The 72,089-nt window shown below is 34.9% G+C and overlaps 1 non-coding gene across 1 annotated transcript; it reads left to right on the top strand.

The window, feature by feature from the left end:
* Window positions 1–23,473: 23,473 nt before the first annotated feature.
* On the top strand, window positions 23,474–23,580 carry LOC140612188 (U6 spliceosomal RNA). Its single transcript, XR_012013494.1, has one exon. It is a non-coding gene; the product is annotated as a U6 spliceosomal RNA (small nuclear RNA).
* Window positions 23,581–72,089: the final 48,509 nt, after the last annotated feature.

The raw sequence follows: 72,089 nt of genomic DNA, 5'->3' as shown, positions 1-72,089 counted from the left end.
TCATCATACATTCAATTCAATCGTATATCGCAAACGAGCAGATGGATCTGTTCATTCACCCAAGTATGAATAATGATGGCATTCTTCTGAAGAGCATCATTTATTAAGCAACAACTAAATGAATATCTGTACACTATTTCTGAGGAAGAAACAATGATTATAGATGCTCTTATTGTAGAAGTTTACTAGGGTGAATACTAAATGAAAAAAATAAATAATCATAATATAGTTCAAGAAGAAAATCAAGAAAGTTTCAATTTCTTCTGACAGAGATGTCAGGAAGAGTTTTATGGTGAGGCACCCAAGTGCAGCCCTGTGGTGAAGGTACAATTGTCATACTTTTTCCGTAGAGCTTTCTTCATCAACAGTATCTGTGGGAGGTTTAGTAATCCTCAGAGTCCTGGGGTCTCTTCTTGAGGGTAATGATCTTCCCAGTCTATTTTTGTGTGGCCAGCATACAAGAATAGTGATCATTTTAAAATTTCCTTTTAGGGGACACCTGGGTGGTTCAGTGGTTGAAAGTCTGCCTTTAGCTCAGGGCAAAATCCCGGGGTCCTGATATGGAGTTCTGCATCAGGTTCCCCACAGGGAGCCTGCTCCTCCCTCTGCCTATGTCTCCTTCTTTCTCTGTGTCTCGCATGAATAAATAAATAAAATATTTTTTGAACATTTCCTTTTGGTTTACTTTTTCATTTGTTACAATGGACATGACAGTTTATCTGTAGCTCATTGGATGTTTTAATATTGTGATGTTTACAAATGTGAATCTTTCTTGTCGTTAAGCACACTTCTAGATTTCTTGAGCATTTTCGTAAGGTTTTGCTTAATGGACTATATCTACTTCTAATTTATATGTCCATGCACTTATATTTACTTATATACACATATATAAATCTATACATTTACATATATATTATATATGCATATATCATACATGTGTATCCATATTTGCATTTATAAAATTATATACTATTTATGAAAATATATTATTTATGAGATATATATTTGCACAAAAATACCATATGTATTTATAAAAGGGAGAGAGAAAGAGAAATGGAGTGGGAGGAGAGAGAAATCAGGAATCTCCAACCTTGCCCTTTAAAAACACCTACTCCTGGGGGGTCAAAGAGCTATTCTCATGAACAATATGCCAGGGCTATAAAGACCGCACAGCTAGAGTGTGAGGTAAATTGGATCACATGAAAAACTCTTTTTTTCTATGTTAGAAATAAGCCAGGGCCTAGAACAGATGAAGTGTTTTGATTGAGGCTAGCCAATCCTCTAAATTGATGACCTAAAATAACATGGAGTATGTGACTCTAGTAGGAAAGAAAGACTGTACAAATGTACTGAGAAAAGTCAAAGCACAAGAGACCCAGGAAGCCAGAGAGAGTGCCTCCATGCCCAGAGCTCTTGCCAAGCATTCTTGCCTAGGCATCTCCCGAGCAGAAGTGCAGTCCAGCTGTCCCTTGACTGTCCTGGTACATGGGAGGGACAGCGAGCAGAGGGAGGGAATATGCACCACAAAAAAAGACATAAAGACAGTAGATGATTGTGCTTTCATTAAGTAGCAGTTGTCCCCGGTCCCATTTATGTCTCCAGATCTCAGAGAAGAGGAAGGTCAAATGGAAACCATCATCCCTTAAATTCTGGATCCTAATCTATGTCCTTGAACTTGATCTGTAAAGGGCTGTCCTTTTCCTGGAAGGCAAGAAAGGAACCCGGAGAAGAGGATGGCAAAGAAGGCGTGTTTCACTGGACCCCGTTACTGACAATAAAAACGGAAAAAAATATGAATATATAATAGAATTCCAACTTATAAGATAAAATGCAGGGGGAAAGGTTGATGTTAAATCTTCAAAGAGAAAAGCCTCAAAGGGAACAAATAAAGAATGAAAATTAAGTTGTAAAGTCCTTTGTTCCGTTTTTAGGCAACAAAAATTCCATTTACATTGTAAACAAACACAAAGCTATTCTATATCTTTTTCATGTTGCAGAAGTAAATTTTATAATAGCAAACAGTGTATCTTTGTACATTAACAGCTTATGTGTTTTAGTTTATGTTGAAGAAAACAATTTCATTACTTCATGAGTCTGCTAATCTGCAAACTCCAGAATGTGTTCGGCTAAGTGCAGAGAAAAGTTAGGGCTTTAAAAATACATGGGAGGAAAATGAGCACTGGAGGATCATCCTCTTTGACTAGCTTTTTCTTTCATGCTCTTTCACCTGTTTTCTTCCTTTTGCATTGGCTTTTTTTTTGTTGTTGTTCTTGGAATGGCAAGATCTGAACATGGATTTCCTCCATAGAGGAAATTCACAAAAAAAAAATTCACAGAAAACACGTTATGAACTTTCCTCAAGTAACTGTGGCTTTAACCTCTATATGCTAACACATTAACAGCAACAAATGACTGGTAATGACCAAATGACAGGTAATGACCTGTTACTTAATATTTTTTTACCTTACATTTATTTTTTTAACATCAAGTGGATTTTATCAGCTATTTTGTACATTTGGAGCTTCATAGTTCAAAAGATCTATAGATAATTTGCACACATCATCTTTAGTATTTCATTCACTGTTGATAACTCATTGTACTGAATCCATTTCTGATCTATCATTTATATAAACTAAAAAGAAATCGAAGTATACTATTTGTTTTCTTAGTGAGGTGTACTAATTAATGTTTTACTAACTCAAAAAAGTATGCATATTTTAAAGATTTATAATCTTATTATCAGAAATTGAATCATGGATATTGGGAATTAGGGTTCAGTTTTCCCTTATCTACTATATTGAGTGAGAAAAAAGTTCAGAATAGGTGCAGTAAAAGTGTGCGTTGTTCATCACTATTTAACATTTTTGGTTACTTCTTCTGTGGCTTATTTTATCTTCAGTGTGATAGAATAGCTTTTCCTTAAAATATGCTTCAATTTCTAATGAAAAAGGAATAATTTTTGCACTGCCCTTCCGGATTTAGCTCTGATATAAGTAGGTAAAGAAGTGTTGCCTAGGGAAAGTGTATTTTTAAGAAAGGACAAAGTATTGTTTAAAGATTGTGGATTTGGGATCCCTGGGTGGCGCAGCGGTTTGGCGCCTGCCTTTGGCCCGGGGCGCGATCCTGGAGACCCGGGATCGAATCCCACATCGGGCTCCCGGTGCATGGAGCCTGCTTCTCCCTCTGCCTGTGTCTCTCTCTCTCTCTCTCTCTGTGACTATCATGAATAAATAAATAAAATCTTTAAAAAAAAAAAAAAAAAAAAAAGATTGTGGATTTTAGGGCAGCCTGGGTGGCACAGCGGTTTAGCACGGCCTTCAGCCCAGGGCCTGATCCTGGAGACATGGGATCGAGTCCCATGTCGGGCTCACTGCATGGAGCCTGCTTCTCCTTCTGCCTGTGTCTCTGCCTCTCTCTCTCTCTTTGTCTCATGAATAAATAAATAAAATCTTTTTAAAAATTGTAGATTTTATATAGTTATGTGGGTTCTGATTCATTTTTGAATGTGATAGGCAGCCTCTAAGATGACCCTACTAATCTCTTCCTGGTATTATGGCCTTTGGTGATCTCTTCCCCCTGAGGAACGGCTTCTAACCAATAGAATACAACACCAAGAAGATGTCATTTCCATAAGTAGACTACAAAGGATTGTGACTTCCATCTTGCCAGCTGAATCTCTTCATTGCCGCCTTGGTTTGAATGCTTTGAAGTGAAGAGCTGTGCTTTGGAGAACTTCATGTGGCAAAGAACTGAGGCCCGAGGTCCAATAGTTTGTGAGGAACTGTGTCCTGCCAAAAACTTTATGAACTTTGAGGACGATATTTCCCAGTCAAAACTCAAGACGACGACAGTTCAGGAACACTTTGAAGCCCTGTAATAAAAGATTCAAGTAAACTGGGCCTGGATTCCTACTCCACAAAAACTGTTGGTTTAAGCTATTAAATTCTGAGGTAATTTGCTGGGCAATAATAGATAATCAGTATGCTGAGATATAAATGTTTCCTTATTTTGCCTGTAAGGTATGTGAGATAATAGAATACTTCATTATAGTTTAACTAAAATCATTTTTTTAGAACCTATAATTCATAGGAAGATAAACATGGAAGTTTGTGATATATTTAAATAGTACAATTCCATGCTTAGCATGTGCTTTATGTGTGTGCTCACATTCTGATGTAATTTGCATTATTTAAGATGCATCATTATATATGACAATTGAAATGTGCACATTATTTTAGAATCATCCCATCTTATCTCTATTTGGTAGAAGTTGTTTAATAGTGCATAATATTTGAAGAAAGGCTATTATAAACCTTGCATTTATAAACGTTCTTAATTTCAAATTTCATACCATGTAGTTTAAAAAGAATTAGCATGGATTAATGGCTAGCTTCCAAAATAAACCAAAGATCAATTTATTTTAAGGTAACAACTCTCCCTCTATGTAAGAATGTTTTGCTTAGTTCCAAGATAATTCACTCACATTCTGAACACAAATTTGAAGGCTTTAAACCATTGTCATGACATGCAATGAATCCTAACATGTGCTTATTGCTTTGCTGAAACACAAGAAACAGCATATGTAGCAAGAGTATTTAAAATGCACAGCTTATGTTTGACTCTGGGTGACAAGCAAGTGACAATGATAGATCCAAATGCAATCCTGACTTAGAGCGTCAATTAGGAAGATGGCAAAGGCCTTTCCAACATTATAAATTACTCTGCGAATGCTAGTAACAAAAGCTCTTACTGCCAGTAATTTTGCATGATTACAGTTTGGACAAAAGATAGCTGATGAGGGTGAAGCCTTATTATTTATGATGCTGAAACATATTTCTTACCAGATGTATGACTCGAGCATGATCACAACAATTTCTATGACTCTAAAACACACCTATGTGAAACAAATTGCAGATTTAAGCCACACTTTGTCATGTCTTTAAATTACAGCACAAGTGATTTTTGAGATATTAATATCCAAGTTCTTAACATTCACATAACAGGTTCTTTTCTATGAAAAGACATATATGCATACCTTGATTATCAGTTACATCAATTACAGACTCTGACAAATGAATCATTATAAGATTAGCCGCCTCTTCAGAATGCCTTAGAATAAGTGTCAGTACCATATTCTATTAGCTTTAGATTTTCAGGAAAAAATGCACAGCTTACATTTTATTTTGTGTGACAAACAAGTGTGTGATTTCTTATGATTGAACTTGTAAACTACTTTATGTTACCCTTAAAACATAGTGCATTTCTGGACTCCCTACGGCTCCTGGCATGATATATTGTTTGCTGGTACACATGCTAACAGTACCAAGCATCTCCCAAATAATAGTGCTGTAAGTTCATCACTCTGACCTTTCCATCATTGGTCCTTGAGTCTCTCTTTAAACACGGAAAAATTTAAGGATTAATGAGGATCTAATAGCTCTTTGTTTAGGTTCATGAAATTTAAAGTTAAAAACTACCTTAAAGCTTATGAACTTCAAGCCCTGTGCTTTTCCACATAAGGAAGCAAGAGCTCAGAAAAGTTAACTGGCTTATTTAAGGTCAGTAAATTGGAAACTTCAAATAATGTCATGAAAAGTCAAGATCTATTAGTAAAGCAAAATGTCTTCTGGAAAGATAATTAACATCATAAATAATTGTTCTATCCTCTCTGAAGACTCAGTATCCAGTTAAAAAAAAAAAAAAGGAGAAACCAGTCTACATATTTCAAACAGAAAGGGGTTTATCTCGGGGCATTGATTATGAAGACATTAGAAAGTGCTGGAAGGGCTATGATGAAGGAAGATACCACCAAACACAGAAAATAACTGGCTTTTCCTTTCCTTCTGTGCTTCCAAACCCCTATTAATTGTGCATTGCTGAAAGTTGAAGACAAAAGTCTTAGAGATGTGGTTTGTAGGCTTCAGTCCAAGAGGTACAAAAGGAATTATTAAATTGATTTGGAAGTGGATAGTCAACAGGCATGACATATTTGGAAACAGCTACTTCTGATTCCTGCAAAAGTAGTAGCTGTTCGGGATCCCTGGGTGGCGCAGCGGTTTGGCGCCTGCCTTTGGCCCAGGGCGCGATCCTGGAGACCCTGGATCGAATCCCACGTCAGGCTCCCAGTGCATGGAGCCTGCTTCTCCCTCTGCCTGTGTCTCTGCCTCTCTCTCTCTCTCTCTCTCTCTCTGTGACTATCATAAATAAATAAAAAAAAAAATTAAAAAAAAAAAGTAGTTGCTGTTCTGTGTTCTCTGTTCTATGGCATTTCCAAAGAAATATCTACATTTTAATGATTTTTCTCAGTGGTCAAGTTTGAAAAGAGAAAAGAAGACAGGATTAATTTTCAGTTCATATCTAAATTGAGAAATCATGTTTTCCAAATGAAGCACACATCAATATTCCTTCTACTTATGAAGGTCACCAGAGCCTATCTCTTACATACTGTAGACAGATGCTCAGCATAGAGAGGAATGGAGAGTTTTTTCTGTGCCATCAGGATTTGGCTTTGCCCCCATGGAGAGCTTCTCTTTCGTCTGTATGATTGCCTTGAAACGGGTCTCTGATATTTAGATTTCTACCAGATAGAATCTATTCAGCAAGGGATCAAATTAGCAATAGTGCTTTAAGCAAAAATAACCTAAGAAAGACTAAGGAGAGGTCTCCTTCAAAATTTAAATTACATATTTCTTTTAAGATTTTCTTCTTACTGGAAAGCCTGGGTAGCTTAGTTGGCTAAGTGATTGATCCTTGATTTTGATTTTTTTTTTTTCTTTTTTTTTCTGACCTTTGATTTTGGCTCAGGTCATGACCTCATGGGTTGTGAGATGGAGCTCCACTTGCACACATGCAGTCTCTCTCTCTCTTTCTCTCTGTCTCTAAATAAATAAATATTAAGTCTTTCTTCTTATTGTTTAAGAAAAGGTCTTCCTCTTTTCAATACAGCCTCTAATATCTCTTTCCTATCTTGTTGGAAAAATTTAGATCTTACTTCAAATCTTCAAATTATATTCATTAGCAGACACATAGGCCCTGCAGGTCCAGCTTTTTCCCAAGATACATGTTACAGTTCAGGTTTCCCAGGAAGAAGAGTTCAAAAACTAGATTTTTGTGTAGGAAGTTTACTGCAGAATGCATGTAGGATCAACATTTGCAAGGGGCAAAAAAGGCAGGAGTAGCAAGAGGTAGAAGGTGAACTCAGATGCAGTCACAAAGGCTTCAGTCTGTTTCAGAGGGAGCTCTGGACTTAGCACAGTCCTTCCTGAATTGGTGTAAAGCAGCTAAGCCTTTATACCTCTCACATGGACCAGTCTTGGATATGGCTGCCACATGATAGGGGGTGACTTTGGATAAAGATTTCTTCAGCCAAGGGCAACCACACACTGAGGAGGTACTTGGCTGTGAGCTGCCAGCCATTAACACTACCAGTGTCTGGGGAGAGGAGATGTTCTGAAGGAGAGTTCTGGGCTTGCACCCCAGTGTCCACTCCTAGAGGGTTGGTAGAGTCTCTATATGCTGGTTTTTTTAAAAAATGGGGGTTTTAGTCAATTGTTTGGACTTTCAGTGAGTAAATATTTTTACCTTTTGCAAAATCTACCAAAGTTTCTCTTAAGATGGTGCTAATGAGAAGACTTAAAACAACAATTACATTTGCCCCTGTCCACACTTCCCGCCTCCTGGCCCTCTTCCCTAACTCCTTATTTTGTGAACTTGGGCATAACTCATCATTCAGCTACCCCTTTGGAAGGCACATTACTTAACTCATTTCACTTATAAATACTGCTTAAATTCCTTGCTCTTCTCTCTGGGATGCTTTCTCTACCCCTTCATAGCAGGGTGGGGGTGCTCTTCTGTATCAGTGAAGGCTTCAGAGTTTTCCCTGGAACTTAAAGAATAATTCTTGATGGCTAGAGTCAACAGCATTAGAATGTAAAGATACCTCAGCGTACTGGAGAAATTCACAGTCTTGTTTTCTTCCACAGGTCCCTCAAATAAGAACTAGGGTTCACCCCTATGTCCCTGACTCAAAAAGAGAGACACAACATTGGTGCTAGAGTGTATTGCGTCTCTGACCTCTGGAAAGGTGAAAAAGAACTCACCTGCTGCCCTCCTCCGTGCTCCCTCCCCAACAACTCACGAAGCCAAGGCGATTCAACATACATGCTTCAACTCTTAGTTATCTCCTCCCCGGGGTATCAGGATAAAGATCCCCTCACAATCTCATCTGAAATATATTGCGAAATGCTCATCTCTGTATTGGGAAAAACAAACTGAGTGTTGGATATCTGTTTCACATATATTTTTTTTTTCTGAATCTCGGATGCCCCTGAAGCCTTTTATAGGCTTATTGGTAGGTGTAGCTTCCAGACATTATTTGGGGTAAAGTTATTCACACCAAAAGTGAATCCATGATCCTTAGCTTTGCATGACCCCAAGTTGCCAGCCTTCTCATTAGAAGTGGGGAAGCTGACTGCCCTGAGTTGATAGGATCTTACCTAGGTGGAAAACAGCCTCACTTGCCCTCTCATATGAAATGATACATCCAGTTCAAATTTTTCCACTAAGTTTTGCTGTCTGAGAGTAGCCAACGTTGTCTTCTACTTTTGAACCTCCAAAATAGCTCTGCTAACACTAAGAATGTGAGGGCTCAGTTTTGTCGTGGGAAAATCTAGGTTTCTTCAGAAAGACTTTGCTATGCATCAGTGTCAGAGAAGCTTGGGCAGCCTGCCCTGATTTTCCACATCCTGCCCCACTTTGCCTATCACATTTCTCCCTGTAAAAAACCTCTCAGGACTTAACATATATGTGCAAGTCTTTTCTCCTCGATGCTGATATCTGGTAAGAAACTTGACATACAAGTGCCTATAACGGTCCTCATTACCAGAAACACATTCAAGTGCTGTCAGCCACAGTGACAGACACATTTGTGAATTTGAGAGCATAGATAATCCTAATGGTGACCTCTAAAAAATGTATCAGATGTCATTGCTTCTCCCTCTGAGACCCAACACCTTTCTCATGCAGTGGCGAGTTCTTAGAACTTAGTCTTTCTAATCTCTGGCACATGTCTTTTTTACATTTTTGATATAGCACATAGTTTCAATCATTGGTCCCGCAATCTTAAAGGCTAACCACACAATTCTGTTTTAGCAGATAAAGAAAGCACAGGTCCTAGAATCAACCAAGGCATCACTGCCTTTGAGGAGAATACTCAAAAGTCTTCAGAAACAATGAGTCTTTCAAAACAGAGTTGAAGATCCGTTTACAGCCTGTGACTTGAAGGAGCTTTGTGGATACTATCAAGTTAAGTCACAAAATGTTCTGCAAACATATTGTGCTTAAACAGTGCACTTCCCTGGCCTCCAAAGCAGGAATGTGCCAATTCCATTTCTTCCTCCTCTTTTTTATGACATTGAAACCAAATATAATGCACCACTGTTCAAACTCTCAGCTGAGATTTAGCAGTCATTCTAAGAGATGCATCCTCATCAGTTATAGTGATCTAAAGCAAAAGGCTGCTAAATGCTGCATCTTCATTTGTGGATTTTAGTTGTGACCTTAAGTAGTCCAAGTATGCCTGTCATTTAAAGGCAGCTGCGATTTTTGCTCCATTCTAACTCTGAAGCTCAACCACGATGTTCTTGGATTATCCCCTAAAGCAAATTTCTGTCCAAGCCAATTTGTGAGCTGCATGGTTTCTACCAAAGTGTATCATAGAGAAAACTTAGGTAGTTTGCACTTAGCAGCACCTAAGATTTAATTCCTAAACACGCATGTGTGCACGCACACACACACACACACACACACACTCGAAATCAGGCTTCTTTCTAAATATTGTATCAAAGGTTTCTAAGAGCAGAGCCATTCTCTTTCCACTTTCCACCAAATTGTCCACCACTAAAATCTTTCCTTTCTTATGCAGTGCAATTTAACTCAATCTCAAACTGACAATACTATTCCCTATCTACCTTTTTCTGAAAATCCGGCTTCCCAACCCCCAAGAAGGCTTTTTAAAAATATTATTAAATACCTATTGATTTACCTATTATTAAAAGAAGCTTATACAATCATCACCCAACATGAGTAGATCTAATTCCAGGAAGTGAGGTAGGGATTATCCTGCCCGTAACCAGGAAGAGTAAAACTGTGTTTATAACATTATATCAAAAGTAAGCAACAACAGACATTGTACAAACAGACATTCTTTGTTGTAAAGAAAGAAAATGTCCTTTAGCAATAAAGAGAAGGTTTATAAACAAACCTTAAGAAATTGCAGATTAAAGATGAAAAACCTTTACTATCTATATGTAGGAGGGGCTAGAGGATGAACATTAGAGAAGTCTGGATCAGTTACCACCTGTGACAAAAAAGAGACAAGAGGAGGAGAAGAAGCTGTAGCAATCCAAAACAGACACCACTCCCATAGCAGCACCTGCATAAGCATTCTTGTAGTTAACTCCAGACAATTATGCATTTAATAACTGCTTGGCAATATAGATCTTGTTTTCGTTTTATAAGTGAGGATTCTCAATTTTTATTTCAGTTTTATAGATCCATGGATTTTTTTTTTTTTTTAGATTAGTGTATAAACTAAATGGATTCCACATGACTATTGTAGTCAAGATTTGGAGTCTAGAGTGAAAAAACAGCATCTCGATGGAACAATTCCTGAACATGGCATATTTTTACACACAAGTATGTTACCTGTTACACAAACAAAGGGGATGCTTTTCACTCTTGAGACATGTTCTCTTACACATCCTTTCCTCCTCCTTTCTTTTTTAAATATTTATTCTCTTCTATTTTATTTTATTTTTAAAAATATTTTACTTATTTATTCATGACAGAGAGAGAGAGACAAGCAGAGGGAGAAGCAGGCTCCGTGCAGGGAGCCCGATGTGGGACTTGATTCCAGGTCTCCAGGGTCACGCCCTGGGCTGAAGGCCTCGCTTAACTGCTGAGCCACCGGGGCTGCCCCTCCTCCTCCTTTCTATTCACTTATTCAAAAACAATTTTACGAATTATTCAACCATAACTTGTTAATTGACATTGAGCACATTGGTTTTATAGGCAGGAAAGTTTGAGAGGCCACTATATAAAGAGAGAGGGAAAGTGCAAGAAATGATGAAACAGCCACAAAACCCATTAGTGACTTCAGGAAGTTTATAAATAAGATTATTCAATTACAAGTCATTTGGCTGTTGAAATAAGTTTCCTACATTAATTAATACTAAATTTCAGAGATCTTTGCTTTTACTCTATTATAGACTGTAATCCTAATTACCCTTACCTTAAGATGGCAGAAAGAGATAAAAGTTATGAGTATATGTTTAAAGCAGTGTCACGAACAAAGGAGAAATATAGGGAATAGGTGTTAAAATTCATTTTAAATGCATATACAATTAGATTGAACAACCAGAAAGAATGTTTTATCCAACTCTGTAGGACTATCCGTTTGTATTTTGTAAGAATTTGAACTTATTTGCCTTTTAGGAGGCAGTAAAATTTTTCTTTTTTACAAACTACCTATCAAAATGGGAGTTCTCTTTTTTAAAAATATGGACAGTTTGCAATTTTTAATTTTTCCTTTTTTTAAGGTTTTATTTATTTATTCATGAGAGACAGAGAGAGAGAGACAGAGAGAGAGAGAGGCAGAGACACAGGCAGAGGGAAAAGCAGGCTCCCCGCGGGGAACCTGATGTGGGACTTGATTCCAGGACCCCAGGATTACATCCTGAGCCTAAGACAGGTGGTCTACCACTGAGCTACCCAGGTGCCCCAGTTTTTCTATTAATAATGAGGCAGTATAGAGTGTGTAACTGACTATTATAAACCAATGATTTTAAATTTTGGTGTCTTGATTATATTTCACATCCTTTTGCTTCTCAGTTCACTTTTCCTTTAAATGCATTTCTAATGTGATCAACAGATATCTAAATTATATTATTTAAAATCACTTTTTGGTACTATTTTATTGAATTGCCTGTTGTATCAGCTCTGTCCTCCATTTTTATCAATCAAAACGTGAAACTTGAGAAGTTGTTAATGATGTCAGATTACTAAGGCTCATAATAATGAAATGGAGTGTGTGTGTGTGTGTGTGTGTGCAATATATCGGTGATATATATATGTATATGACCTGTATGTTTATATCTATCTATCTATCTATCTATCTATCTATCTATCTATCTATCATCTATCTATCCATCCATCCATCTTTATATATTTTATCCCAAGAAATTTGTACCTTAAAGATAACTTCTATGTATGAGGAAATGGGATGTCATCTATGAGAATACATTTGTCATATATTCCTATTTTAAGGAAATTTCAGTTCCATCTTTCTTGGTTTGTCCTTACTTGAGTCTTGACAGTTTACAATCCATTTCTACCATGTTATCACAGAGATTTTTCTAAAGTGCAAAGGTTCTATGTGTCCCCTTTATGTCCCAAATCCTATGGGATAGAAATCCAAACTTTGTAGTGAATCCATAAAGGAGGAATCTGCTGTTTTCATAGGATCAACATTAGTCTTCCCGTATTGGATAACAGTGTTTCCATTTTTCCTCTGATTTGTAAAGCAATCTGTCTTGTTGGAATGCAAATCCCATGAGATATTAAATCAAATGTTATGTTGTATCCCCAAAGGAGAGAATCTGGTATTTACACCAGAATGATATCGATCCCCACTTATCCAGTTACCAGTACCTCAGCTGTTCTTTTGTGATTGTTTCTCCCACAATGCATGCAACATCCTAGGGGCAGGAACTAGGTTGAACATGAGACTCAGACTTGTCAAACCACTCTCTACCGTCTGGGCATTTAAGTTTTGAGATAAATGAGTGGAAAAAGTTTGAAGTATTGCATTCAGACTCCCAGACTATTCTTCAGTTCTGGTCACCTCTTACTTCTGGTTAAATCCTTTCATCATATCTTAAATATTTTTCTAAGGATTAGGTCTTCAGCTTGTACTTTGATTCTAAGGATGTAGCAGATGGTTCCAATTAGCTTTCTTGTTGTTGCTTTGACATAAGTAAGAGAGTCTTGTCTATTGTCTATAATCAAAAGACCTTAATTATTTTTTTAAAAGGACCCTAATTAATCCAGGGTTCAGGATGAGCACTCTGTCTACCTCTTCGGTTCTATTTCTAATTACTCAAAATAAGCTCTTATTGTAGTTCTTACTCATCTCTATACCTTTTTATTGGCTAATCCATTTGCCTGGAATGTCTTTTCTGGCTCCCTTCCTCTTTATGAGCCTACCTATTCTTATCTTTTCCTCTCAGTTGTTTCCCTTGGGAAGCCGTTCTTATAGTTCTTAACTACTCATGTTAGAATAGGTTCCTCTTCTGTATATTCCAATCGCAAGCAATGTGTGCAAACTTTAATCACAACATTGATGCTGTAGGTAATTGCTTATTTTTTTTATCAGTCTCCTTCACCAGAAATAGATGCTCCAGGGGAGGTTCTGTGCCTAAATCTTTGTGCCTTCAGGACTCACCACCTAATCTCTTTATGCAAAATATAATAAAATGTTTGTTGAATAATTAATGACTGGGTGATGTCTAGTTTATTAAAAATACAGAAAGTTCTAGATATTATAATAATTATATATTAGAAAGCTCTGATATGCATTTGCTTTAATCTCAGAGTTGTCCTTCACATTCCCATAAAATTTTAACATTGACATGCCAATGCAAATCATGGGATGTTGGATGATACCCTGTGTTTGAAAATAGTAAATAAGTCTGCGTATTCATCATAACTAGAGGGATCATGGCATTATTGTCCAAATTGTGATACTTAAAAATATATTTATTTATTTATTTATTTATTTATTTATTTATTTATTTGAGAGAGAGCACTGCTGAGGGAGGAGTAGAAGGGGAGGAAGAAGCCGACTCCCTGCTGAGCAGGGAGCCCAACTTAGGACTCCATCCCAACTTAGGACCGTGAAATCATGACCTGAGTCAATGGCAGATGCTTAAGTGACTGAGCCACCCAGGCACCCTGACACTTTTTTAAAAAAAAATATATTTATTTATTTATTTTATTGAGGAGGGGATAGGGAAAGGGAGAGCATTTGTGTAAGCCAGGGGGCAGGCAGAGAGGGAATCTCAAGCAGACTCTGTATTGAGTATGGAGCTGAAATGAGGTTCAGTTTCACTACCTTGAGACCAAACCTGAACCAAAATCAAGAGTCTGATGCTTACCTGACTGAGCCACCCAGGTGTCCCCAAACTATGACATTTTTGAAAGAAAAAGAGGATCTATTGTTCCAGGATAACTGTGATAAACTGAAACTATTACGGCTAAACTAAAATACATAGCCATATTAGTTACAATTAACTGACTAGGCAGGGAGAGATCCAGCAAGGTACATATTTCTATGATCACTATTTTGATGGTTATGTGTGCCTTGAAGCAGTATTTTTTACCCAACATCTTCAGTCTGACTATGAAATAGATACTTAGCAATTTTTTTTAAATTAATTGCAGGTTAAAGAAAGTATAATTTTTGCTTTATTTTCCTTTTTAGGCTAACATCTATATAAATTATTTGAAAGACAGGAATCAACCCTTCTTCCCACTACCTTTTCTTCAGGCCTAACTTGCTGATGACAGATATTTTAATGGTGTTTCTTAGGGAAACTTTTGTTTATTCAAAGACGTTAAGAACATTAGTCTGTAATATCTCTACGTTCAGGCTATTTTACTTCCTTGGAAATACAGAAAATTCTTAAATTTAGAAAAGGCATCTTTTAATTTCACTTGGCTTACAGCCCCATTTTCAGTGAGCTGAATAAAAAATTTGTCCTAAAATCCAGCACTACTTAATCTATTATTAATGTGCAAGTGAGGGGTCCTTAGGGTGAAAAGCCAAGGATTCATACTACCAAGTGCTCAAGCAAAAATGCTTTAAGCATCCCTTGCCCGCCAGTCTCCTCTATTTCTTTCCTTATTATACATTCCTGCCCCAGTTTTGAATGAAGTCTGTGAAAAAAAAAGACATTTGACATTGACTTTACCTTCTGTCCAAATTCAGAGCTTGAAGAAACATGTCGGAGACTATTCTGGTGAACTTTCCACTGACATTTAAAATCTGCTAGACACTACACTATTCCCAAGAGGAGCTCTGCCATTGGGGCTAAAGTCTAATTTGTCTGTCACAAAATGTGGAATAAATTTGGAGATTAAAAAAGGAGAGATCTTTAACTCTCTGGTTAGCAATAATATTGCCTCCAAATAGCAATCATCCTTTTTCAGGCATACGCAATAGGGCCCTGGAGGAAATCCATGTAATCTTTGAAAGAAATAAATGTTACCAGTCCAATAATACAGGAAAGAAATATAGAGTGCTATGAAGTTGGATAACAGAGTGGGTATATATGTCTTTGGAGAGCCAATGGAGCATAAAAACAAGAGTGTGAACCTTGTAAGAATAGTTTCCATTCTTCTGGGGATGTCAGAGAGGCTAAAAAGCCTCATGTATGTCCTTTATGGAAAGGAAATAAGATTGACATAGTCATCTACATGGTATGTGGTTCCTGAATATTGGAAGCAAAAAGAGACAGAACCACTGGTTTGCAGGAGGAGGGGGCAGGCCCAGAAATGATACAAAGAAGAGATAGTGGCTGTGTAGGAAGAACTGAGAGTTGATCTAGATACTCTGAAGGTTCAGCACATATCATGCTGGCCTGGGAAACCGGGAGACTGAAAATCAAGGCATGTAACCCCAAAACTTTACAAAGTTGAGAAAAAGTAATTTTGCTGCCATGATTGTTATGTGTGCATAGGTTTTGAATGAACAGAATTTCCAACAATTCTGTGACTACCTCCTTCAATTTTAGTAGATATGATATTGATATTTAAATATTGATCTTGTTAATTAAGTTTTGTAATTTCTTGCCATGATGGCATATTCTAAAAATAATATATAAAATATATTTTAAAATTATAGGATATTGTTTGTTTTTTCTAATGAAAACTTTCCCATAGAGTAGAATGTTTCCAAGTTTAAAATTCTGTGAAATCTTAATTCATTAGAATTTTCAGCATGCCCTATCTGACCATAAGAGAAAGCACTAGGAGGAAAGGACCATCTGTACTTCTATCTGCCTTTGCTACAATGAACAAATTAATATACTTTTGAGCATATCAGACACTCTTCATAAGTATTTGGTAAGCTGAGCACTATTAAAAGGATTGGAATAGGAAAATGGAACAATATCTCAGCTTAAAAATTAAATTCATTCATGTATTTTAACTATGTACAATAACCTAGGCACTTTGGTAAATGCCAGGAAGTGAAATATAAAACAGAATTTCCCCTAAAAAAACTAATTTCTCACCATCTATTAGGGAGGGTAGATGTAAGAAAGAACGAATAACAATAATTTGCCAAATACAATTAAAAATATGTCTAAGAGAATAGATTGTATAGAGGAAGTCTGAGTTAGGGAAAGATGAGGTCAGAAGTCTGTATTGGGAAAGATGAGGGAGTTACTCTTTACAAAGTAAGTGAGCGTTATGAAGAAATAACGATCAAGAACAGAAGAAGGGCATTTTTTTGAAGATTCTATTTATTTATTCATGAGACACACACACACAGAGAGAGAGAGAGAGAGAGAGAGGCAGAGACACAGGCAGAGGGAGAAGCAGGCTCCATGCAGGGAGCCTGACGTGGGACTCGATCCCAGGACCCTGGGATCAGGCCCTGGGCCGAAGGCAGACGCTCAACCACTGAGCCACCCAGGCGCCCAAGAGGAAAGGAATTTTGAATAGAAAGAAAGATTTATTTGAAAACAAATGAGCAAAATTACAATGTGAATCTCTGCAAGAATAATTAAATCATTCTTGCAATGAATCTAAAGATTATCCTCAAGGAGAGAGAAAGAAGCAGATCATGAAGACTCTTTGAGGCTGTGATAAGGATTGATGCCATTCACAATGGAAAGCTATTAAAATGTAGATATTTTGAAGGCACACAAGGCTGTTTTTTACTTTTTTAATCCCCAGAATCCAAAAAGTGTGTAGCACATAGATGAGCTACAGATTTTTGTTTATTCATTTTTTGTTATTTGTTTTCAGTGACTGAAAAAAATGGATAGGTGGCTAGATCAAGTGCTTTTACTGGAGTGAATACTATTAATTAGGTATGTACCTTAATTCAATCTATTAGACTGTAAGGTATAATATATAGTAGGAAATTTTAAGCCTGAGAATATGGAAAAAGCAGATTAAAAAGCTTAAAAAACAGAGTCCTTGTGAGATGTAAGATTGTGGATTAAGGTAACACCAGTGAAGGGGCCCAAAGAGCATGGGTATGTGACATGTTAGACAAATAAAGAAATGATATTTGGTAATTTGTTGGAAATGAGGTCGTGGGGAGAAAGGGAAGCAGAAGGTAATTCTCATTTTCTGATCCAAATGGCCTAAGAACATCACCACCCGAATTAGGGATTCCAAAAGAAAACTTTGGAGGCTCATGGAGAAAGAAAAGTTCAGTTTGGTTTGCGTGTTGACGCAAGTCATGCTTATTCTATATCTGAACCCAAATTGAAGTATTTATTTCACCTGTCTGAATAGAAGTCAGAAATGGTAATTTATTCTGTTAGCACCAGGAAAGCCCAGCCTGTGTTTGAACGTGCCAATATGCAAGTGGCAACATGGCCACTTTGAGTCCCCCCTTGGATTTGTGACTTAACTCCTCAGCTTCATGTACATTGTGCTTGCTGTCTTTCTGCAGAGATAAAGCTGGGTTTCCCCAAACTTGGCACACACACCGCACCAGGTCAAGAACTGTGGGCTCCAAACTCTTATAAATAGATTAATCGAACAGCCACTTTCTGAAGATGCTAGATTAGGTATTACTAATTCTGTGCACTAATTTCTGATTTGTGCATTTACTTGTTCATTCAAGGCAGTTCCTTTAGGAGTTCAACAATTCTGTGGCAGTTATGCTCCTTGGACAGTTGTCTCTGTGCTGCATCTCTGGGCTTAGAGCTGCTTTGTAATTTCAGTGAAGATAAAAGCCTATAAACAACTTTAGACTTCTTCTGTCAAGAGTTTGAAACCATTGTGAGAATTCAAGGAGAGGATGAGGAAAGGACACAAAAGATTCAATAAAAGGATTAGAAGACAAAGTCTAGTAAAAAAAAATGTTAAGTACTCTGAACAGACAGAAGTAACTTCAGATAACTCGGAAATGCATTGCCGGGGAATCAGAAGTGTTATTCAGACAATACGAGAAAGAGGCTGCCACTAAAGCTCTGGCAGTTATTTTCCTTACTTTCACAAGGATTTGCTTGGATTCTTTTTTTGTACTAACATTATAATATCACATTAAAAACATTAGTCACACTTTATGGAGGCATTTATGGATAAAATATAGAGAAATTATTCTAATTTATGTAGACATTTATAGCAAAAAACAACAAAAAAAGCACCCAGTTACTAAAGAAGCACAATGCAGAGCTGCATAACTTAAATTTGCATTATAATTTTCAATAAACACGAATTTTTGCATAGGAATAACTTTGAATCAGTAGCAATTATATTTTATTTTTGCATATTTCTATGAAAAATAGCATAATAAACTTAGATCTTAAAATTTCCACGAATAACAACTCAAGTTTGTGTGCTATACCAGAATAGTAATAATCATATCAATGACAACAAAAAACAAAATTTGAAATCTAGCAATAAACTTACTGCAATGAGCTTGCTATGTTCAGGAGATATACTTTTGAGACTCAGGGAGTCCCATTGTAGTCAAAGTGCTAAGTATTTGTAAAAATGACACCATTATCCTTCCTACCTCACACAATTCCACAGATTTATGTAAGTGATTATAAAATGTACAAGCATAAGGGGGAAAGAAACTTCATCTTAGATTTTGTGTTGGGGTTGGCTGGGTGACTCAGTGGTTGAGCATCTGCCTTCAGCTTGGGGTGTGATCCTGGAGTTCTGGGATCAAGTGCCCCATGGGGAGCCTGCTTTTCCCTCTGCCTATGTCTCTGCCTCTCTCTCTGTGTCTCTCATGAATAAATAAATAAAATCTTTTAAAAAAAAGATTTTGTCTTTATATAGCTTTCTCTCTCTCTCTCTCTCTCTGTCTCTCTGTCTCTCTCCCTCCCTCCCTCTTTCTCTCTCTTTTTCTTAAAACGTTTTTTGGGGAATTTTGTTAGCTTATTGTTTGTTTGCAGTTCAGGCCCATTTGTATATCTAGTGGATATTAAGGATACTGCCCCTTTGGAAAATGTTAATATTTACCATATTTAGCTCAAGATTTAAAAGCAATTATAAAATCTCCTGAGCCCTATATAGAGAGCTCAGGTCAAGAATTTTTAAATTGCAGATTTTCCTTTGTGGGTTAGAACCTTCCTCCCCAACCCAGCAGCTTATTTCTCTTTTCTCAGTTAGTTTTCAACTATCTCATCTAGAAGTCTTCTTTTATAGTCACGCTGTTGAGGTGTTTATCCAAGTGGGATTTGGAATTGTATGTCCAATCTTGATGTTTTAGCTCATATCATTCCATAGAATCCTCTGAGATGGAACTAAGTTTTGAAGATGATAGGAGTTAAAATCTTCCACACAGTCAATGTGGACATGTCTGAGAATTAAAGACTTCATGAAGTCCTAGTTATAGGATGATCTCCTTAATGTGTGAGATTTACCTCCAGGAGCTTGATCCAGTCCTCACAGTAAACATCAGAGAAAAATTCTTCACACTTCTGAGAGGGGGAGAAGACAGGAAGATTTTGAAATATAGCAGAGCATATCATTCTTCTTAACAAAACCTGCCTTTAGGAGAAACCATTTAATCAGAGTCTAACATTCTGGGGTATTACCAGAGCCTAACTGTTCTAAGGGAGGAGAAATACTATAGCCATTCTTTCCCACTTAAGCAGGGAGAAAAAAACCTGAGAAAAACTTGTGAAGTTCGTAATCCAGAGACATAGGCTCACTGAAACACTGAAACCCAGTCCTAGATCTGTGGAGTGCTTCTCCTCCCTTAATACCTCACACTACATTAATAAAGGCCTATTTCATCCAGTCCATCAAATCCAGGTATCAAGAGAGAATTACAAGACCTGTCGAAAGGCAAAACCACTATTTGAAGAGACAAAGCTAGCATCAGCATCAGATATGACAGGGGTACTGGAATTATCAGAGTAGGAATTTAAAATAACTATGATTAATATGCTAAAGCTCTAATGGATAAAGTAAAGAATAGGTGAACAATGTTAGAAAAGAGATGGAAATCTAAAAAGGAACCAAAAAGATACACTAGAGACAGATAAAAAAAAACAGAACAAAACAAAACAAAAACTCTGTAGTAGAAGTGAAGAAGGCCTTTGATGAGCTTATTAGAACACTGGACATGGCTGAGGGAAAAACATCTGAGCTAGAAGATATATCAGTACAAATCTCCAAGACTGAAAAGTAAAGAGAACAATAACTGAAAAGAAAAACAGAATTGAATATACAAGGGCTGTGGTAAAACATGGCAAATGGACTTTGCAGATGTGATTGACTTAAGGATCTTGAAGAAGGGAGATTATCCTGAGTTATAGGGGAGGGCCTAATAGAGGGAGGCAGTGAGTGAGGGAGTGAAAGAAAGAGGGGATGTGAGTATGGAAGCAGAGGTCTTGTGTGTGTGTGTGTGTGTGTGTGTGTGTGTGTGTGAGAGAGAGAGAGAGAGAGAGAGACAGAGAGAGAGACAGAGAGAGACAGAGAGAGAGGAATTGGAAGATGCTACACTATTAGGTTTGAAAGATGGATGGAGGAAGAAGCCAGTAACCTACTAACCAAAGAATGTAATGGTTTCTAGAAGCCAAACAAGGCAGAGAATGGATTCTTCCTTCAAAATCTCCAGAAAGTACCATCCCCGTCAACACCTTGACTTTAGCCCAGTAAGAATGGTTTTGGACTCCAGATTTTAAGTGAATAAATTTAGGTTGTTTAGACTACCAAGTTTGTGTTGATTTATTACAGCAGCAAAAGGATTCTAACACACTCTCTCAGTATGTCACAGCGTGATGAGGAGCAGCATGGAAGGGCATGGAATATATATTTGCACATATATAGCAATCATGAGACGTTGTGAAAACAAGATAAAATAAACTACAAATAATGCTTGTGGCAATTAGTATGAGACTAATTGCCTGCAAGACTAAGAAAAAGCCCAAAGAGGCAATGACATTTGAATTTATTCTTAAGGAGTATCTAATAAATATGTGGTAAAGCATTCTGAGTAAATGAGATAGCTTAATTAAAGAATGGGCCCATAAAAGCATCTAGAAGACATGAAAGAAAGTAAAAGTTATTAGAAATATTTTTAAAAAGCGTGTGTGTGTGTCAGTGTGTGTGTGCGTGCCCACACACGTGTGTAGTGTGATAGAAAGCGGAAGAGTGGGAGTGGTTGGATCAAAACCAGAGTTAGATTCCTAAGGACTTTGGGTTATATGTCAGGAGATTGAACATTATTTCTTAGTCAATAAGAAAAAAATCAAGTTTCTTAATTTACTATTTTTTAAACAAATTATCCTCTGTCCACCGTCTGAAATGAGAATAATGAAAATTAATGTCCCATTGCTCTACTCTTTGCCATCACTGAGTCCTGCTTCTCGAGGTCAATCACTTCTGCTCTTTCGTGTTTCTTTCAATATTTAACTCAATCATTCTGGATAACGTATTAATGGTGCTGATCTATATTTTTCAGTATCGATTTTCATAGCTTCCTAAAAAAGGTATATGAAGAGGAAGCTCTCTTACATATATGCCTCCTCCAGCAATACTTCCACTCTAACTAAATTATAATTTCTTAGAATTAATAGTCACTTGTGATTATATCACATGACTGTACATATCCTCTATAGCTGAACCACTGTACTCCGATTACATGTCCTTTCTTTTTTGAAAGCTTTTCTTTTTTTTTTTTTTTTTTGTCTCAATAGGCTCTCTACCTGATTGAACAACAAGAAAAAAATTATAAAACTTCTCTTGAAAGGGCAGCACATCAGTTTCTCTCTCTCTCTCTCTTTTAGTTTTTCTCCTGGGAGATATCCTACCTGAAGGCCTCTAACTTTCTGCTCCAATCTGGACTGGCTGAGCTTTTCTTGTAATACCTTTGTGATTTTATATTTTATCATATAAACTAGGACATACTTGAGAGTGACAATGTTTTATTAAAATTATATCAGAACAAGTGTAAACCCGAACTGCCTGGAACTAGCTAGATTCCCTCTGTGTCTTGCTTTTTTATTCTCCTGTTTCTTGTGTTGTGTCACTTCCTTTTTCTTGGTATTTTCATTTGTTTTTATTTGGTTGTACTCCAGGGTCCTCTGAGAATAGTGCATGGGAAAGTATTTCATACTTCAAATTGTGGTTTGCCTTGGTATGAAATAATTTCTATCAGAATTCTGAAGACATCTTTTCCTACATTTCAGTGTTGATGGGGAGAAGTCTGAGCCATGCGGATACCTTAGTCTTTGTAGTATCTACTTCTCTCTTTCAGGAAGATTTCTGTATCTTTTACCTCTGATATTGTCAAGTATTATTCCTTATAAAATATATATTTTTTTCTCTGAAGGCTTTACGAATTTTTCTACTTATATATGGTATTCATGTAAGTCATTTTGGTAAGGTTTGATGTAAGTTTTTCTTTTTTAAATTAATTATAGAAGGTAGGGTCATACAGTAACAAATACTGTACCATTTATTGCACTCCTCATATAATTCTGTTTCCTCCAGCCACATCAAATTACCTCTTCCTGTTTGTTTTTGACCTACCAATATTTTGATTGGTTGCCATATACCAACATTTTGCTTTCAACTTTTTGCTATTATCATCTCTCCATAGAGGTGGTTATACATTTTTTAAACTCACTTGACGCCTGTATAGAAGTTTTTTTTTTTTTTTTTGTATAGAAGATTTTGAGTGAAGAATAGAGCTTAACAATTGAGTTCAAGCCACCGTTTTAAGCAAAAGCTATTATTATTATTTTAGAAAATTATCTTTGGGACATCATGAAGACAGATAAATTAGGGAAAGAGTAGAACCAGAAGAATTATTTGACCAGCACAGGAAGAAAGTGATGAGAACCTGTGATGGCAATTGTGATAAAAGATTGATTTAGAAACTGTTCCACTATAGTTGACTGGAGGGAGCTGAAGCTAATCCTAACTCTGCAGTAGAATGAAGGATGTTCGTCCTTGATGAGAAACTGATAATGATTTTTTAAAGTTCCTAATCTCTCTCCCTTCTATGTTTCCTTTCTAATTAAGAGGATAATTCTACAGTACCCAATCATAATTGCATTTATATAGTTTGTGAAAATATAGGACAACTGAAATCACTGTCAATTCATTTGCTAATAAGATCCCTATAATATACTATAAGCGACTTTAGAAAAGTTTCTGTATATCTCAGGATCATTTCTTCTCCATTTTCTTAAATTAAAACTTTGCGCTCAATTCAGCAGCATACCTACTAAAATTGGAACTATGCAGAAAAGATTAGCCTGGCCCCTGCGTAAGGATGACATGCAAATTCATGAAGCGTTCTGTATTTTTGATCTAAGACCAAGGAGGCACACAAGCACTGTGAAGAGTAGCTCCAGGCCAAGAAGGAAGAAATCATCAAGACTCTGTCCAAGGAGGAAGAGGCCAAGAAATAAACTCTCTCTCTTTTGTCAGTACATAGTGACCTCAGCAAAAACACAGATCAGTTGTTCCATAAAACAGACTTTTATCTGCCAAAGAATTATTAAGGATTAACTATTGAAGAGTGCAAAAATTGAGAGATGTCCCTTAGGTGATGTCAGTTTGCCTACTTAGAATATTTTGAAGAGATTTTTGAAAAGATGTTAATCTCCCATTAGTGTCCCAGTGGACTTAACTGGAGACCAGAGATCCGTGACCCACACATCCCATAACAATCTCTCTCCCTTCCTCCATGTCACTTCTCTCTCTCCTCTTCATTTGTCTTCTTTGTGGCTTTTCTTTATAAAGCATTATGAACAGATGGAGTCATAAAGAGGTAAAATAGAGATAAAACACATTTGTTTACATGGGGGAATTTTTTACTTGAATTTATTATGAAAAATGGTATGGTTTTGACAAGTTGGTTACATTCATCAGAACTCACTTTCCTTAAGGTCTTGGGTTAGAAGTTGGCCTACATTTGGAGGCAAAGTGATACAACAGCAGTTAATCTCGAATGATCTTCTAGATAGGTTTATAAAAGATGGGCATGGAAGTGCCCAGCACGGCAAAGCTTGTTTTTGCTTTCTTTTGTTTTGCCTTCTGGTCTTCCTCCTGTCTTCTAGCCTCACTGACCAACAGCCACCTCAGTGACACCATCGCGCTCTTGGCTTGGACCCACAGAGGCAGTAGCCACACAGAAACGACAGTTTTCCATAGACTTTTCTGCCACTCTCCTTAACATGCCTTGTATCCCAGATTTCTCTTCAAGGTCTCACTTAACCACATAGACTTTGAGAGGGCTGGTTTTAACTTTTGTTATCTATCTTCCTTTTGCCACAATGTATAGTGCCTTGTTTCTATTGTAAATTCTTCTTTTATATTAATCAATATACTTTTGCTTCTCTGATTTACACTGAAATAATACCTTCACCCAACTTCATTCTTAAATTCTTTTAAATTATTAAGGTTTTAGCTGGGCATGTAATTGCCTGCTAGAAATTATATTTTTTTCATAGCCTCACTTACAACTAGACCCTACAACTAAATTTTGCTATGGCAAAACATGTATAAAATTTCTATTTCATTTACTTAAAAGCAGTTAACTTGGTCTCCACATTCTGGAGATTATGACATTCGGATTATGTCATAAGGTGACATATGGTGTCACAAATCTTACCATGTACATGAGTTCCATTTTTACCCCATGGCAGAGCAACAAGAAAGAATGCACCCAGGTCACTGAATGCTCTCTGGAACCAAGGTATCCTCCCACCAGGTCCCTCACCTCTAGTATGTTATGTGAGCATTAATAAAATTATATCCTACTTAAGTGTATTATGGATTCCCTTAGCGAAAGAAACATAGCCATACACTAAATATTACAGGCAATACCACAAAACTCTAGTGACTTTTATGGCTTTTCTGTGGAGCTGTTCAAACATTCTCACGCTGATACTTTTCTTCCACTAGTCCTTCCTCTGTGAGCACCCAGGCATGCGGCCACACATGAATGGATAAAGACCAACTTACAGATGAACACATATGTCAACTACAGAGAGATAGGCAAAAAGTCAGGGACCAAGGCAGAGGTTATATTAGAACCAGGTAGGCATGGACCAGACATTTAGCCCAACGCTTTGGCTAGTCTTTCCCGATGAAATAAGCTATTTTTACCAAGGACTGTTAAGTTTCTCCAAGAAAGCTCATTCTGCATAGATTTCCTTGATCACACCGGAGCTAGGCTAGTATCATGATCAAAGTATTTTTTTAAATAGTGTCCTTTCAATAGATATGCATTTATTACTTAGTTTTCATAGCCTTGGTTATACAAATACTCACTGTTCATTTGTATTTGGTTTAAAGTTTAGAAGAGACTTGTTTTCAAGGAAGAAAGAATGTCAATTCGAGTTTGAGTTAAAGCCAAGTTTTCCAAGTGACAAACTTGCTGGCAGCAAATTCAGCAGCAGAAAGTATATCCTAGAGCAGGAGAAAGCCTCCCTCTCTGTCTTTAGGATGAACACCCAGTGCCTGTGCTGTCTATACATAAAGCAGTGAGGAAAACAAAATAGAGGATATGATCTTAAAAATAAAGAGCGAAGTAGTGCAGGAGACCCGGATTTCTATTACACAAATCTTTGACCACACATGAGTTGAAGTCATATGCAAAAAAATCTAGATTATTAGAAATTGTGGCAAGAGCTGCAGAGTCATCAAGCACGCCTGCAGATAGCGGCAAAACCATGGGTAACATAGGATTGACGCTCGTGAAGAGACAAGAAAGATAAGCCATTGAAGCGAGTCCACCAAGCATGAGATGCGTATACTTCACATTAAATAGACTTGAAACACTAGAATGCACCGAGTGGCTAAAATAATTAAAAAGAAGCAATTGAGATGTAAAGACGAAGGTGAATGCTCTCAGTGAAAGCAGTGCAGCATTCATTCTCGCAGCCAAGGATGCACAGAAGGTTCTGTCCTGAGAGAAGGAGCTTTGCGCCAGGCCTTCACTCAGGGCTGCCTAGCAACCAGCTCTTCTAGGAGGGCAGTGCATAAGTTAATCTCTTTGGTAAGCATTTGTAGCTATTAATTTAATTAGCAAAAGCAGCGTAGCATGAATGATCCTGGTGCAATAGCAAAATATTAATGAAGATTTTGAAATTCTAACCTTGAATAGGCACATTGGAGACTGTTCCCTAGTCACACTGGGCCAAGGGAAACTCATTTAAAAATAAAAGTATTGCAGAAAACTTTTTCCTTCCGAGTTAGGTTCTATGGGCTTCCAGAAAGAGACTACAATTTAAATTTTCTTCTCTCTTCTCGTTGCGCAGACACTTACCGTCTGGCTTTGAAAATGAGACTCAACGAGGTTTTTCTAACTCTAAAATTCTTTTTTTTTTAAGTTAGTTTAAAATTTTATTTTTTTTTATTTTTTTAAAAAACTCTAAAATTCTTTGAATCCCAAATGCCTCTCCCACAATATCCTGGTTTTAATTGTACTATTCCTTAGAAGACCCGTGGTTTTACCAACATAACTGTCTTCAAGGCAATCTGTGTTGGGTACCTTTCAAAGGCTATTAATGCTCCTCTTGTTAGCTGGCTAGAAGGGCAACTGTTCAGTGATAACAAGAAATGTTTTAGGGCTTTGACTCTAAGGCTGAGTCTTCTGTCCCCACAAGACTCCTGCCCAGACCTCTTCATTTCAGTTTAATAAAAGACAGTTGTGTTTCAGATGTTTCAGAAAGTCAAGTTCCATTAAAAGCGGATCACCTAGCATTTTATGTACTTTCTAACAACTTTTTCTTCTGGCAAAATACTTTAATGGGATACTGGATCTTGACCTTGCAAAAAAAAAGAGAGAAAAAAAATGTGTGATAAAGCTTAAATGTTGTCTCAGGCTTTAAGGAAGATACACTGCAAAAAAAAATTAAAACCTCCAAAATCCTTCTTTGGCTCCTCTTTCATCTTTTTCTAATGGAAGAGTGGAATTCAGTAATATTCTAGTTTCTGCAAAGTAAACCAATAATCTGCTTATTTCTTCATTGTCTACTACTACAATAATGAGGCCCATTCCATTTTACAAGATGATCTAAGTTAAAAAATTAGTTGTGTAGGATACTTGTGAACTGCTTATGAACAGGGTCAAGGATGTTAAATGCCTGGAGAAAAATCTAAGTCAAAAAGAAAGGGAAAACAACCATTTCAGTAGCAGAGATGGTTCTTTAAAATCATAAGATCGATGCATTACCTCTGAAAATTTAGCTTTTCCAAAGACAGGAAGGAAATAGGTACGTGTGTTTATGTCTTCATGTGTGTATGTGTGCGTCCGAATTCCTAACTCTACGAGTATGTTTAGAATAGTTATTTAATTGGAACTCACCTGGCTTCAATTCTTTACTTACTAACAATATATATGAAAAGAAACAGAGGCATTGAGGCAAATAATTCAGTGTTTTTCAGGCACTCGTTCGGCCAAAAGGAACAATCAAATGAATTGATTTTTTGAAATTGTGAATCCAAAGTAAAATTCTTATCAGGACATGGATCTGACCAGCCACTTAATGTCTTGCTCCTCTAACTGTGATGTTGGGTCAGTAACCTCAGCAACACATGGGAATAGTTGAAATGAAAATCACTGGCCCCTCTTGATATCTAAGGAATCAGAGATTCAAGGGGTAGGGTTTAGTAATCTGTATTCTAAGAAGTTATCCGGGTACTATGCTGAGGTTGAAAGCACTATTTTGATCTGTAATGTGATATATGCCATACACCTTTCCAATAAAAGTTTCTTAATCCCAATAGCCTGGTAACTATTATAATAATCTTGTTACTTCTGGTAGGTTATATTGAAAATATTTTTTAAAATCTTGTTCTTATTTTATTTTTCTATTAGTGAAATTAAAAAAAAACTACAAAATTCCCACATATTCACAAGTTTAGAGAAAAAGAATTTTTTTTAAAGATTTTATTTATTTGAGAGAGAGAGAGACAGAGATAGAGAGAGCATGAGTGGTGAAGAGAGGGAGAAGCAAGCTCCCTACAGAGCAGGGAGCCCTACGTGGGGCTCCATCCCAGGACCCTGAGATCATGACCTGAGCCAAAGGCAGACACTTAACTGAGTCACCCAAGCGCCCCAAGAAAAACTATTTTTAAAAATGGCAGAAATACTGACACTCAGATAACCAAAAAACTATATATATATTTTTTAAGAAATGGTCTCGATGCATCTCTATGTGTGAATAAATTTGCACGTATATAATCATGATCCATGGTGTTTGTCGGGGGGAAGTTTTTATTGATTTTTTTGTCAAAGTATGAATTAGAAACTCTTTTAGTGAACTTTTACTAGGCTATGTGTAAGCTAACGAAATCTCAAAATCTCTACAGCACATAATCATGAACATTCATATATTTGTTCCTTGATTTACATGAATGCTACAGGGTCTTTGTGGCTGGCCTGAGCCCCATGAACCTACTTATATTGGGACCCATGTTGAAGCACCAGGCCCTATCCAGAATGTTCTGTTTTTATGGTTAGGAGCAGTGACACAAAGTGAATCCTACAATCTGCAAAAACCTTTTGCTCAGAAGTGGTGGATGTCACATTCAATCCCTTTGCACTGACCAAAACAAGTGACAAGGCCACAGCAGGCAGTGCAGTTGGGAAGGTCTCTGCCCTGTGGAATAGTGCTGAAGTCATAGGGCAAGAGCTGGACTGTGCCACCCCTAGAAGAAGGGGGTGGATGCTTAGGGAAGAGAACACAATCCGCCATAGGCATTTGTCCTTTGTCCGTTCTTCCCCTCAGAGTTAATGTCACCATTGTCTTTGTTCTCTGCATTTCAGCTATTATACAAATATTATTTCACTTTCTTCACAACCCTCTTTTCCCTGATTTGGGACTTTTGCTCAAGCTGGCTCCACTGACCAAATTGCTTTTTCCTTCTCTTCACCATCATATCACTGCTCTTTTCTCAGAGAACTTCCCTATCCCAAAACCATGTCACATGCTCTAGTTACATGCTTTTAGACTTTACTTTCATTATTTAGCTGTTATCGTAGTCAATAGTGATAATAATTCAATAGTAACTATTGACTTAATATTTTACTCCAAAATGATTTCAAGATTCCAGAAAGATGGGGACATGTTGATTTTCCTCTCCATTGTATCTCTAAACAAGGTGTAGAAGTAATAGTAACCTCATAAATATTCACTGAAAGGCTGAATAAATATTTTTATTTTTAATCTTTTGCAATATCTCTATTTCTTTTTTGTTATGATAATTTGGAAGATATACAACCTATTTGTTTTATTCTTTGTAACTTTAAATAAAACAATGGGATCAATATGTATTGATTGATTAGTGTCACACTGAAGCAAAATTGTTATTCCTTATTTGAAGGATAAAAGAAGTAGTATCTTCTACTTCCTCTTCCAATTATCTTTCCAGTTTTTTGTTAGTGTATTTTGTGATGTCTGTCTCAGTCCAGTTTATTTTTATCCCATAATATTTTATTTACAAACTTTGAAATCTGCATTCTGTATTATATATGTAATTTCTAAAGAGTTTTAGATTTAGAGAAAATTAAAACTTGTTCTTTATCCTTTATCATCCATGTCCCCATTTGTGTATTCTTTATGTTGGGATATCTCTGGGTTAGTGCTGGGTTTCACTAAGAAATAGGGCTTTGTGAAAAGGGTATATATAGGGTTGGACTCCTGAGTCCTCACATTTATGAGCATGCCTTTATGTTGATATTGCAACTAAGCTCTAACATCATTGGTATGGAATAGAATTGAAGCATACTCCTTTTAACTCAAATTCTCTACACATTTATTGTTTATTTTTTATTTTTAAAAATCTGTCATTATTAAAAATGCTTTGTATCTTTAGGACTAATACACAGGTCTTTATTTAAAATCCTAGGCATCTATTTCTAATGCATGACTGATTGCTATAGGATGAATTCCCATTGATTCATATTTGACCCAAAGCTTCCTTTCCATGTAATATGAGTTATAAATCATTTATAATTCCTCTTAGAATAAAGACAAAAACCTTTAAGATGGCCTACACATCATCTCATCCCAAACTGCCTCTTCTGCTCAAATTTGCCAAGAGCAAACATAAACATTTCAGTCCCCAGTTACTTAAACAAGAGGAGATATATTACTTTTAGCCAAAAGATTTCTCTAATAGAGATACTATTTTCATCAGACCAAATCTATGGCCTTAGACATTCAATAAGGTTGAAATTCCCTGAACTAATAATGCCTCATCTCTCATCTCCACTCTCTCAACATTTGTCTGGGTATGACCATCAGTATTCACGAGAGAAAGGGAATCAAAGGTTGTTGTTCTTGTTTTTGAGATGACATGTGAATGAAACCTTAACCTCAGTAGCTCCAACCAATCTCTTTCATGCATTCCTTTTATACTTTCTGTAAAACTAGAGATCAACACTCAAAATGGTTCTTCTGTCTTCTTACCTGTTGTACATTCTGGGGTCCTGTTGAATTACTTCACTAACTGGCAAGCAAGCAAAAAGCAGTGAAGTCACCTAGAGATGGGGCTTCAGACAACTTCAGGAAGCCTTGGGTTGGCTGCTAATGTTTCAGGATTAGTTAATGTTGCCCTGGTATTGGGAACTAGCAGAAGAACAGGAATTTGGGATGGCATGTATCCTCCAAGTATAGAGAGGCTAGAGAAATGGAAATATAGTCTTTCCTCTTAACTACTCCTAAAATCAATTCACGTCTTTCTATTTTAAAGCATATTTCTTTATTTATTAATATTCCTTCACTTATTTTTCTATAGGAATTGACAAAAAACTAGTTTTTTGTTTGCCATAGACCAGGAAAGAAGTTGATTTTTTTCTATTTTCTTTAATCAATATATATAGACTACTTTAAGCATTCCATTATAACTTGAAATGTGGACATAAGCACTCTTTTTCTGAATACAAAGGCACATTACTAAGGCCAAGGCCCGAGTAGATATGATGCCTTTGATATTCAATAACGTGAACATCATGTGGTGTACATGTGTTTGTGTGTATGAATGCACATGTGTGTCATCAAGGAAAATAGTTGTGCCAGTTAAGTATCAAAAAACTTGAATCAAATGGCTAAAACAAGGACACTTTTACCTCAACCTAAAGCCTGAAAGTAGGATAGTTCCAGCCTCTAGCTCCATTTGTTTGCTCTTCCCTCAACTCAACTCTTCCCTCACTGGTATGCAGGGTTTCTTGATTTCTTCAGACAGCCTATTCTCATCATCATAAGATGGCTATTAGCAGAAAACAAGGCAAGGCACTTCCTTGTTCACTTCTAGGACAAGAAAGAGAAGAGTCTGTCCCAGAGCCATAGAATATGAAATTTTTCTGTTCAGTCTGACTGGTCCAACTTAGACAAAGTGCTCATTCAACAACTGTCATCAAAAAATAATATTCACTGATTAGTATAAGCCAAGATTCTTTAACCAGTCCCTGGCAAAATAGCTGAGATGCCCATGATCAGCTTAAGCTAATATACACCCACCCGCACTCAGAGTTGGATATGGGATTAGCATCTTCTGAGTCATGTGAACTGCTTGGGAGTAGGTGGCTCCTGAAGAAAATTGGGGCTTTAGGGGAAATGGTCACTGTGAAGGCAATAGACTATGTCTCCTCAAAGGAAAGTGTATGTCTTATTTGGAGAGATTTATGAGACCAAACAGATGAGAAGTAAATGAATTTATTTCCTAATATCTTATAGAATACAGACGATTGCCAACTTAACAATGGTTGGGTATATGATTTTTTCGACTTGCCATTTTCGAATCAATACATATTCTATAGAAACTGTGCTTCAAATTTGAATTTTGTTCTTTTCCCAGGCTATCAATATACAGAATGGGGCAGAAGCAGTGAGCCACAAAACCCAGATGGCCAAGGAACCATAAGGGTAATACACTGGCAATCATCCTATACCCATATAATCATTCTGTTTCTCACTTTTAGTACAATATTTGATAAATTCTATGATAAATTCTAGTATTTAACATTTTACTAACAAACAGGCTTTGTATTAGATGATCTTGTCCAACTGTAGACTAATGTTAAGTGTTCTGAGCATGCTTAAGGTAGGCTAAGGTAAGGATGATGTTTGTCAGGTTAGGGCTTTAGATGCATTTTTGACTCCTGGTATTTTCGAGTTATGATGGGTTCATCGAGATGTGGCTTATCCTAAATCCAGGGAGATCTGTGTAGAATGGTGATTCCGAACTCAGCCTTTGTAGTGGCATGGTCCTGGATTCTAAATTTAAATCCATTGTTCAATTACTGAATGAGTTTGGTTAGGATATTCTTTTATAAAATAAGGAAACATTATCATATAGAATTTTTTGTTATTATCTAAGTGAGATAATTCATGGGTTTGGAAATAAATGCTGACTTTATTTTTACAATCAATTTTCCTTAAATTTCGGAATATCATTTGAATAAATTGTTTCTTTATCATTTTCTATTAAATTTCCTAGAAGACTCTTCTCTCATTTTAAGAAATACTTTTTTTAATCTTCTATTTTCTATTTGATTTTTAAAATTTCCTTAGTTTCTAATCATCTTTATGTTGTATTCATTCATATCTGCCATTTTGGTTCTAATAATCATTTTTATTTGCTTTCACCGTGGTTTTTTCAACCTTATTCTATACATAACTGATTAGGTTTTGTGTATTACCTACCAGTGTTTCATTCCTCATTGTTTCGAATGTGTCTCTTGGTTGATAAAAGGTATTGTTTCTCTATTTCTTTCCTCATAGCTTCTTTTAAATTTTCTTCCGTTGTCTTAGCATGTAATCTTTGAAACTTCAGTTCATTAAATCCATGTTATTCATTACTTCTTGATGTTGCTAAGTAGTAACTACATTTGTTTTTTTTTTTTTTTTGGGAGCAAATCAATTCCCAAAATCGGTGCTTCATTGGCATTCTGCATAATAAGCCCTTATCCTTATTTATTTGTTATTTACTTACTGTTCTATATTCTTGAATTAAATAGGTTTCATTTCTTCCTCATTACATATTTATCTTTGACTGGGTGGGGGTAACCTAGGTCTGCTGTGGCTCCATAAATAACAGAAATTAATTATCTTTGCTGTCTGATTTTTAAACCCTGCTCTTGAGTTGAGGGATTAGGAGCTGGATGTGTGTAGTTGTCACTCTTGTCTTCATTCTGCACTGGGCACTGCCCTACCTACTTTAATGAATATCTAACCTTGCTCAGCTTTCCCTATAATGCACATTCAGGATGTACTAGTGGAAATTATAGTGGGAATTCCTCACGGAGAGATTTGTATTTCAAGTGGTTATCTTTTTAACTATTTACTAATTTTTATTTTGTATTTGTTTGCTGCTGCCATGTCACTGGATGCCATTACACTTTGGAAATTATTCCCTCTTCTAATCTCATCTTCTGCTGAGACAAAGTGGACAAGTGTCGTCTTTTAGTATTTCTTCTCATATGAGCATTAGGAGGTTATTCATTGGCAATAAAAACAAAGGATGATTTGGGAACATTTAGAGTTTCTCTCTGGAGTGCATTTATTTCATTTATTCCAAATTTATTTAAGGTGTGATATAGCAGTTAGGAATGTTTGGCAGGAAATAATAGTAACAACAGCACTAGAACACTTTCTTTCCCAAATTAGTAGAATAGTGTTTCATGGCCAAGCTTAAGAGGCATTGGGACAATAAGAGAATTAGCTTTTTCATCTTCTGTGCTGGAGCCCAGTGACAGAGAAAAAGGTTGGGTTGGCCTGAACTGAAGTACAGTGTCTAATACAGGGACCCATCTGATTTGCAAGTTACTTGCACTCCAAGTTATGAAGTCCGTGACCAAGCAAAAACAGATTTCTTAACATCTCCTGAATCTCTGTAAATTTTATTCCAGACCATGTCCTCACTAATTCTGTCTCTTTGCCTTGAATATCCTTCACAGCTATTTCTACTTAAGGAAATTGTACTCAACCTTGAAGGTCATGCTGACATGTCAGACCCTCCATGAACACTTCCTGATTTTACTCATTACTCTTGGTCAGTTTCTCTCTTTCTACGTTGAGCTATTATTGCATTTTAAAAACTGTCTTTCAAAATGTTGTATTATCTGGTATGTATTAAATGATTTCTCTATGCTTATTATTATTCCCCTGAGATTGTGAAATATGCAAAGTTCATATTTTCTTTCTGTTTATCTTCCTTAAAACACATTGCAAAGTGCTTGGCACATAGTAAATGCTCATTTTTTTGTTTGCTCATTACAAAAAAAAAAAAAAAAAAAGCTTTCAATTGGATGCATCTTACTCAACCAGAAATTTCATTTATATTTAAAACCACTTCTTTGGGGGAAGAAATAAGGAATATTGTATATATTATAGTTTGTAATGCCTCTCTGAACACTTAGGCTAAATTTATTAATTTAGATACTTTTACTTATTTATTTTCTTTAAAAATATGAGTAAATGTCAATCCTTGCATAATTCTAAGCACTTCAGTTACTGAAGAGACTCTTTAGGAGAGTGGATGCTTTACAAGAGGAGACGTAAATTTCATTCATCTTTTTTTGTTCAGTCTCAGGGTAGCTGTGCTTTATCAGGTGGACGGCCTATTGAACAAGGTTTCAGAGTTCTCCACTGACACAGAAGTCAGTGATATTGTGTGGGGACTGTGTCTACCGATGATAAACAATGCCAGGCTCTGTGTTGCCTTTATACGTCTTTTTGGAGCATGGACTAACCTTTAAAGCTCTAAGTTACAATTTCCCACTCTCCGCTGTACTGCTAACAATGGGATGGGTCCCCTGTGTTCAGCTGAGCTAACCACATTCTAAAGTTCAGAGAGGAGAGAAATTGAGATTCCTGCTTTATTGCGGCATTCTACTTTCCCTCTGAAAATCTTATATGTAGTTACATCTTGGAGTTTACATATTGCTGAGCATTCAATGCCCTGGTTAAGGTAAGCAAAATCTATTATAATCCTTTCCCAATCCCTTCTGATTAAATACTGTTCCACGACTCTGTCTAAGTGAGAGCAGTGGGGCCAGTAAAGCTGCTTCAGCTTAATTGTTGTTGGCATTCTTTTTCACTTGGGGCTTAATGGGATGTTTCTCTTTGACGTTTTTTAGCAGTGAAACTGCCTGGAATTCCCATACACTTTGTAGGAATGCTTGCATTAGTGAGAGACAGGATTTCCTCCTAAATTAATTCCTAAAACGGAGATAAGAATCAGTCATGGGAATACGGGGTGAGGATCACAGAGCACTTGATGCTATTTTTATATGTTTTAATTTTTAAATGTTACTTCTGAGAATACATATACATTTCATATATATAAATTTATATATCCATATGAATTTATATATTATAAGGCAATATACAAATATAATAAATTATAATATACTTATATTTGCATAAGTAGTTTAAGTAGTTTGCATAAACTACTTTAAGTAGTTTAAAGATGTATATATAATACATTTATATGTGTATACTGGATAAGATAATATTTCAATATTTGTATTGAATTTAGATCTATAGTATCAAATATATAAGACCCAAGGTTTTCATTTTGTTTTGCTTTGTTTGAATCATTTTTTAAATTATTTTTTAAATATTTTATTTATTTATTCATGAGAAACACACAGAGAGACTGAGAGAGAGGCAGAGACACAGGCAGAGGGAGAAGCAGGCTCCATTCAGGGAGCCCCATGTGGGACTCAATCCCAGGTCTCCAGGACCAGGCCCTGGACTGAAGGTGGCACTAAACCGGGGAGCCACCTGGGGCTGCCCGTTTTGTTGGTTTGTATTCAGTAAGATAAATAATTTATTTGACAGTTAAAAAAATTTTTTTTCAACAAAATGGCTAAAAGACTTCATCTCAAATGTATGCACCTCACAAAAATAAGAAAATATTCCAGTAGCATGACTCAAAATTAAAGAACATGTCTTTCTACCAACTCAAGTTTCTGTTCAGTTCAGCCAGAAAATGCCACTGGACCAGCGCTTTCTAGATAATAGAGAATGCATTAAGGACGGGGTCTTTAGTCTACTTGACTATAAATTGTACTCACGATGGAAAAATGTTAGAAAATGTAGCTCTATTTTTTTTTAACATTTTGCTGGCAATTCTCATGCACTATACATATGAATGTTTTTGAAAATTTTTGCACCTGTTCTATTTAAAGGTGTAGTTTAGCTCCTAAAATATCCTATTATCCATTAACAGCATCAAATCAGTAGCAGTATAAAATTTTACTTACAAAAGTGATTCAAAATGCCTCCTGAATTAAGAAGCAACTTACATTGACAACTTCTAAGTAGGAGCTTCATTTATTTATTTATTTATTTATTTATTTATTTATTTATTATTTATTTTTAGGAGCTTCTTTTATTCAGAATACTATACAAACTTGATATTCTCTACCTTATTTTTCCTACAAATCCAATTACCTAACACAAAAACAAAAGCAAAAACAAAAAAAAACAACAACGATATTCACTCATTCACTCACTCTTAGTCCACATTTTCAGCTTTGGTTAGAAACATATTTCTTCAAAACACATCAATGACTTCCTGAAGTGTATTTTTTAAAACAATTATCCATACGAATAAAAATATGCCCTGTTATACCAGTCTGTGAAAAGACCATCAGGTATATTTCTTTAAATACCTGAATTACTATGGTTGACTCCCATTGTCCACATCTTAGCATGCATGTCTACTTTCTTAACTACTTAAGCAGCCCTCTGCTGACATGTCAGCACTGTTACCAGAGCCTTTCCTGCAGGCTTTCCTAGTATCGCACTCAGTTTTTTAAGATCTAGCCATGCCCTTTCACCCTACAGCCTGAATAGCTTCAATAAGTTTAGCAGTAAGTTTTTCAATCCTTTTTGGAAGACTTCTCTGGGGTCCAAAGTTAATCCCAGGAGGAGTGGATGAGAGCTACTTTTGGATTTTGCCATCTCAAAGAACCTAAACTCTTCCTCACTGGGAATTTCTGGTGAGCCAAACTCCCAGGAGCTGGTAATTTTCTATGAAAAATGTGATGTAGTTTTTTTTTTTTTTTTTGGTTTAGGGGTTTTTGGGTTTTGTTTTTGTTTTATGATAACACCTGGTTTAAGAAGTCTCTAAAAATACTAATGTTGCAAAGATATCCCTAAAAATCAAAGATAACTTACACTTTTTGAAGCAAAATGGTAGACAGATAGTTTTATTAAAGTTTTGACCTTAAGATTTATTCCTTCACAATATCAGACCAATCAGGAAAAGTCAATATTGAAAAATGACATTAGAGCTACTAGAATGTATTCCAATACTGATGTAATGTAGATTACTTACCTTCACAAAAGAATTATTCATCCTGGCACTTTAAATGATAATCTTTACATCTTTTATCTTTGGATTATAATCCAAAGACTTTTAATTTTTTAATTTTTTAATTTTTTTAAGATTTTATTTATTTATTCATGAGAGACACACACACACACACACAGAGGCAGAGACACAGACAGAAGGAGAAGTAGGCTCCATGCAGAGAGTCTGACACGTGACTCAATTCAGGGACCCCAGGATCAGGTCCTGGGCTGAAGGCAGCACTAAACCGCTGAGCCACTCAGGCTGCTCCAAAGACTTTTTAAAACTGTAAATAATATATGTAATTTAAGAAATCTGCATGACAAAGTCAAGGAACTCAACTTAATTTAGGAGAAACTAAAATCATATTTCTTTCAAAGTGCAGTGTTAAATTGAAAAAACAAGTAAATTTGATGGAGTCCATATCTAAAGGTCATTAGTAATCATACAAATATGAAATACAAAAAAAAGGGATATCTTGGTATTTTTAACTTTTGTGGATTTTGGAAGTTGTGATTATATTTGTACATTTTATATTCATCATATTGATTGAAATCAAAATTACACAGTTTAAAACTTGATTTATTTAGGCAAATTTCCTTCATCTGTAGAAAATTATGTTGTTTGCAGATTGAATTTTATTTTCAATTAATTTTAAACCAACAGAAAAATTTTAAGATTGGTTATAGAACTGTATACTTTTCAACCAAATGTCCCAATTATTAAATTTCCCACATTTACTTTAGCATTCTCTCTCCCTGTCTTTCTCTCCTCTCCCTCTATCCCCACCTCCTGTCCCTCTATTTTTGTCTTCATCTCTTTCTCTCTTTCTTTCTCTCTCTCTCTCTTTCTTTTTTTCTTTTCTTTTCTTTTTTTTTTTTTTGGCATCCCTAAACTGTTTTTCAGCTATTTAGGCTATTGAGAGAAGAGCCAGAGAGAGGAAGTAAGATTTAGGAAGAAGAATAAAACACTGCAAATACTTTAGTGTATGTTTGATAAAGAATAAGGATATTTTCTTACATAATTATGGTGGAATTATCAATATTAGGAATTTAACATTCATATAACATTGTAGTCTACAAACTACATTTAGATTTCACCAATTATATCAGTCTTTCATAGCAAAAAATTAATAATAATAATAATAATTATTATTCTAGTATCCTTTATTTTGAAACAGGTCATTTATTAACAGAATGTCTAGTGCAAGTTTTGGTGTGGTAATATATTTTCAAACATGCTAGATAAATACCTCAGAGCATGATTGCTGGATCATATGGTAAGAGTATGTGTAGTTATGTGAGAAACTGTCAAACTGTCTTCGAGAGTGGCTATCCCATTTTATATTACCACCATCAATGACTGAGAGTTCATATTGTTCCACATTCTCACCAGCATTTGGTTTTGTCATTGTTTCTGATTTTGGCCCTTCTAATAGGTATGCAGGGATATCTTAATGTTTTGATTTTCATTTCCCTGATGACACATGATGTGGAGCATCCTTCACGTGCTTATTTGCTCTTTGTATGTTTTCTATGGTGTTGTGTCTTTTAAGGCTTTTTCACCATCTCTTAATTGGGTTGTTGATGTCCTTGTTGTTGGGTTTTAAGTTCTTTTGTATTTAGGTAACAATCCTTTATCTGATAAGTCTTTTGATAATATTTCCCCCCAGTCTATGCCTTGTCTTTTTATTCTTTTGAGAATATCTTTCACAGAAAGAGATTTCCATTTTACTGAAGTCCATATTAATTTTTCTTTCATAGATTGTGCTTTGGCATTGCAGGTGAAAAGTCACCACCATACCCAGGGTCATCTGGATTTTCTCCTGTTATTGTTCAGAACATTTACAGTTTTGCACTTTAATTTAGATCCATCATCCACTCTTAATTAATTTTGTGAAAGACATTAGATCTATGTCTAGATTTAACTTTTTTTGCATGTGGATGTCCAGTTGTTCCAGCAGACTATCTTTTTTCCATTGTATTATCTTTACTCTTTTTTCAAAAATCAGTTGACTAAATTTATGTGGGTATATGGGTTCTTCATTTTGTTCCATTAATCTATTTGTCTATTGTTTCTCCAATACCACACTGTGTTGATTACTAAAGCTTTAAAGTAAGCTCTGAAGTTAATTAGTGTCAGTCTCCAAATTTATTCTTCCCCTTCAACCTTTTATTTCTTCATATAAACTTTAGAATCAGTTTGTTAATACCACAAAACAACTTGCTGAGCTTTTGAATGGGATTGCACTGAAACTATAGATCAAGATGGAAATACATCTTTATAATATCAAGTTTTACTATCCATGAATATGAAATATCTCTTCATTTATTTCATTCTTCTTTGATTTCATTCATCCAAATTTTGTAGTTTCCCTCATTTATACCTTGTATGTATTATATTATATTTATAACCTAAGTATTTCATATTGAGGGATGGTAAAGTGATACTGTTTTTACTTTCAAATTCTCCTTTGTATGTTTCATATATTGTTGATATATAGGAAAACAACAGACTTTTCTATAGTAACTTATATCCTACAACCTTGCTATAATCAGTTATTCGTTTTAAGAGTTTGTCGAATTTTTTCAGACTTTCTATATAGGTGATCATATCATTTGTGAACAAAGACAGTTTTGTTTCTTCCTTTCCAATCTGTATATCTTTTATTTCCTTTTCTTATCTTATCACATTATCTAGGATTTCAGTACAATGTTGAAAAAGAGTGGTGAGAGCTGTCATCCTGTCTTATATCTGATTTCAGGGGGAAAGCTTTCAGCTTCCTACCATTAAGCACATTATTAGCTATAGACTTTTGCAAATATTCTTTATCAACTTGAAGAAGTTCTCAACTATTTTTAGTTTATGAGATTTTTTTAAAATCATGAGTTGGTGTTGGATTTTGTCAAATGCTTTTTCCACATCTATTGACATGGTCCTGGGATTTTTTCTTTTTCAGTTAGCTGTAATGCATTGTATTAATTGATTTGCAAATTTTGAACCTGAGATAACTCCTACTTGGTTGTGGTGCATAATTCTTTTTATACATTATTGGATTAAATTTTCTAATATTTTAAGAATATCATTTAATTTTAATCTCTTTTAAAAAATTTTCATGGGGCTAGGTTATGTATTTATATTGCTCCTGGATTTAAACTTGAGTAGGTCTTAGGTCTTTTATGGTTATTTTTAAATAATAAAGTTTATAATTACTTTAAGTCACAAGGCAGTCCCACTGCAGTACTTTATATATTTGTTACTATGTACTAATCATAGCTGTAAACATGGGTTAAAGAAGATCTTTTTATTCCCATGGGATGTCTGAAGTCAAGAAAGAGATAGGAAACTATGGCATGGTCCTTTTCTCCTTTCTAACTCAGCACTTCACTTCTCATTTCCATATTGCTAGCTGCAATATGACTTTACTATGCTTATATCAAGGAGAAGTTGCAATAAAGTTTGAACAGATTGAGGGGGACAAGCAACAAAGAAAAGGGCTTGTTCAATGGGTATTGTTGTAATGGTGTAGAACTGGTGCTTCCAATTCTTCAAAAATATTTGTAGCTCATTTATCAGTCCTGGATATTTTCATTAGTTCTTTGGATACAACCACTATAAAGATTCTCCATTAATGCTTTTATCAGTATAATCATAATTATTTAAAATTTTGTTTTTTTCTTCTAATGTCTGTGTCATACTTGAATCTGGTTCTATCCCTTGACAGTGTAATGTTTATTTTGATTTTTATATACCTTTTAAGTTGTTTTGAAGGCCAGACATCTAGGTAAGATAGTAGAGATGGAGATAAATAGCTTTAATGTCTAATTTATAGTTTTCAATTGATCTTGTCAAAATTTGCTATAATGCTAGTGCCCCTAGCCACCTGCATACATGAATGTTAACAGTTAATGGAGAAATATGGCATGATCACAGATATTGAAATACTTTTGTAATTTTTCAAATGCAATATTCCTGGCAATAGAGAAATTATCAAGTGAGGAGTAAGATCAAATGAATACCCCAAAGACGAAACAATATCTAATAAGACATCCCAAAAAGGACACTAAGTATTTTAACTATCATAGGATGCCTGGTGGCTCAGTAGTTCAGCATCTGCCTTCGACTCAGAGTGTGATCCTGGTCTGGGAATTGAGTCCTGCATGAGGTTCCCTGTGAGGAGCCTGCTTTTCCTTCTGTCTGTATCTCTGCTTCTCTCTGTGTGTCTCTCATGAATAAACAAATAAAATCTTTTAAAAAATTAAATATTTTAATTATCAGATAAAAATTTTAACTATATTTGCTCTGCTTGTAGATTTAAATATAATTTTGACAGAGGATTGGAAAACAAGGATAAAAGGAAGGAAGACAAAACTCATTTGAAAAATAAGTAATATAATAATTCCAAAAAATAAATAAATAAATAAATAACCCAAATCAAAAGTTAATGTAATACATGAGTAGCAATTAACACACCCAGTACCTAGATTTTGGTTTCTTCAGTAATAGGAAAAAGGGCACCAAGGAGATGTGACTGTTCTAGAACTGGAGCAGGCAATTTAAGGTGATGCTATAGCATCTGGTAATGCCAGGAAATGAGATTAAAAAAAAAATAGCAAACACAAAGATGGGATATGTGAAAGGGTCACAGGAGCCAACAATGACCATCACTGGAACAATTTGACCAACAAAAAATAAAATAGCATTTTATTAAAACTCAATGTATACTCAAATATGTGACCCCATATTAATATAAATATATAATGTAATAAATGAAGAGGAGGGAAGAGACATGTTTCCCATGCAGAATTCTGAATAATTCATGGAGATACTGTGCCCTAAAGGAACAGGAGAATCATTTCTCCATCCTTCAGTATGGGCTACACATAGTTACTTCCAAGGAGAATGAAATGGGAAGAGGGTAAAAGGAGTAACTCTACAGTGGAGAAACCTGTCAAAAATGATCTACTTCAGTGAGATCTTCAGCATCAACATTCATAATAAAAAATCTTGTTAACAGTATGTACCCTTGATATAATGAGATGAAAAATGGTATTTTACCCATGTGATATTCCTCACTAAAACCCACAACACCAGTCTAATCATGACAAATCCCCATCATCAGACAAATTTTGGAGGGGCTTGCTACCCTGAACAATAATCTTCAAAACTGTCAAGATCACCAAAAACAAAGAAAATCTGAGGAAATATCATAGCCAAGAATAACCTAAGGATATAAGATGATTAAATAAAATGTGGTTTCTTGCATGGTATCCTGGAAGAGAAAAGATAAAACTGAGGAAATCTGATTAAACAGAAGACTTTAGTTATTATGAATGCATCAATATTGGTTTATTAATTATAACAAATGTACCATGTAAATATAAAATATTATTAAAAGGAGGAAGCTCTGTAAATATAAAACTATTCTAACAAAGTCTATTAATTTTTTTCTAAGTCTTAATGAATAGAGGTAATAACAAATTTAATGTGTTTGAAAGAGAATAAATGAACTAGAAGGTAGAATTGAAGAAATACCAGGGTCAAGAACAGAGAGACAAAGGGTTGAAAATACAGAGGAGAACAGAAACAGATGTCTGACATAAATGGAATTACATAACCGAGGAGAAAGCAAAGAAAGGGAAAGGGAATAAAAGCAATGAGTGATAAGAAATGGTTAATGGGGCTCGGGTGCTCAATTGGTTGAGTTTCTGACTTTGATTTTGGCTCAGGTCATGATCTTGGGGTTGTGAGATCTAGCCTGGAAAGCTCTGTGGTGGTGATGAGGAAGTGTGGAGGGAGTCTACTTGACATTCTTTCCCTTTGCCCCTCCTCCTGCTTGCTCTCTCTCTTTCTCTCTCTCTCTCTCTCTCAAATAAATCTTTTAAAAATGGTTAAGAACCCCTTAAGTCTGATATAAAATATCAAAACAGAATTTTAAAAGATACTATTAGCCCAAAGTAGTTTAAATATTTTTAAAAATTACACCACAGAAAATCACAGTAAAACTACTGAAAAGCAAACACAAAATGAAAATATTAGAGACATTCGGAAAGACAAATAATAGGCAAACTACTTTGAAAGGAGTGATTTGATTGGAAAAGAAAACCAAAAGCAGACCTCTTAACAGAAATAACAGAAACCAAGGATAATGTATTGATGTCTTCTGTTTAAAACAATTAACCGAAAACATAGAATTTTATATCCAATAAAAAGTATCCTTTTAAGAATGAAAGCAAAATACAAATATTTTTTAAAACAAAAACTAAGAAAATTTGTTCTAGCAAATCCACCTAACGCAAATTTAAAGTATATTTCTTAGGCAAAAGGAATGTGATCCCAGATGAAAAATTTTAAAACAAATGAAATGAATATAGCAAAAATTAAGGTAAATAAAATGCACACTGACAGGAAGGTTGTCCCCACATTCTGAGTGCATTTTTAGGTTGTTTAAGCTATTTAAACTTATAGCTGCACTTAGACAAGTGGGACATTCTTGTGATTTAACAAAAATAACAATTAAGGGAAAGATATGGTTCTGGTGATGGCCCTAAAAATATCAACCAATGTTTGGCTTTGTAAGTGAAGATGGAATAACAATTCCGACATGATTTTTCATGTTTGATCATTGACAGGATTTAGACTTTCACTCTTTCCTCCTCTGTGACTACACAGCTGGTATTTTAGATAAGGAAACCCCTGTGCACCCTCTTGACCTCTCGACCTCTCTGCACCAGCAGGAAGTTTCAGGTCCACGGCCCTAACCTACATGCGTGGACTCTGCTCTAGCCCCACCCCTCAAACAGGCTCATGTGTAATTGGGTTGAAATATGAACACCATACTTCATTCCTTTTTTCAAATAGTAATACATTTTAGTCTTTTAAAAGGAAAATTTCATTATTTAAAAAAATAACTAAATCTAGGTAGTATAGGATCCTAGCGAGCGTGTGTATTCCTACTCAATCAAAGTGATTATACGACATGAAGGAGAGAAGCTCTGCTGAAGAATTACAAACTGCTGAAATCAAACAGATGAACAGTATTTAAGTTCTGAAGCTTAATGATTAATATACTATAAATAGTATTATTTAACTTTTAAGGTTAGACATTTGGTATCCTAAGAAGTAGAAAGGTCATAAAAATAAATATAAGCCATAGAAATAGACCCCCTTGTGCGTATGTGTGTGTGTGTGTGTGTGTGTGTGTGTGTGTGTTCAAATGAGTATTTCAAATGCCTTGGAAAAGTTTGAGTAATTGAGGGATGTCATTTCATACTAAAAAACAATACATATTATTAAATACAATTATGGCAACTTGAAAATCTCTTTGTTCTTTAAATACTCTACCAAGAGAAAAGTTGGGTGCCTGTCTCAGTTCCAACAATAGCTATATAGTGCTGGTAACCGCTTCATGTGCACCCATACGTGGGGAACTGTCAAAACCATCAACCCTGAAAAATTTTCACTCCTACTCATCCTATTATTCTGTTTAATCTTTTGTTTTAACTATTTTTCATTCTTATGAGAGTAATAAATGCACATAATTTAAAAAGTCAACTAGTACTACAAAGCTATAATAAAATATTAGAACTCATTCCTCACTTACCCATTCTCAGTCTGGCTTTCAAATGCCTCACCTCCCTGTAAGGAAGTTTTGTTTATTTCTGTATTTGAAAATTATATAATTTACTGCTATTTTTTACATACTAACTTCAGACATTTATGCTGTCTCCTAAAATGTAAAGATGATTACTTTTAATTATTATTCTTGCACCCTTCCTCCATCCTTCTAAATTAGTGTTAGGATTTTTTATTAAATCAATATTCTGGCATCATGATAAACACTGTAGAAATTGTATTTACCATCTTTGCATTTCCTTTCTGCTTTTCCTGTGGATAATAATTGCTTTAAAATATCACATATTTTTACATATATCTATCACATAGTTTCCTAAACTTAAGGCTGCTGCAGAGCTGTCATGCTGAGAATTCACTTCCATTCTGGGCTTCTTGTTGCCATTGCATATGTTGAACACACTATCTATTGGATCTCATGTCTTTTACATTTTTACAATTTTATTTATCACTCTTGGGAAACATATTTCTAGTTGCCTCTTGAGATGAGCTGTAAGGTAAATAAATTCTTCAAACCTTCTCTGTCATTTTGACAATCCCTTTCTTATGTGTTCTTGCCTGACATTTTGTCAAGTTTCAGAACTTTTTGGTTGAAGTTATTTCTCTCAGATTTTTGCTGACTTTGTTTTGTTGCCTTCAAACCTCCAGTGCTAGTAAATATTAATGTCATTTACATCCAAATTTATTTTTATGTGACTTGTTTTATTCTTTTACAACAGCTTTAGAATTTTTTGCTATCCTTGGTATTCTAAAATTGATTAAAATGTGGATTTTATGGGCCTATTCAAATTCATTTTTTCTAGGTGTTGGTGAGTCATCTCATTCAATTTCTAAAAATGATTTGAATTATTTCTTTGATAATTTCCTTTTTTAATTTATTCTTTTATGTGGATTGTTATTCATTGTATATTGAACTTCTTAGATTAACATTTCCTTCTCATTAGACATCTCTCTTTTCCTTCTGGTTCCGTTTTCTGGGAGGTTTTCTCAACTTTACCTTCCAATATTTATATGATTTTTTTTCTGTAAGTGTGTATTTTATTTCTGCAAATTCTTCTTCCTTGGCTTGATATTTTTAATGGCATCCTTTTATATTTCAGAGAATGTAACATCTACTTTGTGGTGGTAATAAACAAGTTAACGTCTTATTAGATCTTCCACTTCAGACATTCTGTCAATTATTCACTATCCACTTTAAAATAAAAAAGTGAACAGTGGCACCTGGTGGCTCAGTCAGTTAAACGAATGAGTCTTGATTTGGGCTCAAAGTCAGGATCTCAGGGTTGTGAGATCAAGTCCTGCACTCAGCTCCAGGTAGAGGAGTGAAACTTAAGATTCTCTCTCTCTTTCCTCCCTCTCTTTCTCTCTCTGTCTCTGCCCCTTTCCCCCTGCTCGCTCTCACTCTCTCTCTCCATAAATAAATAAATAAATAAATAAATAAATAAATAAATAAATTCAACAGACTTTCTTCTTAAGAGCAATTTTAGGTTCACAGAAGAACAGAGTGAAAAGTACAGAGTTTTCAGATACTTGTTCCATCTCACAAATATTTTCTTATTAATTTCTTATTAATATACCTTACACTGGTATGGTACATTTGCTATAATTAATGAACCAACGTTGACACATCATTACCAACCGAAGCCTATAGCTTACATAGTATTGCAGCAAACGTCCATCTTTTTAGTATCATACAGAGCAGTTTCACTGTCCTAAAAGTCCCCTGTGTTCCATCTATTCATTCAAACCCCTAGCAACTGCTGACCTTTTAATTGCTCAATAGATAAAACTTATTCTTTCTAGAGTATTTATAAGTGGAATCAAATACTATGTAGTCCTTTAAGATTAGCTTTTTAAAAAAAAATATTTATTTATCATAATCACACACACACAGAGAGAGAGAGAGAGAGAGAGGCAGAGACATAGGCAGAGGGAGAAGCAGGCTCCATGCACCGGGAGCCCGACGTGGGATTTGATCCCGAGTCTCCGGGATCACGCCCTGGGCCAAAGGCAGGCGCTAAACCGCTGGGCCACCCAGGGATCCATTTTTTTTTTTAATTTTTATTTATTTATGATAGAGAGAGAGAGAGGCAGAGGCATAGGCAGAGGGAGAAGCAAAGATTAGCTTTTGTTTAGAAATATGCATGTAAGTTTGCTCCGTGTTTTTTTGAGGCTTAATCATTTATTTGGAGGACTGAATAATATTCCATTTTATGGATGTACTACAGTTTATTTATCCATTTGCCTATTGAAGGATATCTTGATTGCTTCTAAGTTTTGATAATTATTAATAAATCTTCTGTAAACATTTGTATGCAGGTTTTTGTGTGTATATAAGTTTTCAACTCATTTTAGTAAATAGCAAGGAATATGATTGTTGGACTATTTAGTAAGAGTCTGTTCATTTTTCTAAGAAACTGTTGAACTATCTTCTGAAGTTGCTGTACCATTTTTCATCATTGCTGACAGGCAACGGATGAAAGTTCCTGTTGCTCCACAACCTCCTTGGCATCTGATGCTGTCAGTATTCAGGATTTTAGTCATTCTAATAGTAGTATATCACTGCTTTTAAAGTTTGAATTTTCTAATGATACCTGATATTGAATATCATTTCGTATGCTCAGTTGCCAACTATATATTTTCTCTGATAAGTTGTCTGTTCAGATATTTTGAACATTTTTAGTTTAGTTCTTTTTTTCTTATCATTGAGTTTTAAGAGTTTTTATAGATTCTTAATAAAGATCCTTTATCAGATATGATTTCTGCAATAATATTTCTCAGTCTATGGCTTCTCATTTTCTTGACAGTTTCTTTTGCAGAGTAGCCATATCCACTTTTCATCATCAAAATGTATTGTCTTCCTCCATTTTCTTTGATATGATATACATCTGTAAAGCTATGGATATGTAGTATTCATTGTATATTTATGTATAAGTATATATATGCATATATATAATTTTTTTAAAAATGTTCAACATCACTAGACATCAGGGAAATACAAATCAAAACCACCATGAGATACCACCTTACACTGGTGAGAATGGCTAAAATTAACAAGTCAGGAAATGATAGATGTTGGTGAGGATACAGAGAAAAAGGAACGCTCTCACACTGCTGGTGTGCAAGCTTGAATGCAAGCTAGTGTGGCCACTCTAAAAAACAGTATGGAGGTTCCTAAAAAGTTGAAAATAACAACCCAGCAATTGCACTACTAGGTACCTGGCCCAAAGATACAAATTTAGCTATCTGAAGGGGCACCCGCACCCCAATGTTTCTAGCAGCAATGTCCACAATAGCCAAAATATGGAAAGAGCCCAGATGTCTATTGACAGATAAATGGATAAAGAAGTGGTATATAGATATATACAATGGGATACTACTTAGCTATCAAAAAATGAAATCTTGTCATTTCCAATAACGTGGATGGAACCTGAGGGTGTTATGCTAAGCAAAGTAAGTCAATCAGAGAAAGACAATTATTATATGGTTTCACTCAAGTGTGGCACTTAAACAAAACAGAGGAGCATAGAGAAGGGAGGGAAAAATAAAACAAGATGAAATCAGAGAGATAGACAAACATAACTCTTAATAATAGGAAACAAACTGAGGGTTGCTGGAGAGGAGGGGAGTGCGGAGATGGGATAACCAGGTAATGGACATTAGGAGGGCATGGTATGTAATATAAGACTGACGAATCACTGATCTCTACTTCTGAAACTAATATACTATATGTTAATTGAATTTAAATTTTAAAAAATGTAATTACCTGTGAAAATAAAACTGCAATAATAAAAATAAATAAATAAGCTTCTCCTCAGAAAAAGATTACAAATAATAAATGTTTTTTTTACAAATACTAAACTTTTATTGAAGAAATTAATTATTAGCACTTACTGAAAAAACATTCATAAAGAGGTATACTGGTAAGGAGACTTATAATGTAATCAAGCATATTATCTGTCATTAAGAAGCTCATAGATATAAACAAATATAATGTATACACATGAATATTGAGAATACAAGGCAAAACATTTGTATCAAAAGGGGTAATATGTAAAGTGTAATGGCATTCAGAAATAAAAGTCTTTGCTTCCATATGTGATTTGTGCTTGCTAAATTCCAAAAAAAAATTCTTGCTTGTTTAATAAATACATTGCACTCCATAGTTCTCACTGTTTCACTCTTTTAAATTTGAACACAAGGAAAAACTCTCAGTGGTTACCTAGATTGAAGAATTAAAATAACTTGAATTTTGATTCTTTGCATTTATAATAACTGGGCTATTTCTTATTCTGAATCTGGTGTTCACATTCAGCAATATTACTATCGCTGTACAAAACCAACCTTAACCATAATGGACAGTTACAAGAGTAACTCTACCAAGAGTTCATTGAAAATGAACAGATTTAGCTGAGTCCAGAGTTTCCTGGCTGTCTACATAACTGGGAATTATTCAAATTAACTTCTTTATAGGAAATGATGTTCATTACAGGATAAGTAAAAAGTGCTAATTTGAAGCTTACATATATATACTAAAACTCAACAATAATTTCAGCAACTGTTTAGAACTTAGACCAACAAAAGTTTTGATTAACCTTTTTTTATGGAGAAGTATTTTCTTTCAGGCATCATTTAGAATTGAGTATAGTGATAATAAGTAGCAGATGGATTTATTTTTAGTTTATTAATGCTTAATAATTGCCTATAAATAATACACCCACCAGTACTCCCCTTCCCTTTTCTCCCATTGCCTACATCCAAGGCAGACTGCTCCCATTGCCTGCCCTTAACATGTCATTGCCATTGAAACTAGTGTCAGTGAAGAGGAGAACAGGACAGATCATGTACATCTTTTGCGAACATTAATATATAGTAAGAAGAATGGTCATATTAAGGCATAAAGCACTGTAGTATTTTCAGAAGACATAGGAAGGTAATGAAAACTTTTGTGCAGGGCAGTCCATAGTTACATGGCTTTAAAAGATGTATCTCATAGGAGTATGTAGGCTCTTTATTAGATATGAAGATACTGTAGAAGATGTGGAATTTTAGGCAATTACAGTATGAGAGATGAATAGGTCTGAGGGCAAACTAAGCTGCTAATACGGAGTGGACAAAAACTAAAGTGTTGCATAGAAAACTAAAGAATGAATAGAAGATTATTAATATAAGGGCAAAAAGAGAGATATGGATTACATGCAAATAAATAATGACAGTTTATATAACATTACTTCATTTTTTAAACAGAGCTGTTTGATTAATTGATGAGTCAAATATGTCGAACTCTGAATTTGGACTTGAATGGGCCATTTGGCATTTCTCATGATAGCTTTCTGGATAAGATAGAAAACTGAAGTAAGGCCATTTCTGTGAACTAACTTTGAATATGAATAGCAATTATTTACTAAAATAGAAAGGATAGAAGTTTTCAGAAACAGTGGTACCAGAAAAATACTACTATAATCAAACTCCATCTTAGACTTTTAATAATAATATTATTCCAAGAAAAGGTGAGTAGACTTCCATACTATGAAATTTGCAAAAAACCTAATACTTTCTGATGTAAACCCAAATATTGCAGCTGTGGAATGAAAAGTACAGACAGCTAGAGAATCAGGGAGTTTTATCAATAAATTATCTAATAAGCTCATATAATTAAAATATATGGTATAGGGGACATGGGTGGCTCAGTCGGTTAAGGGACCAGCTCTTGATTTCAGGTCAGATTATGATCTCAGGGTCATGAGGATTCCACACTGGCTGTGAAGTCTGCTGGGGATTCTCTCCCTCTCCCTGTGCCCCTGCTCCCCCTATATGCTCTCTCTTTCTCAAAAATAAATAAATAAAATAAAATATATGGTATAGAAAAATCAAACCTAAATAACTTGTAAGAAGATTGGCATCAGTTGTAAAGCCAAAGATGAACCATGGTTTAACAAAATGATCATATCAAAAATGGATATTTTGACTTTTTTTTCCCTAACCTCATTCTTCCTCGTCTATAATCTTTGGGGCTATGTGTTTGTTCAGTAATGATCTAGTCTCTATGGCTGGGGAAAATGATTCCCTGCCAATGGACAAACACATCAATTAATGCTTATGACAGTTTTTAATAACTCCAGGGAAGAGTAAAGTTGCATGTTATTAACATTATCATTAGTCATTCAGAAATGGTTCAGTCAAGGGTGTCATTACCTACACAAATAGACCAGTGACCTGTGATCTTGTCCAAATCAAACTACATGTAACTCACTCTTCAAAATACCATGCCCTTCTGTTTTTATCCCCATCCTGACTGCTACAGTTGGCATATTTCATCTACTTAATTTGTTTGGTTACTTTCCATTTAGTGTTCATATATGTGGATTTAATGTGTTTGGAAATTTCTTTATTTTTGTCTTTTAATGTGTTCACTTATTTGTAGTATCAAGTGACTGTTAGATTTATTTCACACGTCTTGATTCTGTACTTTGGAATATGCAGATGAAAAATAATGGGCATCACCCTTAAGGAGATTTAAGTATATTTGAAACAAAAGAGTTGTATGGAGACTACCACAGGTAGGCAGTAATAAAATCCATCAGAAAAATAGAGAGAGAATGATATGGGAGTTCAGATGTACAAGACACAATTTCTGGAATATATAATACATGAGAATAAAAAGTTTTTTTACATCTTGACTTTTGCCTAGAAGATTAAAAAAAATTGATGATTGCCTCTTTATCACTTTTAAGCTTTTGACACAAAATATCTACTTTTTAAGAAAAAGCTTTTAAAAGTTATTAAGAAGTAGGGGAAGATAATCAATAAACAGATTGTAAAAAATTGTTTCGATGAAATGGAATCTTGATTTTTATACCTTTTAGGAATTTATTCATAGTAAAAGAAGCAATATGATTTATTTTGGAGGCATATTTATGATTTATTGACTTATGATTTAGTGATTTAGATCACTTTTTTATACATTGGTAATGTATTTTAAAAATCTCCAAAATTAGCAATTAACTTCTCATAGTGAACCCAGTGAGTTTATTCCTCAATTTTTGTGTGATTTATTTTTAAATTTTAATTATTTTAAACGTTTAATTATGTTTAAATGTTAATTATTTTCTTCTCAAGCTCTTTCCTATATTGATTTCTATTTTCACACTGTTTTATTTCTCTCCCATTTAACTTTCGGTATTGCTATTTGTCTATTGCTATTGTTCTTATGTTGTTATTCCTTGTTGCTACATTGTCCCGGAATTTCCATCTCTTTATATTATACATATAATTTTAATATATAAATATTTAATATATTAAAATATTGTAAATATACAAATAGTCCTGAGTTCCCTAGCCTCACACCCTATCCTTGCTTTTAACTCTCCTTGGACACTTGCATTGACATTTTATTTATAACTTCTGATGCTGATGACTCTTAAATCTTATATCCAAAATGGACTTTGCTCTTGAACTACAAGTCTATGTATCCAATTGTCTATTCAATTGTTCCTGTGGTACATCTCAAGCTCAAAATATCCAAAAGCAAAGCCACTTTTTATACTTTACAGATCTACTCCTCCCACAGAATTTCAACTCTCTACTGATGGTTTGCAACATCATCAATAGCCTAAACTAGAAAATAGGATGTAATCCAAAACATTATCTCCTGATTTTCCACATTTACTTGCTCAACAATTTCGGTGATATCATATCCCATCTATTTTTTAAATCAGTACTAACTTCTCTACCTCCAATGACACTATCTTTGCACTGTGATTCTTTCTCCTCTGGGTAGTAATGAGTTCTGTGCCACTTTTATAATCTATGAACAATCTCAATCTTTCTTTCGTGGTGGTAACAAAATAATCTCCTTAGACTACAAACCTTATTATGTCACATTCATACTCGTGCTTAACTTAAAGCCTTCAGGATGAGGATTAATTCTTTTTGCCTGGCGTACAGAGTCTTCCAGGATCTGAATGCAGGCATAATTTATGCCTTCTCATTCTTTATACTTTATGGCACATTTGTACTAAATTACAAGTGGGTACCTTGATGCACTGTTAAGATGCACTGCATTATGTTAGTGAGCTTCAGCTTTTGTCTGACACAATACCTTTTCTTCCTTATCAATCTAGCAAACTACTACTCATCATGGGAGAGCCTATTCCCTGAAGTCATCTCCCTTATCTTTCCAGGCAGATTTTGCTTCTTTCATTGCTTCCCTAACATAGTCTGCATACTATTTATATAGCATTTTTACTGTCCTACTGTGATTAGAGCTTTTCCCAGCATTTGTATCCCAGAGCTTAGCACTATGTCCAATGTACAGTAGGATCTCATTTATAGTTTCTTGAATGTATGAATGATTAATTCTACTGAATCATTTTTTTAAAATAAAATAAGCTAATAAAACAATCTCTGGATTTAATGGGGGCCATCTCCTCTGGAGTGAAAACTAAAGCATATGGCTAAGTTGACAGAAATGATTAAATAAAATTAGGATTCTCTTTAGAAAGGGGAAAGGTGGGGAAAAGAACGGTGAAAAGGCAATCAACAGTATCTGCCACAATGGCATTGTTTTGGTGGCAGTTTCTAAGTGATGTCAAATATTGAATATTTATGACATTGAGATTATAAGAAAAGTGGACCAACATATATTATACATATAGATATACATATGTGTGTTTTATATACATATATGCACAAAAGCATACATAATACACACCTTTGGGTGTTCCTATATTATAACATTATTATATCATATAAAAATGTTCTTTTTTGTTCAAATTTATGCCAGCTGTTTCTCACTACTAGAGAAAATAGACTTCTAAATAAAGAGAATGTGGGGAGGAGGGAGTCAATAATATTCTGCTGGTGATTCAGTGGCTGAGCCAGCTGATGCTCAGCTATTCAGCAAGAGAACAACTCTTGAAGAGAGTTGTGAATTAGGCTGGCTGAAGCTCAACAATTCTGGGGTGGGAAACACATTTAGCCAAGAGGAAGTAAAGGACCTAGCACTGTTAAAGACTTAATGAAACAGATGGCCCATTGTTTTGCAATGGAGCCACTACAATCAAGTCTGTTTTTAACCCGTTTTAATGACTTGTGTATAGATGTTTCGAAAAGTAGACTCTCATCCTAGAAAATCTATCAAGCAATAACATTTTTGTCCCGAGCAGCTGAGTGATAGTGATGAACTAAACAACTGCTCAGGAGAATGAATTTGCAAAGGACTCTGTTGTTATTGTTGTTTTATATGAGATATTTTCATTTCTCTTGGATTAATTTCTTAATAAAAGAATGGAAGAGCAGATTAGAAAATATAACGTTAATTATTGGTTATCAACTTTCAGGTTGGTAAAATTGAAATCACTACAAACTATGATATCCTTAATAATTGAGAATAAGATTATTCAATGACACACCATTTTATAACTCATTTATGATACAAAACTAACAAGAGTGTTTGGCTAGACCAAATTCTGACTTCTACTCCATTCACAGAGAGGAGGTATAGCCCTCAGTCTGGGAAAGAAAATCAGGCTGACATTTGCCTGCTGTGATTAGAAATATACTGACAGCTCATTATTGCTCCAGAATATTCTTGATATATGTTTTTAACCTTTCTTATCACCTGCCTTAAAATTTTAATTGTTTTTAAGACAAGTTTTATAATACTTAAATTACCTATTGTTGGATTATTGCGATTAAATATGCTATTTATTTATTCATTCAGCCATTTCTTTTCTTTCTGAAATGAGTAGTAGAGTCAAGCACTGACCTCTTCCTTTGCTGAGAATAAACACTATAGATTTTTCTCGGTTAATACTATAACATAAAATAGTTGATTGTCACCTTTAATTAAAAAGAACAATGTCTTTAGGAAGTGAGGTACTGACACAGCGTTGATGATGGGATTGCTTCCCTATTCACTGTTCTATATCTCCTCTCTCCCCACCCAGCGTTTTCTTGAAAGGGCCATCTCTACTTATTATCTGCACTTGCGCAAGTGCCATTCTTTATTTTTAACTATCATGATTTTGTCTCAGCCACTGTTTTGAACTTGTCTTACTTAGTTCTTCAATTTATTTAATTGCCCAAAACAAATGTTTCTTTTCAGACCTCTTCCTCTGGGAAATCTCTGCTGCATTTCTCTTAGTCCCTGGCTTTTTTGTGTCTTTTCAATTGGAAAGTGTTGTAGCCCATTTGAAGGATCAGCCCCTCATCTTCATTGAGCCAGCCATCTACCTCCAGTGCAGGCTATTTATCATCAGCTCCAGCTTTCCAGTCTTTGAGCTCCAGCCTTGCTTCTGCAGATCTATTTTTTGTTTGTTTGTTTGTTTGGCTTGTTATTGTTTTGTTTTGTTCAGGGTTTTTGTTTGTTTGTTTGTTTTGGTCTTGTTTTCTTTGTTTTGTTTCATATGAGGCCTAAGCAGTCATGCACCCACCAAGTTCCAGGTTTTTTGGAAATTTGTTACCTGTCTGAGAAGCTCAGATCCCTGTCCAGCTCTCCCTAGGTTGGGAGCTGTTGGGATTTGCATCCTAAATTTACCTCTTGCCTGCCTTAACTCTAATCTTCAGAAGAATTCTTTGGGGTGGTTTTCAAAATTCATGCCCCCCCCAAAAAAATAAAATAAAATAAAATAAAATTCATGGACCCCTGTACATTGGGAGTCTGAAAGTGATAAAGCTGATAAATCTACATTTTGACAAGTATATTAAGGTAACTATGATTCTCTTATCTTGGAAGCTACTTAGACACTAAATAAGCTAGTGATAACACACTAACTAGGATGCTTTCTAAAACTATGGTGTTTGTGGCTGCTTCAATGTGAGCACCACCTACCATCTTTTTTTTCTTACTATTATCCCTCAAATTTGAAAGCATGTGCACTCTCATATTAAAACATGCCTAAATCAAATTTGCTGCCCTTTTGCTAGCTTTTTGTCCTGCTTTATTGCATCATGTACAGCACTTTGATTTGGAGGTTGTCTGACTAGAAGTATCTTGAACAATAAGGATATCTATTAACCCTCACATCAAAATGTTAAGGTATTAGGGTCAGATTGCTGGCTCATTAATGTTATCAAGGATTCATATTCATCCATCGTTTTTTGTTATTTCATCACAAATATGATGATAGTCATCTTCAGGTTTGAGCCTTTCGAGGTACAGACAGGAAGTTACACACAGCTGTCACAGCTACAGGCATCATGTTTTCAAACAACTATGTCCAAAGGCAGGAAAGAGAAGAGGAGCCTTTTCATCATATTCCTTTCCTGTTTTATCTGGGAATGTTTTCCCCCAAGGCATCATAATTGACTTCTTTCTATGCCTGAATGTCCAAAACCATTCTATAAGATCACCCCGATGCAGTCAGTGTGGGGATATCAGGATCATTTTATGCCAGCGACTATAGGAAGATCCCAGTCTCTCTGAACAAAATTATCCACGAATTTAAAAAATCAACATTGTACTCGTTTATTTTTCAATATTATCTAAAAGCCTAGACCTTTTACAGTTAAGTTGGCCAGCAAAATTTTTAAAGGATCTTCTCTAATGGGAAAATGAGATTCACCTTATATTTGATATTGACAAATGATTGAGGTTGTTATATGTGTCATGTGTCATATGTCATATGTCATATATATTGGAAGTCTTTTTGAGACTTGACATATTGGGCATACCTAGAAATTTATTGATAAAACTCTTTACAGGCATATCTTGTTTTATTGAACTTCACAGATACTGTGATTTTTACAAACTGAAGGTTTGTGGCAACCTTGCATTGAGCAAGTATATTGACCTAATTTTTCCAATAGCATCTGCTCACTGTCTCTGTGTCACATTTTGGTAACTCTCACATTTCAAACTTTTTCATCATTATTGTATTTGTTATGGTGATTTGTTGTCAGTGATTATAACTCATTGAAAGCTCAGATGATGGTAAAGTTTTTTAACAATAGTGTTTTCTACTCAAGATATATACATTGTGTTTTTAAATATAACACTATTGCACACTTATCTACACTCTAATATAAGCAAACCTTTTATATACATTGGGAAACCAAAATATTCATTTGACTTGCTTTATTATAATATTTGCTTCATTTCAGTGGTCTGGAATCAAACCACAATATCTCCGATATTGTACAGCTATACTTGTATGCATAACCCACCTTCTACTCTAGTTGTCTTCCTACTGATTCATATCTATTAATAATCTCACACATGTTGCAAATTTTCAAAGTGTGGGGGTTTTTTAGTCCTCTTTGCTTTCTGGTTATTCATTCTCCACTTAGGAATCTCATTTAATTACATTATTTAGACTAAACTATGGGGAGAATTCCAAAATCTGTTACTTTAGCTTTGATCTTTCTTCATATTTCCACTTCCCAACAATACTAAACATATTCCCAGCTCAAATTTATCCAAAGCAGGACTATTGTTCTTTCCTGATGTTCTCACTTTAATCTGTTTCTTGTGTCACTTCTAACACCATGATGATGGTTCTTCAATCATTATTATCATCTAAAATAACATTCTTGAGTTTTCCATGTCTCAAAAAGGAGATAAGCTATTCTGGAAATTATAATAACATTTATTCAATTGTTGGATGTGATTATCGGTTCTTCTCTTTCTGTTGTATCCTGCATACAGTGAACTGACAAATACATTTGGCTTCATGCAAAAAATAAAATCCAGAAAAACACATTCCTCAGGACATTCCCCACTACCACTAGGTAGAAACTACCATCACCTGTGACAGGGTGTTGTCATTAGCTCCTAGCTAGTCTGGTTTTGTCACACACACACTTCTCTAAAGCAGCTAGAATGATCTTTTTACTCAAAGTCTAATGATTTCCATTTTTTCTCAGGGTAATAGCAAAAACCTTTACAGTGGCTTGAAGACTTTACATGAACTTGGCCTCCACTCTCTTCCCAAACTCAGTCCCTAAAAATTCAGCCTTGATCACTTTGGCCATACAGGCCAACTAGTTTTAGAGCCTTCCTATGGCTGTTTTACCTGTGTTTCCTATTTTTCCTTTCCTCAAGGTTTTCTTCCTTCATTCCTTTAGGTGTTTGTTGAAAACATACCTACACAAGAAACCTTCTAAAACCTTTATCTTCAAAATAATACAACTCACTTCCATTACTTTCCAATTGTTTTAACCACTTGTATTTTGTCCTTTGTATTTATTAACATCTGGTGATTATCTATCTATCTATCTATCTATCTATCTATCTATCTATCTATTCATCTATCATCTATCATCTATCTAATGTCTCCCCATAGAGAATATAAAGAATGGAAGCTCCATAACAATGGCATTTTTTTTTCTATTTCTTTCACTATCATATTTGTAGTGTGTAGCACAATGCTTAATATGTAAAAAGTACATTAAATATCTGTTGAGTAAATAAATGAATAAATAAATGTTATGGAATATACAGACAACTTCCAAAACTGGGTAAGGGAAAGAAAATGGAGTAAAGAGAATTTATATCTTATGAATTCCTCCTCAGGTACACATACTATTTTTTACATAGTGTTACATGAAATTAGAAGCATATCCAATATTGACCATATGACATCAAATATAATATAATTTCTATCTTCCCATTGAAATGACTCACTAAGTTGTTTTTTATATATTAAATGTATAAATTCCATCATTGTGATAATATTGCATATATGTAATATTTAATTTGTTCATTTTTGTGTTAATTAAAGTAACAATGTATTAATTTTAAATTATTACTTTTTATTCTCACAACACGTGAAATAATTTTATTCAACTGCTCATGCTCCTTTTTGACATTAATTTCATCATCTAACACAGCCCTTGTTTCTTTTTCTTTCTCACCTAAATTGTTCAAGATGAATTCTCTATGTGTGATGCAAGACACTGTAACTCAAAATCACGAGTTCCCATAGTACTGAAATTAGAGCAATGATTTTCCTCTAACATCTATTTTCTTACACATATAACTGTGATCTTCCACAGCATAACAACTTATTGTATAGTTTTCAAATAATTATTTTTACAAATGTTTGCCTTCTTTCTCCCTTTCTTTTTCTCTTTAATGATTATAATGTACACTTCCAATTATGAGAGCATGTACCCAGTAGTGATGACAAAATATGTGTTGTCTATTATTTTTGTTATTATAGTTTGACTCTTGTTTTACTAATTATGTCAGGTTACCTCTCAAAGTATCCTGATCTAGCTATGACTGCTGTGCCATTTCTCTTAGAAAAAAAAAAAAAAGACACCCTATACAACAAGTTTGTAGGAGCCCACAATTAGGTGTTCCCTATTTCCTAAGGGTTAACTTCAAAGAAAAAACCTCCCATAATATTTGCACATACATAATAATTTATTTCATTCAATAGAAGTCCAGCATCTTTGATTGTGGTTCTATAAAATGCTTGCTTTTTGCCCATAGATCACATCATTTAATCTTTATAATAATCCTGAGAGACACACATTATTTTAATTTTACAGATGAGAAAAAGCCTATATAGAAACAAAATAATGTTCCCAAGTCACAGTGAAGTAGACCAGAAATACCTTCTCTATTTCAGGTTGTCTTCTGTCTCTGCCTTAACAAGACAACAGCATGCAGAGTAGTTCAGAGGGAGAAAGCTAAAGAGAAGCAAGGAAGGCTAGCTGAGAAGATACTGAGATAGCCTACGTTAGAGGGGATGGAGAATTTTAAGGCAAACTAAGGTGTGAGCCTGAGGGTATTTTATATCTGATCGCTAGAGGTGAACATTTATCTGCCGTTAAATTTGGTCGTGGAGAATATTGGAAAATAATTATGATAAGATATCTGATGATTTAATTTTAATCTTATGGGAAATGTGCAAGATATTTTACTCTAATATTAACCTCATTTAAAATTGTTAAATGTCCCTGCTATTTATCTCAGTCACATGAAATAACAATGTTAGGTAGAGTTTTATATTAAACTCTAATAAAAATGTGTATATTACCAGGTTCCTTTTTGTTGTTCACACACTAGAATCGTAGAACTAATTTTCATATAAATAATATTCTAAGATGTATTTTTCTGTCATCAGCAATGTAATAACATCTATAATCAGTTTATTTCAAAAGCTCCTTTCATCCAAAGAACTCAAAGTTATCATGAACATTAATTACATTTACAAGTCTCTGAGGGTTAGATTCATTTATGTAAGCTTCTCTGATAGAATCACTTACAGATAATGGTGTTAAATAACAATATTCCTGCTAATAAGACCTTTTGAAACATAAGATTAATAAGTCTTAATAAAACAGGATGCCGATAGAGAATTTTATTTTATGTTGACACTTTCTCATTGTCCACACGGTCTTCATAAACCTTCTCTAAATTACAGTGAAATTCTCAAAAAATACATACCATGAATCAGAGGCATATTTTCTCTGTAGCCAGTGAAATGCAAGCTTTTGGGCTCCTCACTTGCATATCCACTTCAATGGACCTAGGAGGTACCCTAGAAATCTATTGCTCACAAGGTCATAGGCAAATCATAGCCAAATCCATAAATTTATGTGAAGGATGAAACTCCTTTGATATTACAGCCTGACTAAATGAGTTTACATTTCTGGCCCTGATATAAAAAACAAAAAAACAAAACAAAAAAAAAACAAAACAAAAAAAACCGGTTACATTCCTTTCTTGTGTCATGAGAAATCATACATTCCAGTCAAAACTACCAAACAACAGGTTGTTCATTAGAGCAATTTCAGACATCATATAGGGAAGCAAAACAAGAGAATAATGGATTTCCAGTATAGGTGGAAAATATTTACCTTCCTGGAAAAGTAGTTTCAAGCTCTGTATGTGCTATTGTCAACCTCTTTATTTAATTTTGGAGTAAAAGTAATACAAGGAAAATATTGTGGACTTTTTCCAGCTAATATATATATATATATATATATATATATATATATATATATATATATTAGGTGTTAATTCCCAACCTAACATACAAACTTAATAAAAATGCTAGCAATAGGATTAAGAAGCAAGGCCTCTGTTCCTTTGAAAGGAAAAAAATGAACAGTAGTAGAGAAGTTATAATCCTGTGAAACTTGGACATTTTGAAATGGAGAAAAAAGCATTAGTCCTTGCTGCCCTACCCACATGCCATACAAAATTAAGCAAGAAATCTTTCTCTTCATCAAAGGTGACTGGACCAGGGGGATGGGCATCTGATTCTGGCAGGAAATAAAGAATTGCATGAAATGTCTCAGATTATTTGAGGAATCAAACAAGTAGGCATAGATATTACAAATAACACATGATGGGCAAAGAAGAATTGGAATAGTACTGTTCAATAGAACTTTCTGGAATGATGAAAATGTGGCTATTGAAAATCAGAATGTGGTTAATGTGAGAAAGAGGAACTAAATTTTGTATTTTATTTTCTCAAAAAGATTTTAGTTATTGATTTGAGGGAGAGGAACAGAGGGAGAGGGAGAGAGAGGAAGGGGGAAAAATTCTCAGGCAGACTCTACATGGAGCATGGAGCCTGATGTAGGACTCAATCTCAGGACCCTAAGATCATGATCTGAGCTGAAACCAAGAGCTAGACGCTTAACTGACTCAGCCACTTAAGTGCTGTATGTATTTTTATTAAATTTAATTAATCTGAATTTAAATGTAGCTAGCCACATATTTTAGACAGCAAAGATCTGGAAGGCCATTAGTAGTCAGATTCTGTAGCTCTGATGGGCTAGATATACATTAACTTAAGGGGGCCAATCGAAAGAGAATACTACTGACATAAAAAATGTTAGAAAAGAGAGAAATTATGTTGGAGAGAGAGATTATGATATTGATTTCTTCTTTTTAAAAAAGATTTTATTTATTTATTCATGAGAGACACATAGAGCAATGCAGAGACATAGTCAGAGGGAAAAGCAGGTTCCTAGTGCGAGTCCAATGCGGGACTCAATCCCAGGACCCCAGGATCACGCCCCAAGCTTAAGGCAGACACTCAACCTTTGAGCCATCCAGGCGTCCTGATTTCTGATGTTTAATTCCAGTTTGCATGGAATCTAGTTCTTCACCCTTTCATTGAGTTTGGTATGAAATCTGTTCTCCTTCTCTGTAAATCTCACATATTTTGAATTAATTTATGTGAATTACTTTTAAAAAATCTAGACTTGGAGAAAGAATCATACAACAAATGGTAAAATGTCTCCAGAATGCCAGGGAAACCAGAGAAACAATGCCAGTCCTGCATTCTTCACATGGGTCTATGGAGTTTTGTGCTTTCCTTCCAGTATGAATTAGTAGGGAGAGCTTGAGTTTCTATGTTGTATAGATCTCAGCTCGTAGTTCAGCTCAGTCTCTCAGTTCTGTGAATTTGGAAAAATGCTTCCATGTCTGTAAGTATCACTTCACTATCTCTAAAATGGGATGAAGGACAGTTAATGACAATACCAGGTTCACAGAAATGTATTAGATACAATAATACATATGCAGAAACTGTGAAAGTGACTGGCACGCAGTAGCTAGTGTATGTTCTTGCTCTCACCTGCTGTCCATGTGCAGAGCCTGCCAGGCTAATCCGATAAGCCTGGAAGGTTCAGATGAGACCACTGGCCACAATTCTTATAAAATGTATTGTCATCTTTGTGAGATAAAAAGGGAGGGAGGTAGCATAATTGTATTCACATTGTAGAGAATAACTTAGAATTTGGAAGCTGTATATAAAAAATCTTCATTATGGACTGTGTTTTGTTGCCTAATTAATGGTGAAAGATCACTGATACATTGAAACGAGACATCATAATTAAGTTTAAATTATCTGAAAGTTTCCACAACAATCTTAAAAATATGTTTGTTTTTGATGCATTGCTATCTCCTTACCTAAATTTTGGCAAAGCTAAATAAATAAATTCATGAAAAAGAAATATCCATACAAAGAAACATATCTTTCTTGGGCAAGATACAATCTTTCTGAAAATGAAAAGAATCACATTAGAAATTATAATGTGTTACTTTCATTCCAATCTTAAGCATGTTTGAAACAACAACAAAAAAAATTCCAATTTCTACAAAAATGTTCTCTAGGCTATCATTTGCATACAATTGCAATGTATATGTGATATGTATAGGAAATAAATGTTTGACTGTCAAGATGGGAAATGGAAATTCTAAATATATTCCTGCTTCTACCTTGGTCATATTATCAATTAGATAAACGAAATGTGGTTTACATCTTTTTAGAGTTTTAGATAAGTATCCCACAATATCACAATCCCTTTTTTTAACAACTGTAGCCTCTTGTGGATGGGGCTGTATCTATCACTTTTTCTCAAAACATGGCTGTCTCATCTTGATATGGAACATTAGGTTAGGTGTTTTAATGTTTGCTTAATTTAATAGAAGCAATTTCTCTACTTATTTGTTAAATGCATTTTAATATTTTCATATGCCTAGAGGCTAAACAAATCATACTTAAAAAGGCAAACTGAACATCATTTTTAATTGATTTTAAAACATCAGAGCTTATATTGCATGTAGACTTGTGTCTAGCTCTAAAATAACAGAACTAAATGAAAAGCATGTATCTAACAACCACCTGCACATCTCCCAGGAACGTCAAAATCCATGTGATTAAATGAAAATTGTTTTTTTTCCTCTAAACTTCCCTTCCTCCTACTAGGATGCTTCAGCTAGATAATAGAATGCCATCACTTGTCCCCAAGATCAAAAGTAGGCATCATCAAATTCTTTTACTTTTAACTTCTGTAACTTCTCTGCCTCTAACCCATAATCAACTCCAGCTTCTTTTCTTTTTAGTGTCTGTCAACTTGCTTTCTCTTCTCCATCACCCCTGCTCTTCCTCTAGATTGGGCTCTCAGTATACCTCACTTTGGATATTATAATAATAACTTCAATCCATTCTCCACCTGCTGTCTAGAATAATTTTTATGAAACATAAATCCAGTGTTGTTACTGTTTAGCCCACAAACCAATCAAGTTCTGTCTCTACATACCATGGCTTCCCTACTCTTATAATGGAACAAATGTTACCTTCCATGTCTGATCCAAACCCCTCTCCCCCTGAACTCTGGGTCTCTTGCCATCTCAGAACATTACTTTCTTCCATCTGCAAAAATTGAAAGTTTTTTCTTGATTTAATTCTCCTCTGAATGCTCTTCTATTTGCATTGTTTCCCCTACTATACAACATTCTTTCGAAATTTGAGTATGAACTCATTGTCTCCACTTCTTCATGGATCACTCAATTTCTCTCTCTCTAACCAATCCACTGAAATTGCTTCTTTCAAGATCAAAAATTATTTTTGTGTTGCCAGGTCCAATGACATTTTTTTGATTATGTCCTATTTGACATCTCAGCAGCATTTTTCTTGCCTCCCTTTCCTTAGATTTTATGTGATCAACCAGTGCCGATTTTTTGGCTCACTGTTTCTTTGTCTCTTTCATAAGTTCCTTCTCCAGGAATATCCCTGGGACTCCTGCCCCCTTTTCGCTATATACACTTGTTTCTCAGGGGATCTCTTCCAAGACTACAGTTTTATATATTATGTACCCAAATTTAAATCCCCAATACTAACATTCCCATGAACATGAGTTGTATCCAAAGTAGGCAGATAAGGATCGTTTTAAACCTACCATCTTCAAAGTAGTATTTTGATTTGTCTCCTATTTCTACAGTTTTTACCATTACAGTAGATGATATCACTGATTAAATAAATGTACCAAAACCCCAGATGTTATTCTTGATTTTTCTTTCTTCATCTGCTACATCAATATACAACCCAGAATTATTCCTTTTCCTTTATTTACACTTCATGACCTTGAAATAGGCAAGGAAAACACTGAAAACCTTGTATTTCATTAAAATTGCAGATGTCTGTTCATTAAGGTACCTAATAAGAAAAAAACAAGCCACAGTGTGAGAAATTTTGGCCACATATATAACTGACAAAGCACTGATCCATTAGATGGAAAGAACTACTATCAAAAACATATAGACAGTGGTATAGAAGATATCTTTATTGCTTTTTAGACCAATTATAGCAACATAAAAGTATGATAAAAATAATTTTTACTGTTCATTTATTAGCACAAGACATTATTCTTGTGTATTACTTCAAGATTAAAAAAGACAATTTGTATTACTTCAAGATCATTTAATCCTCATGAAGTTTTAGTTGAAGTAGATGTCACTGTTGTTTCATTTTTACAGATGGAAAAACTGAGTTTCAGAGAACATTAATGAATTAACCAGAATCACACAGCTTGGAGCTTGGTTTTGGGTTTGGAGTGTTCTAACCATAGAACCGAAGGGATTGTTAGGTCATGATACTGTTTTGTTTGCTTTGAACTATTGTGAATATGTCTGATTCACAGAAGTGGTCTATCAAATTTCTTTTTCCTATTATTTTGTTCCTTTGAACTTTCATATTTTGGCAGAAATATTAATCAACACCCCCAGTGACAAGATGACTAGCTCGATTTTGAAACTATTAACTGGGTTTGATATTTAAATTAATGTCAGCCTCTGGCTTTCTTCTGGATTAAGCATGGGAATATGACTTTTATTACACAGATGACTCACATTTCCTATTAATGTTGGGATGTTTTCCATATTGGATCTGCTGGGCTTTTGATTCAAATTTTCAATACATATCTAAGCTAGAGACTATCTGGGAGTACAACGTTAGGAAAATCATGTTATATTCTATATATGTTATATTTATATATTACATATATTGGAAACAAAACTAGCAATCATAGAGATTCCAGATTACCTTCGCATGAGGGAAATTAGACTAATGGAATAGACAGCCCTAGCATTTTGGGGAAGAATAATACTGAAAGGAGAAAAATTTTGGACAAAGTGTAGATAATCTACAAATATATAAGTGAAATGAAATGAAATAATGAAATGAAATGAAATGAAATGAAATGAAATGAAATGAGCCTGGCCAGAGCGCCACCCATGCTACCTCTACAGCATGAACACACTCACAGAACCACATAAAACACTTCTATCTTATCTCTATCTCAATGAGTAGCATCACTCAGCTGCCGATAACAAATGTGGTCATGTCTGTAGATTCACTCCCACATTCAGATGGTCACTAAGTACTCTACTCTCTACTTTTTCAGTGTCTCTCATTAACGTTCTCTTTCACTTAGTTCAGGATTTAATTATTTTTTGTTGAATCCTTCCAATAGTCCTAACATCTCCTTGATGACAGAGTTTTTCTCGTTCAATTTCACTCACCAGAATCTAGCCTCACTGATTTATCTAAGATACTTATGTGGGAAGAAAGAGTCATAGGTAGTCACAGAGGATCAATAGATAGGGGCAGGATAAGTTCTACTAAAGAAATGTTTTCTAGAATATGGGGAGAGAACGTACTCACATTCAGAAATGTAGGAACTAAGCTTAGTTATGAAGAATGAATACAAAGTCAGAGTTTAAGACTAGTGATTGAGAGAGAGTTTATAATTGCTCTTGATTTTAAAAAATCCTATGACAATCCTGATTAAAATAGAAAAAAATGTCCTCACATTGAGGCATTAATAATAAGTTATATAATAGTTTCAGAATCAATAGCTGTAAGAATTATTTTGTTAAACTTATATCTAAATATTTAGTTATATTTCTCTTTAAATCTACTGCTGTTACAAAAAAATAAAATACATCTACTGCTATTTAGGTTTTGGTCTTGATAGTATTGCAAAGATTTTTAATAAAATTTTGCCTACTACATTTAAATATTTTACATTTAATTCTGTTACCTCACAGATAATGTGATTTTTTATGGAAACTTGCAATCATGCAAAGCATGACTTTATAAACATCATATATTTCAGAAAATGACTTAGAATGTTTTACTTGGACATTGCTTTAACCTACCGGGTGAGGTTGTTTTTTTTTTTTTTTTTTTTTTTTTTTTATATAAAATCACTTAAAGGGTTTTTTAATCAATAAAGTGTTACAATTGATAGAATTTTTAAACACAATAGTCTCTCTTTAAAGTTTTCTAACATTTTTAACTTAGAATAGACACTCTTACCCTCTAACATAAGGTCATCAATGCCTTAGCAATAACTTCTCCTGATTTTCAGAATGCATGTACATTAAGCAGACACAACAGGCCACTTTAAAGCATCTCTTCAGGGGATCCCTGGGTGGCTCAGTGGTTTAGCTCCTGCCTTTGGCCCAGGGAGTCATCCTGGAGTCCCAGGATTGAGTCCTGCATGGAGCCTGCTTCTCCCTCTCTCTCTCTCTCTCTCTCTCTATCTATCTCTCATGAATGAATACATAAAATCTTAAAAAAAAAAATAAAGCATCTCTTCATACCTGAGAAGTAGTTGGCAGACTAATGGTTTAAAATTTTTCAACAGAATGATTGAGTTGCCTACTATGTTTTTATAGAATGGCGTTCAGGGTAGCTTGAAATTTTACAGGCTGCCAATTTCATTCTCCCTATAGGCCCTAGGCCCTTCATCTCTGAAAATTTAGTTTTGTGGTTGAAGCACTTTTTTTTTCTTTGAGGTAAATGTGGCTTCCGATGAATGCAATATGCCTCCTTTCATACCATGGTCCCCTCCAGAGTGTAAACTTTGGTTCTATCTCAGAAGGAACTTGAGGGACAAACTTGTGCTTTAGGGCATCATGTAAGTGTGTGCTATATGTAATGTCCAGCACTCCAGCCTTCTATGTGATAAGCATCAGCCCTTTCATATAGTACATGCCAGTCAGAGCAGGGACAGCATTCATTGCTCTCATCTCAAAGTGCTGTTCTCTACCCTTGACTATTTCCCCCTAAGACCCCATTAGTATAATCTAAAAAATACAGGTTTTTAGCTCAAGTTATTTTTATTTCTTTAAAGAAATGGTTAATAAGTCTAATTCTTTCTCTTCCTTCTTTGACCCTTTCTAGCATTCAATATTTCTCTGCCCTGCTGACCTAATCTCTAGTTGCTATTACCTCTGACTCTAGTTCTCTGGTTCCAGACTCTCTGCACTTATGCACATGCATGTAGCAGGACCAAAGTACTGGGCAAAGGACATCCTTTTCAGGAGAGCTTTTAACCAATAGCTGGAGAGAGTTAATGAATAAATACCCTCAAAGAATAAAAATGTTTTCTCTGTCAGGTATAGTTTTCATTTCTACTTTGCTCTGTATATCTCTGAATCCTGCTTCTCTCTGCTGAACAGAGACTTCTCATTTTCGTAAGACTTCTCTTTCTCCTCCATAAGTATATCCTACATAATATGCAGGATTCTAAAGAGTCATAGCCTTGACTTCATCCTTGATTTTATATAACCATGAGATTCTAGTGCTCTTCACATTCTAACTGGCTAACTGGCTCAGTCAGGGTGTCCTAATTACAGATTTTCAAGAAAATTCAATATAATCAACTTAGCCTATGAATTAATACATTGGAGGTGCAATATCCACCCAGATCCAATCATTGAAGATCTGGCTGTTGTGGCCCTGTAATATGATCACAGTAAATGGATTATCTTTTTTACAGTAGATTAAAGAAGTGATATTCTTAGAAGCTGATTGGATCAGGAAGCAATAATTAGAATATCTAATACAGCCATGAAAAAATAATCTTTTGTAAGATAAACTTTAAAAAAAAAATACTTAGGCTTTCCCCAACCAACATCTGAATGTCACTGAAGGGCTAAGTCATTGGGTCTAAGGGTATATATATATATATATATATATATATATATATATATATATATATATTATATGGTATGAATTTTCGTCAAGATGTACAAGAAAGAATATGTTTCCTTATTACTCTTTAAGTACCCTCTTCAGCAAATGTAAAGACACACACAGTCCACTGAAATAATAAAAAATGTTTAATCTCATTATTTCGAGTAATCCCCTAACAATTCTGTGTTCATGTTAACAAATTGCCAGGCAGATATTTTGGTTCTCTTTCCATGATCTTTCCCCAGTTTTCTGCTATTTCCATGCTATCCTTGGGGCACAGGAATCTTCCAAACCCGAAAATTCCAATGGCTAAAATCTCATTTCCTTAAACCTGAAATATCCATTTCTTTTTAAGATTCACTTCCTGTATACAGAGTATTGTTGGGCTTAGAACCTTTATCCAAACTTCTCTAGAGCACACAGAACTGTTTACCTCCCACAGCTCATGGATTCTCTTCCCACTCATGAAGGAAAGTCTTCCATATCTTCTCTATGCCTTTCTGCAAGCTATGTCTTATGAAATAAGCTTCGATTTTTGTAAAATCCAAACCAGGAAGGCTTAGAGTCTTTCCATCCTGCTATGAGATAAGTAAGGTATACTTCTTGGGCACAAAATTCAAGGGGCACCAAAAATCTCAGTAATGAAGATGAATGTTTAATGGAATTTTTAAAATTAAAAAAAGCAAAAATGCACGATAAACAAAGTTCTTAAATTTTAAATGCAGACAGGATTAGTATTACTGACTTTTCTTTTTGCTGCAGGTTCCAACATGGAGCAGAGTATTGCTGCTGTCCCTAAGTACTGAATATGCTATTTATTTACAGGAAGGAGAAAGGAAAGCAGGAACTGCATATGTTACCTCTCAAAATATTATACAGCAAAATATGGAGGAGATGCTCTTTGGAGAATAATCTGTCAAGAACAGCAGCCTGAACTCAAATATTTGGAATGTAATTTTCTTGAAATTCCATGTTAGGATGAATCACATGCTAAAATATTTGATACCAACTGTTGAAGCCTGGTGAGAAGCTTGAGACCTCACATTGTTTGGAAGAGACTACTCCTGGATGTCTTTATTTACAATGCCACAAGTGGCCTGGCAACACAGTGCCTTAGTGAGAGACTCATTACACCTTTGAGCCTAGAAAGATGTCCACAGTCCCTAACTCTGTGGCAGAAGGTTGGGGAAAATAAGCTGACTCATGTACTTTTTTGCCGAGCAGTGAGGTGTGATTTGATTCACCTCATGTACCTTTTGGACACTCAGAATTTTCACCCATATAGCCCTTATTGTATGTTACAACATGAGCTAACGATGGCCTCTTCAGAAAGTTCCAGAGGACAGAGCCAGCTCTCTCACTCTCAAGCCACAAAAAATTGTTCCAGCTTTCCAAACTATTTTGGCATTGCTTCCTAGATAAGTCATTAAACAAACTAATAGATAAACAAAGAATCTCTTCTCTATCTTATAACCCACTAGAATGACGGAGTTTTCAATTTCTAAAAACAATTCAGTGCTGTTTACCTACTCTGCATTTTTCTTTTTCTGGAATAGATGTTTATTTACTTATCATTGAAAAACTGAAGGTGGCTAAAATAATCTAGTACCTTGCTATTCAAAATGTGGTTGTGAGACCAGAAGAATCAGTATTAACTATTAGAAATGTAGAATTTTAGGCCCCTTCCCATTGCTAGTGATTCAGAATTTGCACTTAACAAGAGACCCAGTTGATTTGTATGCACATCAAAGTCTTAGAAATGCTGATACAATGCAGACTTTTTCTTTAGTTTATATTTATCTTGTTCTACAGTCTCTAGTATGTGTTTTGGTGCCCAATTCTTGCTTTCAGTTTCTTATTATTTACTCCACATCTTTTCCTTGATTTTGTTCTAAGGAGAATATTGAAAAACAGATTTTCAGCATTTAAATTCTACAAAATACTATCTCTCCTCTCCACTATACTCTGCAAAATGCTTTTTAGATAATAAGACTAAATCTGAGCCATTTGTGTAACTGGTTACTCCAGAATTTGCAGACTTTGTGGAATCATGAATTTTTTTGTGGATGTTGTGGTGGGGAAGGGTTTTTGTTACCCCTAGGGAAAGTTACTTCACACAAGCTAAGAATCCTCTACTGGATAGAAAGTGATGTGTTGGAGCCAGTTTATAATGGCTTAAGAGCCAAATGAATGCATCTTTTTCCAATGCCATGTTCATTGACAGGATTATGGTTGCTTGAAATTACATTTGGTGTAGTTATTTATAATTTAAACCACAGAAATTGGCAAATGCCAAATCAGGGTTTGTTTTTTTTTGTGTTTTGGGGGGTTCTTTGTATTATATTGCTTGAGTATAAACATCCCAAGTTCTCCTAAGTAGTAAAAATAAACATTTTTCCTGTAACAGTAGTTTATTTCATTATTACTGACTTATTTCCTTTATAATATTCCCTGGAATTTATCTCCAAAGGTGACAGAAGGTTATAGAAGTATAATCTCAAATAATAGTAAATGGTAGATACATAAATGTTTAAAACAAAGAAAAATGAGTCTTAGGCATGATAAGTAGATTGTTCAAAACAATATAACAAATAGTGAAATGAGTAATGACATATTTATCTCTATTTCTCCAAAACCTCTGCTGTTTTTCATATAAGTCAGTATATGACTTGAGACAGGTTCACAAGGGCTTTGATGTTTGAGTATATTGCCAATCTACTCATGGCATGGAAAAATATTTGCCAGGACAAGTTCCTCAGCAATGCAAAGAAAATAATAGCTGATACTTGAAAAGTAAGTATCATGAGTCAGGTAATATCTTAAGTATGCCATAGGTATTCATTTAGTGAAGCCTCAGGAGAACCCCAAAACGTGAATATCTGCACATTATAAACGTGACTGAGAAAACTTAACTAAGATCCAATAAGCAGTATGTGGTTGAATTGGGATTTGAATCCTGATCATTACACATCACTGCCTTCAGTAACAGATCCTTGATTAGAGAGGCTCAGCCCCACAATGTTCTAATCAGGATGGCCATTTGTTTTGGCTAAATGAGATTTCAGAGATTCTTTTCTTCATAAAGCTTCAGTAGCTTTTACTTGTAAAATGTCAATTTTCTTAAAT

The sequence above is a fragment of the Canis lupus genome, chromosome 20 (assembly GCF_048164855.1).
Source record: "Canis lupus baileyi chromosome 20, mCanLup2.hap1, whole genome shotgun sequence".
In the NCBI taxonomy this organism is placed as follows: domain Eukaryota; kingdom Metazoa; phylum Chordata; class Mammalia; order Carnivora; family Canidae; genus Canis; species Canis lupus.
This window is presented reverse-complemented; position numbering and strand designations above follow the sequence as displayed.